The sequence below is a fragment of the Nelumbo lutea genome, chromosome 1, assembly GCF_056320005.1.
Source record: "Nelumbo lutea isolate HS-2025 chromosome 1, American lotus-T2T, whole genome shotgun sequence".
NCBI lineage: Eukaryota > Viridiplantae > Streptophyta > Magnoliopsida > Proteales > Nelumbonaceae > Nelumbo > Nelumbo lutea.
The window spans coordinates 65,397,089-65,469,177 of NC_142684.1; the positions used below are offsets into that span (position 1 = coordinate 65,397,089).

General features: G+C 36.9%; 2 protein-coding genes across 5 annotated transcripts; both read right to left on the reverse strand.

The window, feature by feature from the left end:
* Positions 1 to 6,331: 6,331 nt before the first annotated feature.
* On the reverse strand, positions 6,332 to 7,967 carry LOC148874983 (fructose-bisphosphate aldolase, cytoplasmic isozyme 1-like). Its single transcript, XM_088964571.1, has 3 exons — positions 7,862 to 7,967; positions 6,937 to 7,619; positions 6,332 to 6,835 (listed from the first exon to the last, which is right to left on the reverse strand). Exons 1-3 carry the CDS (start codon positions 7,887 to 7,889, stop codon positions 6,473 to 6,475), a joined length of 1,074 nt encoding a protein of 357 aa, XP_088820697.1. The 5' UTR covers positions 7,890 to 7,967; the 3' UTR covers positions 6,332 to 6,472.
* A 2,268-nt stretch (positions 7,968 to 10,235) lies between these two features.
* LOC148874984 (uridine kinase-like protein 3) lies at positions 10,236 to 44,401 on the reverse strand. 4 transcript variants are annotated; one of them, XM_088964757.1, is made up of 16 exons: positions 44,170 to 44,266; positions 43,948 to 44,056; positions 42,896 to 43,059; positions 40,095 to 40,186; positions 38,495 to 38,564; positions 29,888 to 30,003; positions 28,317 to 28,413; positions 26,865 to 26,944; positions 24,780 to 24,974; positions 24,554 to 24,637; positions 24,380 to 24,440; positions 23,312 to 23,372; positions 20,489 to 20,582; positions 20,268 to 20,340; positions 11,181 to 11,263; positions 10,236 to 10,846 (listed from the first exon to the last, which is right to left on the reverse strand). In XM_088964757.1, coding segments are annotated over exons 2-16 (1,449 nt in total). In that variant the 5' UTR covers positions 43,950 to 44,056; positions 44,170 to 44,266; the 3' UTR covers positions 10,236 to 10,669. The 4 variants fall into 4 exon arrangements, with proteins under 4 accessions (XP_088820883.1, XP_088820882.1, XP_088820884.1 ...); XM_088964756.1 differs by lacking the exon at positions 43,948 to 44,056 and having other exon boundaries at positions 44,170 to 44,401; XM_088964758.1 differs by lacking the exons at positions 42,896 to 43,059; positions 43,948 to 44,056; positions 44,170 to 44,266 and adding an exon at positions 42,548 to 42,654.
* Between the last annotated feature and the right edge of the window lie 27,688 nt (positions 44,402 to 72,089).

Genomic DNA, 72,089 nt, shown 5'->3' on the forward strand with positions numbered 1-72,089 from the left:
AATTTCATATTAAACTTCCGCAAATTTTCAAAAACAGAATGCAAATCTTTAATTAAATCATTTGAATTTTGAGATTTGATGACCATGTCGTCTACATAACATTCTACTTTTTTATCAATTAACGGCTCAAACAGTCGGTTAACAAGTCTTTGGAATGTTGCCCCAACATTTTTTAATCCAAATGGCATGACCTTGTAGCAGTACAGGCCTAGCTTGGTTATAAAGGCTATTTTTTCCTCATCAGCAAGGTCCACCCTTATCTGGTTGTAGCCCGAATAAGCATCCAAGAAGCTCAGCAACTCGTGCCCTAAGGTCGCATCCACCAAACGGTCAATTTTGGGAAGTGGGAAGTAGTCCTTCAGGCAAGCTCGATTCAGGTTGGTATAATTGACGCACATGCACCATTTACCATTGGCCTTTTTTACCAGAACGGGGTTGGCCACCTAGTTCGGGTAATGGACCTCCCTGATGAAATCGGCTGCAAGGAGCTTCCCGACCTCCTCATCAACTCTTCTCCAACACTCTAGGGCTAGGTTGCGTTTCTTCTGTCTAATGGGCCTAACTACAGGATCAGTGTTCAATTTGTGAGTGATTATTCTGGGGTCTATACCGGGCATCTCTACCGCAGACCATGCAAAAACATCTAAGTTTTGAAGTAAGAAGCTTACCAGCTAAGAACGTAGAGGCTCCTCAATCAAATCGCCAATTTGGAGAGTCCTAGTTGGATCTTCTGCTGAAACGAGTATAGAAATCGTTTCTTCTATTGGTGAAGCTCGCTCCTCATGGTACTCCATAAGTTGCTCCAACTCGAGGTCGTCCACTACCTTGGCTTTCCCTTTGAGGGCGGCGACGTAGCATTTGCGAGACTCGAGCTAGTCGCCTCGCACTACCCCTACTCCAAAGTTCATGGGGAACTTCATGGCCAGATAATAGGTGGACACCACTGCACATAGAGCGTGGGTGATAGATCATCCTATTATGGCATTGTACAGGGAGGAAATTGCGACCACTAAGAAAGTGTAGTCGAATCTCACTATGCTAGGCTAGGTACCGACCTCCACAAGTACTGTAACTCCTCCCAAGGGCCCGACTTCCTCTCCGTTGAAACCTACCAAGGGAGTGTTCGTGGGATTGATGTCGTTCTCCTGAAGCTGCAGCTTATCGAATGCATCCTTGAAGAGTATGTCCGTTGAGCTGCCGGAGTCGACCAAGACGCGCTTCACCTTGAAATCATTAATTCTTATCTTTATGACGAGCATGTCATCGTGGGGGTATTGGACTCCACGTGCGTCATCCTTGGTGAAGAAAATAGGCTCTTCTAACCTCGGTCGCTTCGAAGGATTCTGTTCTTCTCATTCTATCTCACGAGCTGATTTTTTGCCGCGGCTGAAGTGCAACCCGCAACAATCAATCCGCCGGTGATCATTTGTATTACCCCTTGAATCGGCCTCTCTTCAGGCAGCTATCTCCACGGCTGCTCATTTTGCCTGTTGCTGGATTCGGGAGCGTCTCTACCTTGCTCCCCCTACCGACCTGTTTGACTTTTATTATCATTTAGTACAAAGTTTTTCAGATATCCGCGATGGATGAGTTCTTCTATCTCATTGCGGAGGTTCTTACAATTTTCGGTGCTATGACTGTGATCTCAGTGAAAATGGCAATATACATTTATGTTTCTTGTGTTTGGGTCTCCTCTCATCCAAGGTGGCCACTTCACGTAAGAAGCGTCCTTGATCGCCATGAGGATTTCTGGTCGTCTCACGTTGAAGGGAGTGTAATTTGTTCTTTCAACTGGAGAGGCTCGGAAAGGCTGATCCGGTTTTCCTCCTCCTCGAGCAGGTTCATTTTTTTCCGCTTGTTATCCTCGTTAGTTGAGGTCTCACCTTCTCCTTTCCTCTTCTCTAATGGATTCTTGCTCTTCTGTTTCATCTCCTCCTCTGTTCTGATGAACTGGTCAGCGAGCTTGAGGAACTCAATAACTTCTTTGGGTTTGTTGGAAACCACGTGCCACTTGAACTCCTTGTGGGTGATACCTCTTTTGGCTACTATGAGTCTCACAGCGGGATCTAGATCAGGAATCTGCAGGCATGCATCGTTGAATCTCTTGATGTAGCTCCATATAGATTCTCCCTCCCTCTGGACTATTCCGAGTAGGCTTTCCTGGGACCTCGGGCACCTCTTGCTTGTAATGAAGTGCGAGGTAAAAATCAGCACGAACTACGCCTAACTCTTAATTGTCCCAGGTGCAAGGTTCATGTACCACATACGAGCTACTCCTTTAAAGGTGGTGGAGAAAGCCACGCACATATAGGGTTCATCCGCATCGGATAGGTGCATCTGTGACTGAAACGAGTCCACGTGGTCATTCGGATCGAACAACCCATCATACTTGTCCAAGGGAGGTACTTTAAAGTCCTTGGGCATTGGAACTGCTAGGAGCTCGGGGGATAGAGGAGACGACACAGAGAGGAGTGGGGTAGTCTTCATTGTTCCTGAGCTCGCCTCTTCCCTTCCTTTGGGCTGGTCGGGCTTACTTTGGACGGCAGCCCATCGAGCCTTGTGACGCCGTTTTTGTTGCTTCTTCGCTGGCTCCGCATTAGTGTTGCTAGCTTCAGTGTGGTCAGGCACTGTTTTTGCAGGGAGCTGCTCGGACTGCTAGCGACGGTCGCTACGAACTAAGGGGCCCTGTTTAGAGTCTGCTACCAGAACCTCGAACTGGTTTTCCGCAAGCGGGACTCCGAACTATGAAGGTCGAGGTGAAGCGGCTCTGATGCGCTGGGTGTCTTCTAACTTATTCACCTGTTGGGAGGCTGGAGGAGTAACCTGTCTTTCTCTCTTGCCGCGGGACGAGACCTGGCTCCCTAGAAGGTTCTGGACTTGGGAGGTCTCTCCCCAGCGAGGAGGGCGCTTGCTCTGACGGCAAGGGTTGGTTTGTTGTGGTTCCGGATGTCGAGGTGGAACCGGTTGCTGATTCTACTGATTCTGTGGTAGCGGGGGGAACTGTTGCTAGTACTGCTGCTAATAAACGTGGTGCAAGACTCGTTGTTGATATAGTTGAAACTGCTGGACCTGTTGCATTTGGGCTTGCATAGCTCGCATGCAATGTACCAGGTCATCAAGTTGAGTTTGTCCGACCACCGGGGGGATAACAGAGAGCTCGGCGAAAGTTGCACCCACCGTAAGAGGGAGTGGGGGATTCACCGGTACAGTGACTTGAGGCACATTCAACGTAAGGACCATGTCCGCAGAGAGAGGTAAAGTGAACTGTCCAATGCAAACGGTTGGGACCTAGAGTTGCCCCCCGAAGATGTTCATATCAGCACTGTGTCTGACGTTACTGGAAGATGCCATTGAAACTGGATCTGGAGTGTTTGGTGGAAGAAGGCTTTTTGAATTGTTTCCCACAGACAGCGCCAATTGGCGCCAATTGATGCGTTGCAATCTGGCTGCTCCTAGCTGGATATGAGGTGGCTTCCAGTAGACGACGGACTTGGCGGATCTGCACAGGAAGAATTAGAGAACCCAGTGGTGCTTACCCGGCGAGGTCGCTCCGATGCTTAAGTTAGTAGTGTGCGAGCTTAATACAATTTAGAAAGCAAGAGAGCTAGTAAGTAGGGATTGTGCACGTACCTCTGCCCCTAAAGGGTTGGGGTCCTTATATACTAGAGTCCTCGTGGGTTTCTCGGAGTGGTTCCAGGATTCTTGCCGTGATGAGGCCCGTTACCGAATTAATAGGAGATAACGGTGCCAATGATAAGGCATATCACTGCCGTCCGAATCGGTCAGAGAAGATAAGACCAGCTATTACGAGGCGTGGTCCCCCGAAGTAGTTCGGTTATTCAAGTTAGGTCTGTCCCAAACTTGGGTAGGTCGGGATGAGCTATCGTTCTGTCAGCTAGGTCGTGTCCACGTGTCCCTCTATTATCAGGTCGGGCCAAATCACCCTACATCACATACATAAATATATTGACTTACTAAGTAGCTAGTATACATGTTTTTTATCGGTTGTTGTATTGTGTTATTTGTATATATCCTCTGTATGGCCCCTCCTATGCAGTAATACAGATGGAACTTGGAAGTTTGTTGGTATGGCGGTATGGCCCTATGGGCAGGAAGTGGAGATTCTTTCAGTTAGCAATGCTTTTGGTAGTTTTGTGAGTTGTTTGGTTAGAAAGAAACTCAAGTTTGTTTTAATCATGGTTTTCAAAACGTGATTGGACCGGAAAAATCAGTAACCAGTCAGCTCCCAGGTCTGGTTATACTATAAATCGAAAATGCCTTAAAAACGTTGAAAAAATTAGAAAATCACTAACCCGAGCAATCGAACCGCTAAACCCTTCGACCCGGGCAGCGGTTCATGGGTTATATTTTGTTTTCATTATTTTAAATAAAATAAAAAAACAAAAAATAAAATGACATCCCCATCCCAAATCTAATGTTTAGGCCCTTTAAGGTTAAAACCCCCATTTTCGTTCTAAGTTCTAACCCTTCCCTCTCATCCCTCACACCCAGCTGACCACCTACAACGGCTAGCACCTCCGGCATCCGATGACAACAATCACTAACCGACGACAATTAATGATGATCGGCGACAACGAGTTTGCAGCGGCGGCCAACGTATTTTGCAGCACTTCCAGACTCCAGTAGTAACAGTTGTGGCAGTTGACTTGCAACAGCGAGCAACAAGTTTGCAGCGGCTGTCCGATGAGTTTGTAGTGGCAGGCGGGGAGTTTGCACTTTGTAGTGGCAGTAACACCACCATTGACGATTCTGCAAATTGTAGTAGCACTTGCAACAGAAACTTGCCTGCAACCAAGCCCGAGCCCACTATCACACCACCATTACCGACAACGAAACCGTGAAGGACCTGAAGGAATATTTTTTTTTCTGAATTTTTTTTGTGAGTTTAATTGATTCTTTGAATTTTTTTTCTTAATTCATTGTTTAATTATTTTTTCTGAATTCTTTGCTTAATTAATTACAAAGATTCACATACTCACTTTGGCTTAATTAATTTTGTTTTATTAATTTTTTTTCAATTCCTTAGTTATTTGCTATGTGAATGGTGATGATGATGATCAGATGATGTCAAAAAATGATAATACAGTACAATTTTTTCTGTATTTTTTGTATTTTTCTGTTTTTTCTGTATTTAATTTGCACTTTTCTGTTTTTTCTGTATTTTTTGAATTTTTTTTTGTACTTTTAGAATTTTTCTGTATTTTATTTTTATATTTTCTATGTATTTTGTACTGTATTATTTTTTATTTAGATAATTTTATTTTCTGTATTTTTTCTGTTTTTTATTTAATTTTATGCTATTTTTTATTATTTATAAATATTTTTTATTTTTAATTTATTTATGATGTCACAGGTCGAACAGTTTGACCCAGACGGTTGAACCATTTAATCGGAAACCGGTCCCCTGACTAATTCTGCTTAAGGTTCGTTTTTAAAAACTATAGTTTTAATCGAAATATCCGAAATATAAAATATTAATGAAATGAACATCAGATAGTCAGGTTAAATAATTTCGATTTTAACCGAAATATCCAAAATAACCAAAACAATTTCGATTCAATTTAATCGATTTTCACGTATTTTGGTTTGAGTTCGGTTTTTAAAATGTTCGTTTTCTTGAGTTCGAATTTGGATTTTTAACCAAAAGTTCACCCTTAAAAGAGAGTGGGCCACTATTAACTATTTTGGCGAATGGAGGGACGGCGGTCCAATCAAGTGATACGTCTGAGTGTTTTCAAGAGAGAGAAATTAACACTGAAGATCAATCTACAACCAGCAAGCTGCAAGCCATACAATACAAGAAAAAAGAAAATATGTGGCTGCTACCATCCGCGGCCTGACCTCAAGTATTAGCAATTTATCCAAATTACATATACTGGATGCATCCCTGGCCGTTGATGTTGAATATCCCACATTGTGTTGGAACTTGGAATGGAAGTTTTATTATCTAGGACTCATAGTTTGTAGAGGGAGGGATATCTCTCTCACTCTCACAGTCCTCTACTTTGATGGTTGGTCTACAATAATGCTTAAGTCCTGGACACAATTCACATTTTACTTAGCTTTTCAATTTAGGATCAGATACTTGGGCTTGGGGAATCCATCCATTTCAGTTTTGCACTAGACCCCATTAACTTGAGGAATTCGGCCATTTATTTTCACCCAAAATTTCTTGGAATATAATATACTAAATATAAGCGTTGCCCCTTACATGGAGGGCACTGCTCCTTAATTTTGATTCTTGATTGGACTTTGTAATTTGTATACATGTTCTGTGCCTATCCTTTGTGTGAATTAGAGGCATAAATACTTGACAGAAACAACATATTATTAGACATATCAGTGGAAATATTTGGTTACAATTACAAGGAAGGAAAAAAGAAGAAGAAATAAAAATTGACATCAAGTATTAATTTCAGTACTATGCCCGGCATCTGCATGCATGAATTAATTAGTATTTGTACCCCTTAACATACAGGCTCTCTGAAGCCAACGCACCACCGCTCCCACCGGTGTATTTGCCGAGGGTGGCAACCGAGTTTGCCTTGCACCTGGCGAAGAATGCCTCTTGGGCAGCCTTCACATTCTCCTTCTTCCCACCCCATGTCTTAAGGGTGCTTTGTTGCAGAGCTCGCCCGAATGAGAATGACAGTGTCCATGGCTTCACCACATCCAACTTGTTCATGGCATTCAGATTCAATGTCGCCTCCTCCTCGCTCTGCCCTCCTGACAGAAACACAATTCCTGGCACCGCCGGTGGGACTGTGCGCCGCAATGCAGTAACTGTGTACTCTGCAATCACCTCCGCAGCAACCTGTGGGTTGCGGAATTAGCTTAATTTTGAGCTCGATCGGAAATTAATTAATAAGTACTAGAAATTAAGTGAAGTAGAATGAAACACGGCACCGACGGCACCTTTGGGCTATCAGAGCCAGGAGTGACCATGTTGGGCTTCAGAAGTGTCCCTTCCAAAAGCACATGGTGATCATTCAATGCCTTGTACACGGCGGCTAGTACAGTTTCGGTGACGGCAGCACATTTGTTAATGTCATGATTGCCGTCGGTCAAGACCTCCGGCTCGACTATGGGCACCAGTCCATTCTCCTGACAAATGATTGCGTAGCGAGCCAATCCCTGTGCATTCTGTTGGATTGCAAGCTCCGACGGCTCATTGGGGCCTATCTTAAGTACAGCGCGCCACTTGGCAAAGCGCGCTCCGGCCTTGTAATATTGCTGGCAACGTGCCCCAAGAGAGTCGAAGCCTTGGGTTGTGGTCTCTCCCTTGGTGCCGGCGATATCGACGGTACCCTTGTCGACTTTGATCCCTGGGATGACATTATTCTCCTCAAGGACCTCCACGAATGGCTTCCCATCGGAAGTCTTCTGGTAGAGGGTCTCCTCGAACAGTATGACGCCGGAGAGGTGTGCAAGGGCATTGGGCGAGGTGAAGAGGAGCTCCCGAAGTTCTCGGCGGTTGGTCTCGATGTTCTCCACGTTGATACTGGCCAGACGCTTGCCGATGGTGCCGGTGCTCTCGTCTGCAGCCAGAATGCCCTTCCCAGGGGTGGCGATGTACTTGGCATTCTTTATCAGCTCCTCTGATTTCCATCAGTTCAGTGACGAATTAATAACAATTCAATTAGTACATATTGGCCACTGGTATCTCATGAATGAATAGTCAGTCCATGATATTATTAATTTTCTACATGATATTCATTTACCAGCTCCATTAACAACCAATCAACTTACTACAAGCTAAAAGAAAATTAAAATACAATAACAAAAGAGAGAGAGAGAGAGAGAGAGAGAAAAGATGAGGAGGAGGAGCTTCGGGTTATACCTGCATACTTTCCTACGAAGGCCGACATTGTTTCAGCTTCAAGTTTTTAGGACGACAGAAATAAGGGAAAAGACTAGAGAGTATGAACCAAAGTGCGAATACTAACGCTCACACATCACCTTTCTATAGAGAGAGAGATAGTAAATGGCTTCAGAATCCAGCTCCCCTGCATTGACACGTGTCTCCATCCTAACCTAAGGAAGGTTATCATCCACGGATAAAGAAACGAGTGATAACTCTCTGCCACGTGGCATGAACTCGTTTTCTTATATTTTCCGTGTTTTTATCTCCCCCTTTACTAATACAAATAATTTGAAATATGATGTAATGGTACGGGAGCGCTCACGCTGACTGAATCCATGAGAGCGCTATCCCTTAATTTTATTATCAAAAAAAAAAATCCATGAGAGCGCTATCGTGTTCATTATTCATTAGACCTCATCAGACAATTGACACAAAATCTGGAAAAAACTTTGGAGGACGAATAGGCCGAATGCACATTTTTTATTTTCACATAAATATTTAAAAGGTCAAAAACCCTTATTTTATACACCAATGTCTGTCCATCAATTAACATCAATTCTGAGTTCGCACCTTTGACCTAAAAATTTTAACCCTGCGCTGAACAGTCATTCTTCTAAAAAACTTCAGTTATTGAAAACGTTCTTGAGTTCAAAACTGCTGACCACAAGGAGGAATACACCGGCTACAATGCCCTACTGCCACACATTGGAAAAATCTCTTGCACTTTTTGTTATTATTCATAACAGTCTCAATCTACAGACCATGAAATGGGCCATGTTCTGTAACACTTGCATGTTGAGAATATCTATTGTTTTTTATATTATAATTTATGAAGAATAAGATTCAAAATATCGCCATGGTGAATACCATATGATATGTATTAATTTTCATGGTCACTGATACATTGCCTCACTAGAATTTGGCAATTTAGTGGTTTTGATTGGTAAAAGAGGTTTTGATTGGCAATTTAGTGGTCTTAATAATTTGTCAACAATTTGTCAAATAAAAGACATAAAAGGAATGGGTTTTGATTTATTGAAACTCTTGATAGGTAATTTTTTCGTATGCAGAGTATCAATACTTTGAAATGGGGACATGTTACGTTTCTCATGTATGGCTGTAGTCAAGGTTCAAAATATTGATACATCAGTAGAGGAATATTGGGCGTTTCGAAATTTGTTTTTTTTTTTTTACTTTTTGTTTTATTTTCTTTTCAAAACTGGTTCAGGGGAGCTGATCTAGGACCCTCCATCCCCTGAACCGGTCACTCTCAATACACCCACTGTAGAGGCGTATCGAAAAGGTCCTGGAACGATACATATCAACCAATACAGGCTGATATGTAACGATACTTTAAACCTTGGCTGTAATGTCTTTGTATAAAGGATGCAGCAAACATTTTGCCATCAAAAGATCAGAATCCCATTTATGGCGAGATGTCCCAAATGTCTTGTGAAGAGGAAGTAACCAACATTCTATGGTAAGCAGATCCAAACTCAGATTTTATAGCTCCCCTCACTATTTTTTTTTTATATCCCCAAACTTTACGTGGAGGGGCGTCCACCTCAAATTTTATTAACCATTATCAAATAGGGGAGGTCATAGCCCGCCTTGCCCCATACCCAATACAAAAAGCACTCATCACCACCCTCTCAAAATCCACCCTTAAAAGAAATTAAAAAATAGAATCAGATTTAACCAACTCTCAGAATGGGAAGATTAACATAATTCTCATGCAACAATCTTTTAAGCTTTGGTGGGGTATGAAGTACGGAATTAAAAGTTGCATTGCTTTTCAAATTCACACCCACATTTGCAAGATAACCTGCACACCTATTTCCTTCTCTGAACGAGTGACCAATAGAATACCTCATGTTACCAAGTATTCGTTTGATTTTTATATAAATGTAGGCTATTGACCATGGGTAAGATGTCCCATTAATGATGCCGACTAACACCTCATTGTCACTCTTTCTAATTCAGTGATTCCAAATTGAAGACAAAAGTCTAACCCATCTAGAAGAGCCAAAAACTCAGCTTGAATGGAGGAAGTAGTCATAGAAATTGTAGAAAGCAAAACAAAAACCTCGCATGTGGGATAGAATTGATAGGACAATTTTATTCTTTATATAATCATCTTCAAAAGATAGAACTTCATCGCATGTGGGATAGATTCATGTTTCTTCTTTTTTCTCCTTACTAGCAGGTTAAAGCCATGAAAAACCATGATATAAACAGTTTTCTGAATATAAGTAATGAAGTCTTTCTTATTGACAAAAAGAAAGATTGAAAAAGTGAAAACTTCCAAACCCCCCCCCCCATCCCCACACACACAAGCAAAAATTGCACATGATCTCAATTAGAGTTACAGTCATGCAATTCAAGAATCACAAGATCGCCAATGTATACAAATTACAAGAGATAAAGTGAAAATGCTTAGCTAAATGAAACAAATAAACTAAGAGCGGAATCCCAAGGACAGATTTTTATGAGTGATGAGTGCCAGAGTTGTGATGAAGGCGTGCAACAGAATACCCCTGTAAGACATGCGATGCGACAACCAAAGTTTGAAATTCGAACCAGCAATAGAAAAAGCATCAGGTGGACAAGCAAGAACTCTCCATAAGCAAATCAAATGGCCATTTAGATCATGTTTTAACAACATGGAATTCACAACCAAGCATCCTCAATCCTTTTAGGTACCCAAGCCTCGGGAAAGATTACATTGATGATAGATTTGTTCACTCGATGTCAAAATTACTACAAAACTGAAGATGTTTCCATCTACAATGGGGCCACCACTTGCTGCTCTTCATCATCATCTGTGCCAAAATATCGATCTCCAAACTCCCCCATACCAGGGATGACACGGAAATCATCATTTAAACCAATTTCAATCTCAGATGTCACAATCTTAATTCTTGGGAAGCTCTTGCAGACTACATGGACCCCTTGAGGTGCCTGTGGAGGTTAAAAAAATATAGTAAAACAATATAACAGTAAACATAACGAAGGGACTAAGAAACATAATAGAAGCCAAGTATCAATGAACTTGTGAATTGATGCATTAGAAACTTATTCCAACTAATCTACTGATATCAACTGTTTTGTCATTAATGCAATTGCAGGCAAAGCTAAGCATATCATCTAATACGAATACGAGTTCATGCACTAAAGAGATTTTGGCAAGGATGCAAGCAAATTTGTAAAATCTTATCCTTTTTCCACCCCCACTCAAGAGAAACAAAATAACTAAAATAAAATAGCATACTCCTCCAGATGTACATTAACTTACAGATATAAGATTCAGAAATATGATATTTGATTCAGGTACGCCCTTCCTTATGAGTAAAGAAATAGCTTGAACAGCCGAATTCCCTGCCAAAACAATAAAAATAAATACTTCAAACAGGACCAACCCAGCCAACCAGAAGATAAATTTCATTTACATTTGGATGGCATGTATCCAAATCAGGTATATCAACAATATAAAGCTGCATTTGTCTAGCAGTATCCCCCAACAATAAATTTATGCAAACAGATAAAAAAAATATAAATATTATCAAATAATCAGTTGACTTGATATACAAGTAGAAAAGGCATCAAAGCCCACAGGAGACCCATATCACCCCTCTACACCCAAGGTTCAAAATATCGATACACCGGTAGGGGCGTATCGGGTGATATCGATAGTTTTTTTTACTTTTTTTTTTCAAAACCAGTTCAGGGGGACCAGTTTAAGGCTCCTCCACCCCCTGAACCGGTCAGAACCCCGATACACCCACTGTAGGGGCGTATCGAGGAGATCCCGGAACAATACATATCGGCTGATATGGGCCGATACGTATCAATACTTTGAACCTTGAATAGACCTAAGGCCCAATCATCTTTAGCTGCCTGCACAAAGCCAGCTAAGTATCAAAGATTCCTAATTATACCCACAATGAACCACAAATATGAAAGAATATATTATGGAACTGATATTCAACATCCTCAACCAATGTTTTAAAACCTGACCCCAAGATCAGCCTGGACATGGTTTTCTCACTGTGTAATGGTTCACTGGTTCATCTGTCTAGGTTGAATGGGTTGACTGTCAAAACAAATGGTGTGTTTCTGGCCCTCACTGGGAATTGTAGGTTAAGTTTCTAGCCCTTTATCATCTTCAGAGGATCCATCACTCGTTTTTTCTCTGTTTTGGCACATCTCACTTCTTTCTCTAATTTTGTCTTAATTTTAATATATGTCCTCTAATATTTTATTATAAAAAAGTCAACTGTATAATATAATACAATAAATTTATTTTCTATTCAAATGGTTCTGATGGGATACTGCCCACCACAGAGGCCTCTTCAAGGGAGACCTAAACTCCTAAGAATAGAAGGAAAGAAGAAGAGAAATGAGATAATCCAGGTCTACCCTACTCCTTTATTCTCAGATATTTATAGAGTTTACAAGGATATCACAAGACATGTGCAATAATACTGTTCATGGCTGTCCTTGCATACAGAAAGCGAATGGGAGGGCGTTCGGCTTCCTTCACTGGGCTGTCCTGCTCTTGGGCTTCAAACAGCAGAGTGGGCTGAGCCTTGGGCTGGCTAGTAGTCTGGTCCTGAGATGTCACATGGACCAGGGGCTCAACAACTCGTCCCCTCTTCAAAACAACCTTGTCCTCAAGGTTGAATCCTGGAAACATCCTCTTAAGGGTGTCACAATCTTCCTACAATGCATCCAAACCACCAAAGCTTCCCTGTTAACTGTTCTTCCTGTTTTGACCCACCTCAGATCTTGAACCTCCATCGGATCAGGTTGCAGACGCCCCTCATCATTGAACTCAGGCAGGATGGGGCTAACAACCACTTGGGGACCCACACTTTTCTTTAGTAGGGAGACGTGGAAAACAGGGTGAATGTGGGAGGATAAGGGAAGGTATAGTCTGTAAGCCACCTCCCCTACTCAGCCCACTATGTGAAAGGGCCCAAAAAAACTGAGGTGCAAACTTAGGTCACTTCCTGTAGGCAACCGACACCTGGCAGTAGGGCTGGAGTTTCAGATACACAAACTCCCCTTCCTGACATATGTCACTGGCCTGTGCTTCCTGTCATACTAGGCCTTCATCTGTTGCTTGGTACACAAACCATCTGATATGTCACTGAACTATTTGACTATCACGAGACCAGACATCTCCTTTGCAGTCAATGTGGTGAGCCAATTTATGCAGAACCCTTGGATACCTCACTGGGATGCAGTTCTTAGAATTGTAAAGTACCTGAAAGGAGCTCCAGGCTGTGGGTTATTGTACAAACCAAGAGGAAAACTTGAAGTAATTGGGTATACAGATGCAGTGAAGGCCCAAACACATGTTCACAACCAATCACAATCAATCAGTCCCCAAACACACATATGTCCCAGACGCTACAGCCGTCCCCAAACACAGTTGATAGGTACAGAAACTTTTGTTCTTGTTCACACCACTACTGACTTCACAAAACCATGAATCACACTGACATTAATTCAGCAACTCACTAACCACATACAAGCCCTCTTGAAGCTGCTCAATAGAAATTGAGCATCACAAGCACCACCACACAACCATAGCTGTCACACATAGTATAGATCTGTCTGATCTTTTCAGAGGGCACTACAAGTCCAAAAAAAACATCAACTACTGCCACTGCAGTAACCTGTCATTCAATTCAGGTCACTTGTGACCAACAAAGGCTTCAAAACAACTACAGACCCACATAAAAGAGTCAAACATACCTTTACACCACTCGGCCACTGTAAACACAGCCTGTTCTTGGACCTTTTTCCAAGAACCAAGGCTACAAACAACCTAGTTCTCTAGGTTCTGATCAGTCCAAGCAGATTTTGAAGGCTTTCAACCCATAAATACCAACAGCACAAAAAAAAAGGTAACAAACCTCCGATGGAGAGCTTCAGTCGACCATCCACTTCTGAAGTCGTTTTTTTTTTCTTGAAAAACAGTCTAGTTCTGCGCAGAGGAAGGACTGAAGTGTTCTCAGGCCTAGGTCGAATCTGTGTTCTCCATTTTCAGCCCAGAAAGAAGAAAGAAAAAAAAATGAGGTCACGAACAGAGAGGAGCAGGGGAGGAGATTTAGAGAGCAACGTCCTGCTCTAATACCATGTTTGTCCTGTAGCTACAGTAGTTCGAACCAGGAGAAGAGCAGAAGAAGAAGAGAACAGTCGAACATGATAGCCTAAACCCTATCAGTCGACCCTAATATGGATTAGCCTCTAATTAGTAGTACAAAGACTAAATTGCCCCCACTTAAGTATGGGACAGGAAGTCTCTATTAAAACTGCCACATAAGCACATAACTTAACAGAAATAAAATGGCTAATCTACCCTTATTCGGCTAGCTCTAACAGGCTGTAATCACCAGGTGCCCCTTGAAGAAAAGATCTGGGCCCACTAAGCGGAACCTGGGAACTACGACAGGGTCCTCTTTGAGCTTCTGGGCAAGTTTCTGAATTCATTCTAGTGGGCTTCCTCCTTTAGCTTGGACAGTAAAGGAAAGCTGGGTCGGGATTCACTCAACATGGCCACTTCATGGCTGCAGGACAAAGCGTTCACCGCCTTGTTCATTGGGTCGGGCTTGTACTCTACTCAGTAGTCAAACCCCAACAACTTATACAACCATTTCTGTTAGTCCAGGCTGTGTACTGGCTGCTCTAACAGGTGTTTGAGGCTCTAGTGGTCCATGCGAATGACAAAAGTGTGGCCCAACAAATAGGATCACCACTTCAACATAGAGAGGACAACTGCCATCAACTCTTTGTCATATGTAGATTTCAACTGGGCCTGGGTAGATAACATTTTACCAAAGTAGGCGATGGGTCTACCCTGTTGCATGAGGACTGCACTCACACCTGATTTAGATGGATCATACTTCACTACAAACTCTTGTCAAAAAGTCCAGTAGGGAGAGGATGGGGGTGTAGACAGAGCTTGTTTGAGGGCCTCGAATGCTGTCTGGACCCGTGTGTTCCAATGAAATGCATTCTTAAGTAACTGGGTTAGTGGGCTTGCCAACAGGCCATAGTTCTTTATAAACTGCTGATAGTAACCAGTCAAGCCCAAGAACCCCTTGAGGGACCGGATAGAATTAGGTGTGGGCCAGTTCACCACCACTGTAATTTTGTCAAGATCAGCCCTAACCTGGCCTTGAGAGACAATATCACCCAGGTAGTGCACCTTAGTCTGACTGAATAGGCATTTGCCTTCCTTGGCATAAAGCTGATGCTGCCTTAAGACCCCCAAGGTAATATTCAGATGCTATAGATGGGATTCCCATCTGTTACTGTACACCAAAATGTCATTAAAGAATACGAGGATAAATTGCCGGAGGTAGGGCCGGAATACATCATTCGTTAAGGCTTGGAAGGTGGACGGTGCATTAGTTAACCCAAAGGGCATAACTAGGAACTCATAGTGCCTATCGTGAGTTCGGAATACAATTTTTGGCACATCTTCCGGATGGACCCGGATCTGGTGGTACTCGGCTCTCAAATCTAGTTTCGAGAATATTGTTGCAGCCCCTAATTCATTCAACAGCTCATCTATCACCGATGTGGGAAATTTGTCCTTTACGGTGATACAGTTCAAGGCCTGATAGTCCATGCAGAACTGCCACGTGCCATCTTTCTTTTTGACTGGCAGGACGGAAGAGGAAAAAGGGCTGGAGTTGGGTTGTATCATCCCCCTTTTGCTTCAAATCAGTCACAATTTTCTCAATTTTAGACTTCTAAAAATGGGGGTAGCAATATGGTTTTACATTGGTCGGCCCAGCCCCTAGCATGAGAGGGTCTTATGGTCTTGGTCCTATTTTGGTGGAAAGCCCATGGGTTCCTAGAAAACATCTCAATTAATTTGCAGTGGTCTTTGAAATTCGGTGGGTTCCCTCCTGGGGCGTAGGCCCATTGGGCCTAGCTGATGGTGGAGGGTTGGTCCAACCATGTCCATTCCTAGGTAGAGAATGACAGGTGGGGAGAAATGGTGGCTCTATTCGAGTGTCAGACTCAGTTCCTCTTGTAGTGAGGGCCCCGGGTAGAGGCCTTGGAGAGTGCAACTTTGCTCGTCTACTGTGAATGACATGGAGAGATGGGCCCAATCGCAAGTCACTGGGCCCAATTGTTGAAGCCATTGGACGCCCAAAATGATATCAGGCCCCCTCAACTCCAACAGTTACAAATCAGCTTGAAACTGATGCCCTTGTCCTTGATTTTCACCGCTTTACATATTCCATCACAACTAAGTTTGTGTCCATGGCCACATGGATCGAGAAAGGGGGTATGGGCTCTACTACCAAGTGGAGCTGATCAACCAACTGCTCTAAAACAAAATTTAGAGAACTTCCACTATCCACTAATATAGCCACCTAGTTACCCCCAATCATCGCCCTAAGCCCCGTGGTGAGAGGTGAGGAAGAACCAGTCAGAGCATGGACAAAAATCTCTGGTTCTTGCTCTAGTAATTCCTCGTCCACTGTCGAGGCCCCATCTTCAATAGTGAGACCCCCTACCTCATAGTCATTTGGCTCCAGTAAAAACAATTGAGGTTTCTTGCAACGGTTCTTAGTCCAAATTTGTCATCACAATTATAGAAAAGTCCATGTTTGCGACGTAACTGCATCTCTGCCCAGGTAAGATGCCTTAGGGGTATACCATTCAATCCAACCGGTGGGGGGGGACCAGTTCAGCTTTGGTTGGAGGCAGGGGTGGATTCGAGCCGAGCCGAGCCAAATGGTCCAAGGCTCGAGCTCGGCTCGGGACTGTTCTACAAGGCTTGAGCTCAGTTCGAGCCAAAACCTTGAGCTTGAGCTCGAGCTCGACTAGAGTCAAAAATTCATAAGCTCGAGCTCAGCTCGGCTCGACTCAAGCTCAATTTTGAGAAAAAACATTTTATAAAAATAAAAAATTATATATAAAAATACTTTTTACTTGATATTTAAAAAAAATAAGAATTATAATAATTAACAATTATAATATTTTTATTATATATATTATTTTCTATAATTTTATTTTATTATATTATATTATATTATAATATATATATATATATATATATATATATATATTCGAACCGACTCGCGAGCCTCACGAGCTAAACTCTAGTAGGCTCAAGCTCGAGAAGCTCGTGAAAAGCTCGGCTTGTTGCCACCCCTTGTTGGAGGGGACTTGATGATGGGTCCGATCAAGGTCGACTTAATGACCCAACTAAGCTTGTCCAGTCTTTCTTCATGCAGGCAGGCCAAGTGGGACACCGCATTAGCAGTGACTGGTTGCAGGGCCTTTATTTCACATCTAATCTCATCCCTTAGTCCCCCTAAGAAGGCCCCCACCAACACTGATTCAAGCCACCCATATACCCGAGAAGCTATCCTCTTGAATTCATTTTGATATTCCCTCATCATTCCCATTTGTTTTAGTCTTGACAGAGCCTCATCAAAGTTCTTGAATCCCAATGATCCAAAATGGTAACAGATAGCCTCTGTAAATTCCAACCACCCAATCTAGGGGTTGGAATGCCAGTACCACTTTAGCCATTGGATGGCCTCCCCTTCCAAATGGATCGAAGCCATCGACACACACTGGTGCCCAGGGATTTCATTTATCTCAAAGAATCTCTCCACTCTAAATATCCAGGAAATAAGGTCCTCACCTAAAAACGTGGGAAATACCAACATGGCCATCCTCCCTAGTCTAGCTCCTATATGCGAGTGGCCAAAGTGGCTGGAACCTTCACTATCCCCTTCACGCTAGTTGGAGTGAGTCAACTTTTGATACTGGCTGGCCACCACCGAGATGGAATCCTTCAATTCCTTCAGCTCATCGAACACCTTGTGAAGTTCTTCCTCGATCTTGTTAATGCGACCTTTCATAGCTGACGATCTCATGTCCGTCATCTTGTTGTCGCTGGCAATGGCTCTAATACCACTTTGATGGGATACTACCCACCGCAAAGGTCTCTTCGAGGGAGACATAACCTCCTAAGAATAGAAGAATGAAAGAAGAAGAGAAATGAGATAAGCCAGGTCTCCCTATTCCTTTATTCTCAAATATTTATAAAGTTTACAAGGATATCATGAGACATGCACATGGTACTGTTCATGGCTGACATGTCTTCCTTGCGTACAGGAAGCGAATGGGAGGGCATTTGGCCTCCTTCATTGAGATGTGCTGCTCTTGGGCTTCAAACAGCAGAGCGGGCTGAGCCTTGGGCTGGCTGGTAGTCTGGTCCTGAGATGTCACATGAACCGGGGGCTCAACAGATTCATTGGTTTGACTGTCCATGTGGACGTCTTTTACTAAATTCTACATTCTTTTTAAATCTCTGAGTTTGGAGGAAAATGGATCTGGTAACCAGTCTAGCAGACCAGGTGAACATGTTGTAATCACTGTCCTTAACTGAACAATTTGCCCTCCAGTTCTATGTCAACATCTTAATTGGTGGGCCATCCATGTATTATCTTAATTGGCGTTTCACTGTAGCAAAGAGCTGAAATGGTCCACCCAGCAGGAAAACTCCATAATTGACTATAGGACTGATACCCGACTAAGAATTTATGGGTCAAGTTTTAGGAAATGCTCAGCCTGAGCTGGCCCAAGTTGCAGCCCTAGTTTACTTCTACCCCATTCATACCATCCCACTCATTTTTTAAGTTATGATGTACATGTCCTCACTATAGACTCTGCTCCAAGAAAGACATATTTCAACTTAAGAGTTGTTAAAGGTACTCGTATATGAAGCTGAGAAAACTCAACTTGACTCAACCGTGTCCCAATTTTACGGGACTTTTATGAGGCTGAGCATATTTGGATCTTTTCCCCATGATCTTTTATTTGCAGGATTCATAAAATAGACCAAGACCCTAATTCAATGGATTGTTCATCTTCAATATTAACTTATAACCCAACCTATAATTTTAATGCATGAGATCAATTTTTATTTTTAAGAAATGCTAGCAGCAGGTAGCCAAGCCGCCTGGTTAGCTATAATTATTTTTTAATTTTCCTAGAGTACGTTTGTGTACCAAACAATATTGGTCACTACATGTGGTTGAATATGTTATGCTATTAATTCATCAGCTAGTATGTTTTATTTTGACAGTCCTTACTGGACTTGATGTAAAGCATGGAATTTTATATAAGCTTTCTTCCTTAGCATGTTTTCAGTATTACCCCACTTGAACTTTTTATTTAATATCTGTTTTCACCTTTTTATTTCCACAGTTTTCTTAACCCTTAACCTCACTCTAGGTTGGGGGAAGAACCTTAAAATTTTATTCGTAGAAATAAAAGCAAATGTACATCTTTTTAGCTTTTTTTTCTGATGGTAGTGGGGACAAAGCCATTTATTTTGGTTCCTAACCTCTAAGGCTCCGTTTTCCTTTTCCTAATGCATTTCATTTATATGGAATATTTTATTTGTTTCTCTTTGAGAATATTTATTATCATCTATTTACACTTATTTATTTAGTCACTTTCATTTTAATATTTTCATAACTTATATCTATAATTAGACCCCAATGCTAAATTATTTTCTTTTTTATTTCAGGCTTTATTATGAATCTTATAAACTATGATATTTCATAAATATTGTTTAGTATATGAAAGAGAAAATAAGTTTACCTTGGCAGCATGGAATACATAGATTTGAAAATCAGGACCATTAAAACCACAATGCATCAAAAGCAGTTGCAAGATACAAATGCAACATTTTAACTTTGTGATCTTGCAGTATCAACTCAATACATATTTGTGCCTTTCTAGTACACTCGTGAAATTGCATCTATAGGTAGGTTACTTGAAAACCTTTTTTCATTTCAATAATCACAAAGATACTGAAAACTCCACATCAAGTATAGATTCTCTTATTTGTCTTTTGCTTAATGTTTATTAATTGCTTTCTAGATATTAGCAGAATAGGGCCATTGGTATAACAATTTTTTTTTACCTTGTTTCAGATTTCTGTTCATTTGTCTCCTGAAGTTTTAAGTTTTATTGATCATACCAGATTATAGGAAATGAGGTTAAACAATAAGAAGTTTATGAACCAATTAGATTAGATTTCATTAGTTCATTATGCAATTATTCTTAGATTTCTTGTATATAATATTTGGAATTATGAGAGTAAACATTGATAATGGATTCCAATTGCTTATTTCCCCACATACTCAAGTGTTGGCAAAAGTGATTTGATGGTCTATACTAAAGATGTAGAATGAAGTTAGGATAATATAGCCGAGGTCCATCATGCATGTCTTTTTTATTTTATTTTATTTCTTTTTTTTTTTTTGGGGGGGGGGGGGTGCTGGAGTACCAAGAATAACATTTTCTGTGAATAAAAAAGACAAACCTGTGCCTAAAATAGGGTCCAGAAGCAATACATGCCTCTCTGAGATGTCTTTTGGCAGTTTTTCATAGATCAGCTGAACAGTTGTCAAAATACCAGAAAGTCTGTCAGATAATAGGAAAATAATATCCCTTTTCTATTGATGAAAAAAAGAGTTTCTTTTAATCTACTATCATACGGGAAAAAAATTAAGAACAAAAACACTCCATGAGTAACAAATGAACCTGTTGACCATTATCACCTTCCCGGTGAATAAGAATCTTCCCAATCTTGATACCTTTACAACAAGCTCTCAAAGCATTTTCCATACTTTCACCACTGGCATCAGTCAAAGAGTGATTGTTAGTCAATTATTTCACTTGGGAATTAATCACTAGTCAATCACAGGATCTTGAACAAACATATACAAGATATTTGTGCTTGTCATTATGGGAAAATAAAGATAACAAAACACAAATCACTATCACTGCCATAGGCAAAATAGAATAGTTGATGGAAACAAAAACGTAGGAAAAAATAAACATTTTTCTTCTCAATGAAACAAATCCCCCCCTCCCCCGCACACTCATTATTTCACTTGGGAATTAACCACTAGTCAATCACAAGATCTTGAACAAACATATACAAGATATTTGTGCTTATCATTATGGGACACAAAGACTGCCATAAGCAAAGTATAATAGTTGATGGAAACAAAAAAAAAAGAAACTTTTTCTCAATGAAACAAATCCCCACCCCCCACCCCCGCACACTCATCATGTACAGTAATTAACAGGCAACTGATGTGTAAGTTTGAAATACATTTAGCAGAAATACTGCTCTATTTTTTTCCTGGGACATTTTGGTTGCCCTTCAAAGCAATTTTTCTTTTTGATGGACAAGACAAACTTTTCTGTTAAAGAATATGGTTACAACTTACATGTGAGAGAAGCAGTTACAAACACTTCGCATAACTAGATAATTAATTCTCTTGTTTTCTGTAAAACAAGCAGACTTTCTAATGCACATTAGAGAATACATCAAAATCAAGGGGTGTTGAAGTAAAACCTAGCTAACTGGGTACACCAAAAGAACAATAAAACCAGAAAAATAGAAATCAAACTCTTGTAATTACAACATCAACCCCAAAACCCAAAGTGGACCAAAGTTTGAACCGGATGAAGATCTATGAACATTAAGAAATTTTAGATTGAGGCACTAGAGTACAATCCAGAATCATATTCACCAGCACACAACCTTTCTTGACCATTTTGCTTCCCATTAAGGCCATGAAGTTTGAGCTTTTTGACATTCTTTTAGTATTTAGTATTGTAAATATGATCAAGGATGGGCCTTGGCACAATGGTTGGTTGCTCCATTGCGACCTGGGTGACCAGGGTTCAAATCTTGGAACCAGGTTCTCTGTATGTGCAGGGGTAAGGCTGTGTACATACATCTGTCCCTACCCAGATCCCACATTGGCAGGAGCCTTGTGCATTGGGCTGCCCTTTATTGTAAATATGATCCCTTCTATTTTGGATTAAACAAAAGCCAGAAGGAAAACAAAACTCCCTAGGAAAATGTGTATCACAGAACAAAGCATTCTTGTAAACTCTAGTAGCTAAAGAATCAATTGTTCTGAAAGAAGCCAATTCCTGGATTTCTTCAACAATTTCTGTTTCTTCCTAAATCAGAGCTATGAGCCCGTTGCTACTTCACTCTTTCAAGAAGAGTTAACACTTCACCCATGAAAATACAAAATCCAAGGAAAACATGAGAACATAATTGTGACTTTCCATTAACATTTTACCTATTGTTACTTGATAATGGTATCAGCTATTCATTTATGTCAAACAAGCAAGTAGGAAAAGGAAAATGTTAAGAGTCCATCAAGAATCCAACACATGTCTGCAAGGACATTTCATTCACTTCGGAGGACCATGCAACACTGTTTGATACCTTGTCTACTAATATTCTAGTATCTGGGGGTAACATTAACTTCTGAACAATGTCCCAGGATGGCAAGCAAGGAACACTTCCAAAGCATCCATTCTTCAAAATTAAGTTTGAGCTAATGCAATTTGCCAAGTATATCAATATTGTAATGCGATCCAGGAGAAAAAACTTTAGCTTGTCCAGTATCACATATGCTTCCTAAAAGCTTCCCAACCTTTTTTTCTTCCTTTTCTAGGAATCATTGTATCCATTTTCATGATTCACTTCTACTATGAGCAAGCACTTGTTACAATGAACCCTTCCATAAATAAAATTCTGTGGAGACATGCAAAATCTACAAGTCATCACTTTCTTTTTAACTATGCAATAGGAAAAATTCTCACTGACTGAAGGAACCATAAACAGTGAGTTGGAAGTACAATGAATCTATGAAAAAGTTCAAATGGCTAGTTAGAGGCATGACAGTTCGTGTGAAATAGGAAAGGCGATCTGCAAATGGAATGGCTGATTATTTTGCGAAGATGGGGATGTTTAAGTCTGAACTGTTCTTGGCTCAGTTGTAATTTGAGTCATTGTAGAATGGGGTCGCACCTCGCGTCCCTATTAGGATAGTTTGTCTTCTCAATCTTGATGCAATCCCTCCTTGTTAATAAAATGCTATCATTTATCAAAAAAAAAAAAAAAAAACGAGACAAATATCAACTAGCTCTTCATGTCAAGGATAAATAGCATGCAAATAACATCTTTTCTGGAGCATTTAGACTAATCTGTGCGAGGAATATGACAAGTTTAGGAAAAAAACTATATTCAGAACTTAATATCAGCCCTATTGCAATCCATTTTATGATTGAGACAATTCTAATGTTAATATATAGCATCTCTCATCAGAAAGAGGTATAAGTATATGGTATTGTGTTGGCTCTCAAATTCTCTTTTGTCCCATCTAGGTTCCTTTTTTCTTCTTCTCTCGCCTTAGTCATGATGAGAGTCTTTTCAGATAGAGGAATGCATAATTAACAAGTACAAAGACAATACCTGAAAAAATCATTAGCATATTCAGTTTCTAAAACTGAATAGACAGAATGCAAGTGGAATAAATACTGAAAATGTACCTTCTAATCACAGAGACACCGCATAACCTTTTACAGAAGTCCACCCCAGTATATACTGATCCTGGATTTTAACAAAAAAGATACAGTTGCAAAATGAGAAAAAAAAATCTCCTGGTGATACTAGTCACAAAACAACATCCAATGAAAGCTACCAAGTTGCAGTAAATGACAGGGATGACTTGCCCTTAAACCTATCAACATTGTAAAGAGAAATCTAGTGCACTTCCAGGAGTCTAGTTAATTAAATTTGGGAATCAATAAGCATGTTATATCTTTCATCTAAACACAAGATTAGAATGTTGGAATTTAGTTCATTAAGCTAAATGCCTTTTCTTTCTTTTCTTTAGGCCAGCAATGGGGAAGAACATACAAATAACAAGAAGAAAAGGGGAAATGCAAGGATCAAACATGAAAAAGCAGGAAAAATAATCAATAAAGAGTTGGGTCAAGAAATCTCATAAAACATGCATAGTATCCCTGACCAGCTCTTGGACAAACAATAGAACCAAGAGAACAAGATGCCCATATTGAATATGAGAATAGTCACAAGAAACTAGAGTGGAAGTGTTTATGCATTACTAATTATGCCTTTCATATACAGTCCAGTTACAACTCTTGCATATTGTTTTTGTTAATATGGTTTGAGTTATGATTAGTATATCAAACTTGCAATTTAGTTCAGACATTTGTCTACAATATAATCGTTGTTACCAAAAATACATTAAACAAGTTGATGGCCATCAACAAAATGAAACCAGATGAAGACATACTTGTCAAGATGATGCCTAGGCAGGCTTCTAGGCAACACTAGGCAATAAGGCCTCATGGAGGACTACCTCACTTTATCACCAAGATATTTTAACTTTTTTAGATTATAATAATAAAATAGACATTATTAAACTAAATTATTCAGTTTAAGTTAAAAATACTAGTCTCTTTTTATTACTTCTCATTTGTTAGGGTTCAATCAACATGGCTTGAACCCTCAAAAGCTTCAAAACTTGAACTGATAAGAATGGAAGAACCAAAACAAAATCAATATAATTCCATAAAGTAATAGTAGCTTACCTGTTGGAGTGATCACCTGTTTTTCTGTAAATGGAAGATGTCCAAGGCCATGTTCAACAACCTTTTTATGATGCAGGAACATGGTCAGTAAACATAGCCTAAAAGACAAATCTTAGCATTGCAGAACTATAAAAAGAGGTTAGATGGAGTAAAATTACAGAAATGTCTACTTACCAAGCGAATTAATCGATCAGAATAAAAAACAAAGTCATGTTTTGTTGTTTTAGCATCACGTATAAGTGTATGCATACCACGTATCTGTAGGAATTAGAAAGAAATTATTGAATTTTATCTTAATCTGAAACTTCAAATACAATGAAAAAAACTTTTTTTCTTGGCTACAAAGAAAGAACTCATACAACTACACAAACTAGACAAGTAAACAGAAATAGCAGCATACCTGAAAAGTTGAATGAATGACATAAAGGTTTGGATATATTTTACAGAGATCATGTTGACCAAGTTTTGTACGAATATGTTGGACAATCAAATCAATGGCTACATGATTATCTCCTCCACGGGGAATGATAATATCTGCATACTTCTTTGTTGGAAGTATGAAGTCATCAAAAGCAGGCTTCACAAATTTTGAGTACTGCATCATAAATTATGGATTAAATGAGTGCCACCATTTTACAGGATCATAGCAACAAGTTTTGACATGAACAACAGCAGTAGGAAAACTTAAGCTTGAATGTATTGGTAATGTCCCTGGAACAAAATCCAAGTAGATAAAACCATGAGAGAGCATACTTTTTAACAATAATGATTACAGAATAAAGTTGAAAGACTTCAACTTCCTTGAGTCAACCACAAGGAAGAAAATATTTTCATGACACTTGAAATGCACCCAGAATGGGTGATCAATGTTTTCCAATCTTCCAGATGGCATATATTCATCATCTGGATCATCACACGATACGGTATTCTATAGAGCATATGTGACAAGTATAACATATCCAACTTTTCTGGAAATACTGTCTCCCAGAGCTCTAGTACACTAGCTTTTCCATCTCTTGCCTTCTTCATATTTGGGCATTTACTCATTTAAGCCAATATCATATGCAGAAGACCAATAAAGACCTTATGTATGGAATTTCAACTATTGAAAATTAAAGATTCTCAATGGTAAGATCCTAACCATAACTGGGACTCTAGCAGAATAGCTGGTAGCTAACATTCGATTCAATAAAGAAATCTAACAAAAACCTAAAATTTCTTGCCTCTTTTCTCAATCCATAGCACTATAGTTTTCTCTGCCACTACCAACATGTATTACAGCCTTCTAATGGACATTATATATAGACACAGGTAGACTTTGAAATTAATAAAAATTGGGCAGCAAAATGGTAACATTCACTCATGTCTGCCATTCCCCTTCAAGAATCTCAAGAACAATTAAATATCATGCAAGTTTACAATGTTATCTGGGATTCATACGGAAAAGAGACTTAGGCCTTCATATCTAGAAATTAAAGGGGACTTAACCAATGCTATCAGATGGGATGACACTTGCAGGCAAGGTCCATGGGAGTTTGCTCACTATCTTAATGAAACCAGAGACATCATTTCAGCCTTTTCTTTTGAAAAGTGACGGATCCCTAAAGATTTAAATTCAGTTGCTGATGGCCTTACTAGATAGGTGGTGGTAAAGGTATTTATGTACAGAGCAAGTCCTATGCTTTATGCTTCCCTGATTTTTGTTGATGGATGGGATCTAGTCTTTTGTTGTTGTTGTTGTTGTTTTTGCACATCCTCTCCTCTCATGTACACACAGCATTTGGAATAATAATCAATATGTGGTTACTCAAAAAAAAAAAAAACAGATGTACAGTTGATACATGTATTCCACTCCTAGTGAGGCTGACTAAAGAACTAAACTAGCATCTTCCTCGAGTTTGCACCCTGGGAGAAGAACCAAAGTAATCAACTTTATCATTGCAAAACAATTCAAGAAGGGAATTGGAGATCTCTAATGACAATCTCTCAATAATCAAATTTTAGTGTTTCCTTTACATCCATTTTGAATCAAATCTAGGATAATCAATTTGAAACTTGAAAGTGGGTACAAACACACCATAAGTCTAGGCTTCACACAACAAAGGTTTTCACAACAACTTAACTGATCAGTGGTTCTCATCCACTTTTCAATCTTCAGAACCTTGAAAAGCATTACCATAAGGGGCTTAGTGGACTTAAAAATACGTTTACAATTTGAAAAGATGTGTTGGCAAATTATTCAGTGAGCATCACTACATTTAAACCCCAGTTTCCAACATGATTGAGCCAACAATAGATATGCAAATTTGATAATGAACATAATTGAAACTGTTTGTATAATACATCAAAACAGACATAACAGTCTAAAATATTATCCACAGCATAGCATATGCACCTATGAATATATGAAACAGAAGCCCCATTTCTGAGAAAAAAAAAGGCTTGGAGAAGTTGTGCATTGTATATCAAAATAATATATACTGACCTGATCAAGTACTGTTCCAATATCTCTGCCTTTCTCAACTGTATCACGCCTTATCCTCCTCGCCAACCGTACATCAGCATCTGCACTGAAAATTTTTCATCATGAAGAACACACAAGTAACATTAAGTGATATAAAACTGAAATACAGTCCATTATGGTGAAAAAAGAATATTTCAATTATAACTTATGATTCTAATTTGGGTATGGCACTGATCAGAACAGAATGGTGAAATAGGATTTATGTAGCCAACCCATATAATTGGGACAAGGCTTAGATGATGATGATGATAATTGAATGTGAAACAAGCATATTTCACACAAACTAGAGTAAGATATATTTCTAGAATGCTAACACAGTTAAAGCATGAAAAGGAAACTTCAGAAAAAATGTGGAAACTTATTTGATATAACACCACTAGGTGTAGAACAAAGGGGAAGGATCATTTGTTCAAGAACATATAGTTCAGATAAGGATCATTGTGTACCTTTATAAAGTAAAATAGAAGGTACACAATGAAAGGACAAGAAAGGAAATACAAAAGAAACTTCACAATAGAACATAAAAGAGAACCCAAAGCAAACAAAAGACATCATCTAGGAGAACACAAGGGGTAGTAATATATCAGTTTGATCAAGACCATATTCAGCTAACATATTGTCACTATGTTGAGAATGAAGGTATTTCAAATACAGGCTTCCAGATGCCCAAATTACTAGGAAAATTGTTTGCTATTTGTCTTTAAAAATTTTAAAAATGCTTTTTTTTATTTCCTTTCGAACTGGTTAGTCTACTGCAGGGGTTAGGGCTTGCGAAACAACTGGGCTTCCACAACCTAGAGGTGGAAGGGGACTCCCAAGTAGTCAATCTCATGGACCAGAAATAGCTCCCAGATTCCTTGGGTATTAAGGCATAAATTCAGGGAGGTTGTAAGCCTAATAAGGGAACTAAATGCTTCCTTTAAGTGGGTAAGAAGAATAGAAAATGGAATGGCAGATTCTCTGGCCAAACAAGGGGCTATGAGAAGGCAAATGTTTTCGGCAAATCTGTAATATTTGTCGATTTTGGGTGGAAATCACACCCCAGACCTTGTAATTCCTAATCTTTCATTAAATTCCTTTTCTGCTGATCAAAAAAAAAATTAAAAATGCTTTCTAGAGACACTTTTCCCACAATGACACAAAAATGAGCAAAAACCCCTTAACTATCCCTGAAGTTCTTTGATTTCCTAAGGAACACAGATTAACAAAGGATCATCCATCATAATTTAGGTTTTGTTACATCTGAATCAGTATTTTAAAAGCAATACGCATAACATAGTGATAGGTTCTATAGTCCTTGCCATCATCAGCCTTTTCCCCTTCCAATCCTGTATTCCTGCCAACCAATGATGTGAATCTACAAAATACTACAGTATAAAGTTACAAAAATATACAAAAAGAGAGAAGAAGAACCTGTATCAACAAATATCTTCATGTTCATTAAATCTCGGACACGAGGATCATGGAAAAGTAGTATCCCCTCCAAAATAATAACATCTGAAGGATTAACCTGTGAAATATTTCATAATTAACTACACTCTTTGATTCATAGAAAGACTAGATCAAAAATCCTTGAAATTTTATCTCAAAAACAGTACATTCCTTTTTCTGGTGATAAAGAGAAGGGTCATATACTAAAACACCCTAAAGTTTTACAGATTTACTAAAATGGTAAAACCTACACTATAGTTTGTATTTTACTAAAATACCCCCTGTATTTGCAACCGATTTACTTAATCAACCTTTCATTAGATGGAAGTGTAAATGACAATTTTGACCCTAATGTCTGTACAAACATATTTAATTAAAAGAAAGTATAAATGAAAATATCATTCTTACCCCTGGATTTTCTGTATGATACAGAAGACCATCAATGACAACACATCAAACACTGTGACAAAGGAAGACTGTAAATATACAACATGTTTGAAGTTTTACTTTCACCATATTTTTTTAAGAATATAAAGCTTTCCATGAACATATTTTTTCAGAAACATTTAAAACTGTCCAAGGATCTCTAGAAAGGAGAAAAAAAAAAGAAAACTAGAATCTGAATATTGTGGAGATGTACAAGAACAGCAGTTTGTTGAACAGTTTGGGAAGAAAGAAACCAAAGAATTTTTGCTGAAAAAGAGAGAAGCAGATAGGCAATCATAGAAGTGATCAATTCTAGGGTGGTTCATTGGGTAAAAACAGTGGAGATATTCAAGGACATTAACACAGAGACACTGCTGAATAACTGGAAGGAAGTGGCAGCATCAGCTCCAAGCAGAAGTGCTGCTCAACCACTATGGTCTCCACCTTGTGCAGTTTCATTAAGCTAAGCTTTTGTGCAAGCAGTGAAGGTAACCCTAGTCCATCAGGATTGGTGGAGTTTTTAGGACGGAGACACTGCTGAATAACTGGAAAGGAAGTGACAGCATCAGCTCCAAGCAGAAGTGCTGCTCAACCACTAAGGTCTCCACCTTGTGCAGGTTTCATTAAGCTAAACTTTGATGCAAGCAGTGAAGGTAACCCTGGTCCATCAGGGACTGGTTTTGTTCTCAGGCCCATTTGGTTAGGGAACGAAGGTGATGGATTGTGGACATACATTAATTAACAAAGACACTTCACTTGGCTAACTCAGGGTATGGAGGTGAGAGTGCAATGAGTAAGAAGATACGCCAATTCATTTGCAGATGCACTCACTAAACAAGGGGTGGGAAGGAATCAGTTACTTTGGGCTACCCTGTAATGTTGTATCTACTTGGGGGGGAGTTTACTGCCCCCCACCATTGTAATTGACTACTTCTTTTAATGAAAATTTACTGTTATTGATCAAAAAGAAATGAAAACTAAGATCTACTTGTTTTAACTAAAAAAAAAAAAAAAATGATATAGACTGTGTAAGTCTAATTACAAGATACTGAAGCAATTTCCACTAGAAGATAATGGGACCATTATTCTTTAAGACATTCTATACTCCATGGGTAAGGAATGTATACCCTTCTTGGTAACACATTGTTCTTGTAACTCTTGAAATCATAATTAGGGATATCAACCGCCTGCCCGTGCTTCAACTTATCCATAGTACATAGTAGCTTCTCAGTGTCAAAGGCATCTAGCAATAAGAAAGAGAAACTTTAAGAAAGGTGGCCCAAGCAAACTAACAACTACGAACATTAAACAGCATGCATAATGTTATAAAAGCTGAACATGGTAAATCCAAGTTGTATTAAGTATCAACAAGCAGCTATGAAATGCAGAACATATACATTATATACCATGTTCACAAGTCATGCCCTAGTTAAACTGCATTTTCCGCAACTTCAAAATAATATGGTTAATATCTAAGCAAAATTAAAACAAATTCATAAATACAATATATTTTATTGAGATAGGTAGCAAAAGGAACTATGTCAAGATAATTGCTTTCTGTGAAATCATCTTTTCATACATTGCAAGTTGGTAAGAACCCTGTGGGTGAAGCTAATGGGGCTCTTTGACATCCATTTCTGTTTCCCAGAGACTTTGGAGGCACTGCTGTGGTGAAGGCAACTGAGGGGCTTATCCCAAAAAAGACACATTGTTTGAGGGGTAGTACCTGCTGCAGCATTATGGACAATATAGGCAGAAAGTAACAGGAGGCTGTTTGAAAATAAACACAATACAGAAGATAACATTCTGAAAGTTTTATGGGGCAGATTGTATTCTGGATTTGGGATCTCACATTCATTCACGGCAAAAGTGGAACGCCCTTTCAATCTTCTCCCCGAAACACCAGATCACTACCAGGTGGTGGAGATCATCATGGACGATGATTGGACGGAGTTTTGGATGGTTAGCGGACAGTGATCGGACGGTGTTTTGGATGGAATGGCATTCAGTTGGAGAAGGATGGGAGGAAAAAGGAGGGAGGTGGTTAACAGGCAGAATGGAGGAGTCAGGTTTACAAAAGAAGGGAACAAGCTTTTTGGGCTGTTCAGAAATCAAAGCACCGAGAGACATGGGACTAAGGGTAGAAAGTGGAGAGGGAAGTACCTACGTGGAGAAAGCAAAATTGTTGGAATGGATAACTGATGGAAATGTCAGGCTAAAAGTGGGATGTGAATGTTTCTATCTGGTTCCAGATGGTAAGGGAGAGGAGCAAAGGACGAGGTATTTGGAAGCCGATCTGGTGGGGGAAGTAGAAACTAGACTCTCAATTTCCGAATTGCACAGGTGGGCGGTGACGTACTAGAAAGTGGCTTTGGGGGTGAGGGTCCGAAGGTTGGACAGAGGTAGATGCCTCTTCATCCTTCCTTCTAAAGGGGAGGCCAACAGGATTTTGGGGACTTGGGCTCCCTTTTACATCTTACCCCATGGCATAAAACAGAGGGCTGTTGGAGGAAAGGAGAGGGGATACCAAACTTTTTCTGGTTTCGCATTTACAGGATCCCATTACATCTATGGAGCGAAAGTTTGGTGAGGAGAATAGGAGACATGTGTGGTGGTTATCTGGAAACAGATAACACAGAGGAAGCAAGAGAGACAATTGAATGGATCAGAGTAAAGGAAAGATGGAGAGGCTTCCCACCTTCGGTGATGAATGTGGTTAACGATGACAAAGTAGTTGTAGTAGTCACCTGGCCAGAATTTTACCCAGAAACAGTGGAACCAGCAACAGATTTTGAAGGCACAATTAAAGCAGAAGAGAGTTGGATTTTTAAGTCTCTAGCAAGGGAGAGTATTACAGAAGAGGTAAGAAGAAAAATAAAAGGAAAGGATGTTCTGGTGGATAGTGGAGGTCAGATACAAGACGAAGTGCAGGCGCTGCCGGAATCTTCCATCAGAACCGGGGAAGACAAGGAAAACGAAGGGGCCTCGGGAGAACAAGAGAGACAATGTGGGGATGCAAGTTTGGGACACCTAGGCAAATCTGGACGGGTGGAAGGAGAAGGGGGTCTGCACCATCCAAGGACTGACAAGTTCATTATGAGTTCTGACATAAGGGGACAGGGGGGGAGATTAAAATTTTAAACTTGCCAGAAGACGAAGGTTAGAGAGGGTAGTGGAAAGGTGTTTAGAGAAGTTAGGTTTCTCAGTGGGGCAAGAGAAGAGAGGTAGAAAATCGGCATCATCAATCCCATAGTAAAGGGCTTTCGTCCTTCGAGGGTGGTGACCTAGGTGAAAAGCTTCTTGAAAGGGAAACACTGAAGGGGGCGAACAGGAGTCAGGGAGTGGGCTCGTGTTGGAGCGATCAGTTTGTTGAGGATGTGGATACCCTGGGTCAAGGTGAGGCAGACCCGGGTTTGGGCTTGGCCCAAACCAAGTCTCAAGTCTTAAGTTGGGTTACCTAGTTGAGCCAGTTGCATCGGTGACTTTCTCGTGTCGAAGAGAGAGGGAGGTAACTGTTTTGCAAGGAAGCCTCACTAGCAACCAATGTAGGCAGAGTGACCCGAGATTTTCAGAGGATGCAAAAATGTGTGACCCGCCATCGTGTTCTTTTGGCAAAGCTATAGTGGTGAGAAAGAAGATTTGGCAGTTGCAAATCTTCCATAGGAGATAAGACCAATTGCAATTGAGATGCCAGATCATTGGTGAGAGTCTAGGCAAGAGCAGTAGGCATTGTCCTCAACCATGTGTCCTCGATTAAGGGAATGGAGCCGGCAACTATTAATATGTTGAAGGAGATAGAAAAGAGAGAATTAGAGGGAGGAAGGAAGGGCAAGAGAACCAACAGAGAACTTTTTAGATTAGCATGGGGTCTGAATGACACAGCAAAACTCTAGGCAATAGCCAGTCTTTTTTTTTTTTTTTTTTGGTTTTTTTCTTTCACTTACATCTATAGTACAAAGGTAAAAGAGAAGAGAGAATATTTAGAGAAAAAAAGGAAAGAAAAAGAAGGAATAGAAAAGAGAAAGGAAAAGAAAATTAAGGAAGAAAAAAGAAAAAGAAAGAAAGAAAGAAAGAAAGGGTTCACAATGGAATTTTCAGAAGAAGAAGTTAGAGCTGCAATTGAAGAAATGGAAGGTGAGAAAGCACCAGGACCAGATGGATTCACAATGGAATTTTGTAGAAGAAGCTGGAGTTTCATAAAAGAGGATCTAATTAAGGTGTTACAGGAGTTTCATCAGAAAGGGGTGTTTGAAAGAAGCCTGAATTCTACTTTTTTGGCTTTGATTCCCAAGAAGAAAGGGGCGGTCGGTCTGAAAGATTTCAGACCAATAAGTCTTGTGAGCCATAGTTTTCAAGGCGCAAAGGTGAGGCTAGGTGACAGGGGGTGCCTTGTCGCCTTGTCACCTAGTCGCCTAGGTGATGGACTTTTTTTATGTAAAACCATATATCCTAGGGTAGTTCCCTAGGTTCCATAACCATCTTCCCTTAATAATTATCCATAATTTTCATAAGAGAAGTATAAATTTCATGTTTAACTCTAGAAAATCAACATTTTATGAGAAGAAAAAGAACAAAGGAAAGAAAATTCAAAAAATATAGGGGCTGAACCCCTACTTTTGTTATAGGAAAGGAAGAAAAGAAAAGGTGGAAGAAGAAGATGTGGAAGAAGAAAATATGTTGATTAGACAAAATTCCAAGTTCTTCCCTTGCTTATTGGTTCAGGTTTTGAAATATTTGAGGGTTCAATCAAGGGTCAAAATTCAATACGATACGCCCCGTATTGGGTGTATTGTATTTGTATTGTATATTTGCTGTCCCGATACACCTGTTTACAGGTGTTTTCGGGGACCCATTTTTATATAATATAATATTATATAAATGAAATTGAAAACTAAAGAAATTAAAAAAAAAAAAAGTAGGAGTATCATTATAAGTACCGATACACCTCTGCCAATACACAGAGGTGTATCGATACTTTGAACCATGGGTTCAATACAGCAGTTAGCAATGTTTGTGTTGATTAAACCCTAACAAATAAGATATTAATAAAAAGAAATTAGTATATAAACACATAAAATGAAGTTTCTAGTTTAATAATGTCTATTTTATAATTATAATGTCAAAAAATTAAAAATATAAAAGTATTTTATAACACAGTGCACAAAACTGCTTGGCGACTGGGTGAGGCGAGCCTCCAAGGGCACCTTGTCGCCTAGGCTGCCGCCTAGGCATCGCCTTGACAACTATGTTGTTAGCAGTGTATATAAAGTGGTAGCAAATGTGTTATCTAAAAAAATGAGAGGGATGATGGGTCACTTTGGTATGAGGTAGAGGAATTGGATAAAGGTGTGTGTAACAATAGCTCACTTTTCTATTCTGGTAAATGGCGTTTCAGCAAGCAGATGTCAGAGTTCGAGGGGGTTGAGGCAAAGGTGATCCCCTCTCTCCCTTGCTGTTTATTTGTCTTTTGGAAGCTCTAAGCTTGATGGGGAATAACACAGTGGAAGGAGAACTCCTAGAAGGCTTTAAGTGGGTCAAGAAGTGGAGGTAGCACTGCTGTTGTATGCAGACAATACTCTCTTCTTTGTCAATGTGTCAGAAGAACAAGTGGAAAGAATCAGAATTATACTAATATGGTTTGAAGTGATCTCAGGCCTTAAAGTCAATATGCACAAAAGTGAGTTAATGGCAGTGGGGGCTGATCTTAATTTGGAAGTGTTGGCAGATATTGTAGACTGCAAGGTTGGAATTTTGCCATCAAAGTACTTTTTTTTATTTTTTTAGATCAGTGACAAAAAAAAAAAAAACTCTATTAATGATGTGAAGCTTTGTGCAACTTTAATTACAAAGGGGGGAGGTAAAATGTCTTAACCCCCCACCAACAGAATACATTGGAAGAAAGTTAAAAATTAGCCCAAAACAGAGATTCCCTATTCACCCCTTGTTTGGCTAACCCATCTGCAAATGAGTTAGTAGTCCTCAAGTACTTTGCCATCAAAGTACTTGGGGATGCCGCTTGGAGAAAAATGCATTTCTAAGAAGATTTGGGAACCGGTGGTGGAAAGAATGGAAATCGAGGTATCTATCGAAGGGAGGAAAACTAGAATTACTAAAAGTGTTTTGTCTTCTATCCCCACTTATTTTTTGTCTCACTTCTCTATTCCAGCCAGTGTGGCCAAGTTGCTGAAGACAATGAGAAATTTTCTATGGCAGGGGTGGAGGGATGAGTTTAAATTTCATTTAGTCAGTTGGAGCAAAGCCTGCAAGTCAACAAAGTTTAACTTGGCTCGTGTAGGGAAATGGTATTGAAGGTGGAATGAACAGACCACAAACCAATGGAGAAGAGTTAGAGAGGCTAAGTATGGCTCAAGGAACTCAGGTTGGAATCCAGGGGAATCTAATCTACCTTACAAATGTGCAGTCTGGAGTGGCATTCAGAAATCAGCGAAGGAATTTAGATAAGGAATAAGAATGGAAGTAGGAGATATTGTCAGCTTTTGGAAGGAGGTCTGATGCGGTGATAGCCCTCTTAAGGGCAGATTCCCAACCATCTTTGACATTGCTATCAACAAGGGTAGTATGGCGTCGGAAATGTTTTCACAGGGTTGAGAGGCAAGTGGGTGGTGTCCCAGTTTTAGATGGAACCTAAATGATTGGGAAGTGGAGCAATGGGAGTAGATAATGCAGATCCTGTATGATGAAAGGGTGGGTAGTACAAGGGGGTACAGGAGGATTTGGAAAAGGGAGAAATCAGGTATTTTCACAATCAAATCCTTTTACATCAGCCTATATAGTGAAGAGGAAGTTAATTTCCCTGAAGACATATGGAGGACGGTGGCTCCTCTAAAAGACACTTTTTGTTTGTGGGTGACAGCTTTAGGGAGGTGCCTAACAGCTGATAATCTGTCAAAGAGAGGACGAGTGGTAGAACCAAGCGCATATGTTTTATGCAGTGACAATTCTGAGAAGCTGGAGCATCTCTTTCTGCACAGCAGATTCAGTTGGGAAATTTGGATGAAAGTTCTAAAGGTTTTTAGAGTTCGGTTGTTCCTCCCAATTAATGTATTGGAACTGTTACAGGGCTGGGGTCTGAGGGGTTTGTCGAGGAGAGTTAAGATTTTATGGAAGGTGTGAACAGCAATCATGGTTTCAAATGTCGCTAATGTCGCCTGACATATGTCGATGTTGAAGCTCACCGACATGAAAATGGATGGTAGTATAAAAATTACATTATTTCGGTCGACATTTTCTATTATGTCGGAAATGTCAACCAAATTGGTCCAAATAACCAAAAAAAAGACAGTTTTTCCTATTATGTCGATAGGGTGTCAACTAATGTCGACTAATGTATATTAATAATACAATATATTAGTATATTATATTAATATAATATAGTATATTAATATAAATTATTCAATTAATAATTTCTATTTAATATTTCAAATAAAATATTTATAAAAAATAATTAACAAAATATAAAGACAAAAGAATAAATTTACTTTATAATATAAAACATAAAATATTTTTCAAGTAATAAAATATTAACTAGTTAGTATTTTTTAAAATATTTATTAAAATCAGAAAATGTTTATTAAATTTTATAATAAAGCGTATTCTACATTTAATATAAAAAATCAGAATAAAATTATTAAATTTTATACTAAATCATAATTTATTATAAATTTAGTATTAAAAATCATAATAAATTCATTAAGTTTTATAAGATATCAGAATTTATCATAATCTTAATACTACAAAAACGAGAATCAATTTATTAAATTTATAATAAAACATAATGTATTATACCTTTAATATTTAAAAAATCAGAATAAATATATTAGAATTAATAATAAATCAGAATTAAAAATAAGAAAAGAAAATATCAGATAACCTTGTAAAAACATCAAAATGCATTATAAATCAGTAAATCGTCATTTACTAATTTGTTATTGATCTAGAAATATGTATTAATTTCTTAGCTTTATATAATGGTTGGGAATAAGATAATAATCTAGAAATATGTATTAATGCTTCTTTTATCATTTTACAAAATGTCATTGCATACTTCCACATATTTCATAATATTTCCACAATGTCTCTAATTTTTACAATATTTCCCCTCGACATTTCCAACATTTTCGACATATGTCCTATATTTTGGTAAGTGACATTTCCATCAACATCGACATTTTAAACCTTGCCAGCAATTGAAGTGTGGTCAGAAAGAAGTAGGAGGCCTTCTGAAGACAATTTTAGGTCAGAGGAGGAAGTCTTAAAGAGCACGTGGGGTAGGTTATACTCCTGGGTGGAGACTCAAATTGTTCAAGAATTGTCCTTACAGCTCTTTTCTTGAGCACAGTAATCTTTTTGTATGATGTTCATATTGTGGCTTTTTTTGGGATGTACAAAGTGTTTTTCTGTCTTGCCCACTACCTCATTGGGCAGGGCTGTATCCTTTTCAGTTTCCTTTAATGAAATACTTTACCCTTTCTCTCTCTAAAAAAAAAGAAGAAGAAATCATAGACTAAAGTACGGCCATGCAAATTTTTTGACTACCTATAGCATCTTGCCTACCCCACAATGGACTGTAAAAGTAACAAGCTTTTCCAAATGGCCTCCAATTGATGCTCAGCATTTCCAAATACCCTGCTGGTGCACTCTTTCCACAAGATCCAACAAACAGTAAAAGGGGGTCACCCTGATATCTAGCTTTGCAAGTCACCAGGACTGTTTGAAGTCAAGACATCTCAAGAGGGAGGAGAACCAAAGAAGTGTCCATGTTTCAGAGATCTAGAACCAGCTAAAAGGGGGTCTGGTCTATTTGGGGTTCATAAGAAGCTAAGAAGGTTCATAAGAAAAGTGGGTTGAAGGACACAACTACTTAAATATCTGAGTTGGTGAGTACATAAATGCAAAACACAGGAATTGATTTATCATTGACAGGCAATGACTATGGGAATTAAATGAGTAATGATAAATTATTCAATTGGGGAGGATTTGTTTGGTAAAATAATAGATAGTAGCATGTGACCAAAAAAAAACATAATAGATAGTAGCATTGTCATGTCGCATGGGATTCAAATCAGCAGAAAAGGATAGAATGATTAAATATGTTCTTTGCATCACCCAGTTTTTTTGTGGTGGTTGTTGTTAAGAAGTGAGCCAGGGTGGAGTAGGCAATCTTGGGAAAGTTTATGGAATTTTTTCATCACAAGTTTGGGTATGCAGCTTTAGATGAAACTTCGGTTTTGACTTCAGGTGTTTGTTAGGGATTTGGATTGGTTGTTAGGTGGTTGGATTGTTCATGTACTTGTTTCTTGTTTCTCTCCTCTTGGGTGGTTTCTTATCGCCTTTCTAGTACTTTCTTTTATTTTAATGAATTTTATTTTTACTCCATCATCATCCAAGCCTTATCCAAATTATATGAGGTCAGTTACATGAATCCTGTTTCGTCATTTCATTCTGTTTAATGTCATATCCAATGTTAAATTATGAGCACTTCAAACATCTTTAAATAGACCACTTTTAAGATCAATAAAAAACTTTCAAATGGACCATTTTCAGATAATTATGGTCTGAAGATTAATTGACAGAAAAGCATACTCTTTAAAGGAATAATTAAGAACCAGGAAAAAGGAGTGGAAAAACAGAAAACTGATTTTTTCAGATGACAAATGGAAATATTTCTTTGCAACCAATTGTTTCCCTAACATAAGAGAAAGAAGTATCCTTACCAGGATGATCAAAATTGTACTCATGAACTCGTTCAAGTTCCTCTTCAGTCAAATTATGATAGAACGAATCCTACAGCACCATGCATGTAAAGATGTAGCACTATTAGAGAATCAAAGCTTACAAAATTGATATAGAAGAAATCAAGGAGGTCATGACCAGAAAACAAGACTAGAATATTTCAGTAAAAAAGAATAAAACAAGGGCATCTGTAGACTCTAGCATACCACAGTTGATGCATATGAGAACTTAATGTTATAAATGTAAAAAAATAATAATAAAAAGCAAACAGAATCTAAATTGCAAGGTCATAATAAAAAAAAAAAAAACATTTTTCACGAGTGAAAGTGGAACTGAACTTAAGGGCCAACTACAATTACAAGTTAACATTGAAATGTATAGCCCCCTTTACACAAATCCATCTGTGTTGTTGAGATGCCTTATGGGTATTACTGCTTCCAATACTTGCTTCTTTAGAGTTATTAAAAAAAATCTGAAGTCAGACTAACAGACAGGTAGCTGAAAAATCTTCTCTAGAAATCAAAGGTGGGTATCCATTAACATCTAAGCCATTTGTGTCAAGGTGCCCACTTAGGCATTGCCTAGCCTAACCCCTAGTCACCTAGGCGCCCACTTGCCTAGCCTAACCGAGTCCCTTGGCAATAAAATTTTACAAAGGAAAAAATAACAAATTTTAGGTTAGCCCCTTAGTTTTATATGCAAATCAGCATGAACATAACTTGAAAAAAAAATAGAAGTGCTCTTTACTAATAACATTAATTTTCCTCTCAAGGCATGGCAAATCATCATATCTAAAATACAATAGAAGGGGGATGGAAAAAAACAAATACCATACAGGGTGAGCCAATATTTCTAGGGCTTGGACCACCAACTTGCCAAAATCATCAAGTTGTAATTTGATGGTTGTATTTTGATAGCATGTATGACATCTACGGAAGGAAAATGATAACAAGATTATGACAAAATAATCTTTTCCACTGACATTATTAACCCACATACAACACCATTATACTTCGGGGGGAAAGGAAAAAAATAAGGCACAGGTCCATGTAGCGTATCTAAGTGGCAAAGGTAACAGATAATAAACTGGATCTACCTATGGATTTCCAATAAAATACCAACCAAAAAACAAACCTTCACCAAAATGTTTCCATATTTTGAAGGTACATGTAAACATGAACCTATCCAGAGATGAGTGGGCTAAATTAAGCATTACATAAGAATAAGGTGGTATTTGATAACTTCTGAAATAGGCGCTGCAAGTGAAATTCCAAAAGATTCCAAGCTTAAAATCAACTCAAATCTAGGAATATTATTGGTATATGATAAAACTTTTTGGGGAATAATAATCAACCCAATGCCTGAGCTTCATCATTCTGCATACACCTAAGTTGCAAGTTACCGAAATGCTGAATGGCCAATTTAAATTTGGAATATTTTCTTCATTCTGCTTTCAGCACTCATTTCAACAGTTTTACTACACTACCTAAGTGCAGAAGCAAAGGATACCTGATTTATGAGGGCAACACGCTGGTCATGTTAATATCTTTTGCTTATTGTTCTTTCAAAAGCAAAGGATACCTGATTTACAAGGACAACACGCTGGTCATGAAGCTGCTCGATAATCATGTCACAGACACTGGTCTTCCCTGATGCTGCACCACCAGCAACTCCTGCCAAAAACGTGTTTGTAGAATAATATCTTGAAATGTCTTCAAACAAAGACAATGTGTCATAAATAAATAGAAAAAAAATACACGGAGTAACATTCACAAACAACATATTGAAAAGAATTTGAAACAGCGTGGAATAAACAATGAAAATGAACAATTTCAAGGATCGATGCATTTTGATCTGCACAATTTTTGAAAGAGCAAGGAAAATCAAGATTTGGGATTAATAAGTGTTATTTAACATTAGAATAGCTCATCGGCTCATTGCATTGACCCAAGTTCACAATTCCAGTTCAGGATAGCAGTTATGAGAAATAGAGAAGTTTTTTGGTTTTTGGGAGTATAGTGGAAATATAATAGTATAGACATAGTGAAGAGCATTTAAAATATATATGGTTACACTCCTAGGACCTATGTTCTACCAAAATTTCAATCATTTATAACAGATATAAAAAGTTTAGGAAGAAGAAAAGTGTATGCTTTCAATTGCATGTCAAACTGACACCGGGATAAACCATTGACACAATTGTCAACAAGAAAAACCTTATACAGTGCAAAAAAAATGTAGTTAATTATTCTAGGTATAGTCCATGTGCAACAAATGGGTCACTCGAAATGAAAAAGAATGATACTAGTATGAATCATATCAGATCCATAGATAAAGAATTGCACATTTTTCCACATCAATCTATTTTTTATTTGTTCTAATTTCAACTAATAATATGTTTTATTATTCTACGACAAGAATAATATGACCTATAAATGGTTACTAGTTACATGAATCATTATACACATCAGTGTTTTAAAAGCGAAAGGTGCAAAAAAAGCACAAGGACCATTTTGCACCTGAGGCACAAGGTGCAAGGCAAGGCACGGGCCTTTCTGAAGAAAGGCACAAAAATGTAAAAAAAAATCTAAAAAAACAAAAAAATGCAAATTATCCAAATATTAAACAAATTATTAATTAAAAATAAATACTTTAAAAAAACCTATTATCTCAAATTAAAATACATAAACATAACATGTAAACCATAATTAAAATGAAAATTTAAAAATAAAATAAAGCATAATATATAGAACATATTCAAGAATGAAAACTCTTAATTTCTTTATTTTCTTTCCCAATTGCATTACTTCAAATAGCTAATAGGCAAAATTCCCGATTAGTACCCTATACTTTGGGCCTAGTGCCACTTTGGTCCCCGAACTTTAAAACGTGACAATTCAGTACCCAAACTTTCAAAATGTGCCAATCCAGTACCTGTTGTTAACCAGCCATTAAGTGGCATTTGAAAAGACACAAATGCCTTTCAAGTGCTCATTTTTTATCAACCATCCAAACTTTGCCCACTAGCATGAACCCAACTTGCTTGAGTAGAAGAGACAAGGATTTGGAACTGTTCATTTTTTGTCAATGTTTGGATTTTGATAAAGAAAAATAGATGACACTTGAAGGACCATTGTGTCTTTTCAAATGCCACTTAACAGCTGATTAAACGGTTGGTTAACAACAGGTACTAGATTGGCACATTTTGAAAGTTTGGGTACTGAATTGTCGTGTTTTAAAGTTCATGGACCAAAGTGGCGCTAGGCCCAAAGTACAGAGTACTAATCGGGAATTTTCCCTAGCTAATATGATGTTAAACATTATGAATTCTTGATTCTAGGAGTCACCTTTGTACCAAGCCCCTCAAGGCAAGCCCAAACAAATCCATATTAGGGTCTTAAATTCTTAATCCCTATAAAAAAGAAAGGTTTTATAACTTTAACTTTTTTTTAAAAATATCTTTTATTATGATGAATGAATGAGCAACATTAGCAAATATGGGGTTCTCTCCGCTCCGGTATTAAGAAGTCAAGACCCTAATATGGATTTGTTTGGACTTGCGTCGAGGGGTTTGGTCGAGGGTCCAGGAGTGGAGCCCCCAGCCCAGCTGCTAAACACAAAAAAAAGAAAGAAAAAATGCACAGATTTTCAAAAGACGCACACCTGGGCTGAAGTAGGGACACACCTAGGCACACCAAGCGAGCACCTTTTGAAAATACTCGGAATGGGACCTAGGCAAGACACATACCCTAAAATGAGCCACACCTATGCGCCTAGGCGTGCCTTTTAAATCCCTAATACATAACATGTAAATTCTTCAGTGACTTCTTATCTTAACATTCTTATTTAAAAAAAAAAAAAAACAGTAATTTATAATGATTATAATTTTTGAGTAATAAATTTATAACTTGTAAACATACATCACCAGATAGGTCATTTAGATAGACAAGTCCAAATGATAGAGATTGCACATAACAGCATAGTTGGCAGATGGAATGATTCCATGTATCGTATGCAATGTCAAAGAAACTTACTCTGCCACATCCCTGGAGCAAATGGCTCCTATAGCAGAGAACAAGGGCACATCGCCCATCATTGAGAGAACCTTAAACTACACATGATAACAGGGCAACATTACCAATGTTCTCCACCAGTTGATGGTCCTACACCAGTAAAAGCATAGGAGAAAAAGTGAACTCTTCAACCTCTATCCATGGGGCAACAATGTGAAATTAACATCCTTATTTTTTGATTAATACTTTCTTTTTTTCTGATCCTTTTGTTTTTCAATTAGCAGAAGTTGGTATCCCACAAAGCATACTCGCCACCACCGAGGCAGTTGCATTTTACAGAAATGTGGAGAAAGCTAAACAACCACTTACCAATTACAAAAGGCTGCTTGTACACACTTTCAGATTCTGAGGTTGTTGGTTGCCCCACCTCTGAATTTCTTGGTTCCAACCCATCCAAATGGAATCCAGAAAAATGGACCTCAGATGAGGTTTCTAATAATTCAACAACTGATTTAGAATCCATAAGCAATGACCTAGAATACATGAAATCAATAAAAAATGTCAGGGTCATAAACTAAAGGATACGCACAGCGTGAATTATGATGGCTCTAAGCAGTTAAATGTTTAATGAAATTTGCACGATATATTTGTTTATCTAGTACCTGCCCATAACAAAAAAAAATGTATGGTGAGAGGGAAAAAAAAAAAACACTTAAGCTTACGCAGAATAGCATCAGAGTGCAATAATCAAGTGGTCAAAAGCGGCAAGCCTTAGAAAGGGAGGGGGAGAAGAAAAATAAAAGAAGGCAATAAAAACCAGTTGTTTTCATTCATAATGATTACATAGACAAATTGAACAGCAATGATTTGTATTCCAACTAAAAATGACGTTAAATCAGCAATCATGAAGTTCTCATAGTTCTGAAGAACAAATATTTTGCCAAAAATTTATTCTGCTTCAGAGAATTTACTGATTTATGATGCTCCATGATAACTCCAGATTAAGAATAAACCAACAGATATATATATATATGCAATGCGAAATTATAAGAAGTTCCTGCAATTCAAATCACTCGTACATGGGAAGTAAAAGCAAGGAGACACAAGAAGTAGCTATATCAGATTCGCAAGATCTTCTTGTCAAACCGAGAAAAGGAAAAAGACAAAGACAAAAAGAACGTCGAGCAGAAAGAGGAAGCGAGCAATTGTTTCGTCATATCTCTAATTGATATAGGACACTATAGATAATTGTCTCGTCATCAATTAACGTCGCTCATAATGTAGCAACGTGAGTACCGAAAACTGTAAACTTTTCAGCGACCGCAGTACAACCTCATTCACGTTCAAAGGGAGATTATGAACTCCGAGATGCTAAATCCAATAAAACTCAAACTTGTCGCAAAATCAAAGCAAATACGCACATCAAAATAAAACAAGTGCAGCACTATGCAGATCCAACGAAGAGAGTAGTCGCACAAATGCTAAAGCTTGTACGATTTTCTAAAAAAGAAAATGCGGTTCGAAATCGAGCTGCAAATTAAATTGGAGCAAATCAACAAGTCTGCAAATCCAGAACAAATTGATTGAAGACGAATTGACGAAGAGTGAAGAGGAAATAACCAAATGCAGATTTCTGGACATACCAGTTCAATCGAGTTTGGGAGAAATTCCAGTCAGAGAGACCTTCAAAGACGCGCTTTGAGGCCTTTCTCACTTTTGGGAGAAAGAGGTTTCAGGACCAATAAAAGACTCAAGAGGCAGACTGATTTTTATACACAACGAGAAACGCCTCCCGCATCGAAGTTTTGAGTTTACCGTGACGGCCCTTGCAAATGGTGAAATTTACAGTGAACGCCCACTTCGGGTAACGTGAGCGCAGCACATTCGAGTTCGGATCTGGTCTTTATGGCTGCAATGGCTGATGGGACCGGGTGGTGGGACCCTGTGTTGACAACAGAATCACCAGATCCGGACTCAGCAAATTCACGTTGCACTGACAAGCAAGCATTCTGACGAAGCACCAACTAAGCACCGAATCGGTGTGGGTCCCATAAACGAGCAAGACCAGTAGACCACTACTCCGTTAATGTGGACAGTGGGCAGTGGGATGTTCCAGTACGCTACGGCTACGCTGCCTCTCTGCTTTCGGGCTTCGGGCTTGCCCGAATTACTGAAATCCAGATCCAGGCCATTATCGATTTGAATTGAGACTATACAACCTCTGTCCGCTCTGTCTCTTTCTCTTGTGGAGATCATCCAAACTTTACTCTAGCAACGATGATTATGAAGTACGAACCCATTTTCTTCACACCTTTATTCTTTTCAAGTATACAAATTTGTTTTAATTTGTTACACCTTCTATGCCTCAAAAATATATCCTACACGACAATTTGATTGTGGGGCTCAGATTCAGTGTCAGTTGGAATCCACTTGAAATAACTCGTGTTTCTTATCCCTAGTATACCCACTATTAAGGCATCAATAAACCAGCGCTTCATAAAAGTGGAAATCGATCAGGTGTGTTTTAAACCAAATTCATGGGGTTTTGAACATTTGATCGGTCAAAGTATTTCTGATATCATGTCTTTCTTCCTAATATGGGTCAAAGTCTTTCCTTATACGCGGCTGGATGCCCATGCTTTCAAGGTGTTCTCAGACCAGACCACAAGGAAACAAAATAGAGTGAGCTACTATTATCCCTCTAGCAACACAACAGAGGCACTCGGGTCAAGAAAAACAAGTTCACATCTCTGCCCCACAGCACACCCAGCCGTGCATTGGGAATATCTCTCGACGATAATATATCAAAATTGATGATGTTATCATGGGAAGATGTTTCCAATATATTGCAGAGATGTGCTGTGAGGCGTTGCAGGGTGGAGATGTGATCTCAAGAAAAACAAGAGAGTACCTAAGGGCCCGACCATTTACATGGGCTAACTAGCTGTAAGTTCCCACAATTGAAAACATATTATCCCCTGGAAAAAGCTTTAGGAGGTATTTTTTCTTTCGGGCAAGAGAGTGGAGAGTACAATTATATTTACATGCTTTATAAGCTAGTTCATGTACAACAGAGTTTACATATCTAGATATATGATCAATACATATATAAAAAGCTCAACAGATTAATAGTGGTGTCCTTAAAAGTTTGTTATTCGGTCAACTTCCATGAATTTAGGCTCAGTTTGGTAAGAGTACAAATTTAAACATGTAGAGTGCAAAACCTTGTATTTTATATTATGTTGTATATATTTATATTCATACTCTTTCCAAACAGCCCAGCTTGAAAGGAATACAAATATAAGGCAGTGTTTTTTAGGCCTTCGTTGATGGCCCTTCATTCTAATTGGGCTAGATAGAGTTTCCCATATCCTAAGTCAATTTGCACTGGCTGATAACTGAGTTGGATCCATCAAACTGTGGGAGCATTACATTCATGAAACATCATCCCATTCAGTTCTTTGTTACTCATTGTCATAATTCCTCTTTCACAATTAATTATCCCTTTCTTTTTTAGTCCCAATGTTTTTATTATGGAGAGAAAGTTGCCCCAAAATAGATACAATTATACAAACAGGATAGAGCACTTAACGTATCCAAGACTAACTCTACTAGATTTGGACGTGATGAGCTTCTCCATGTACAGCTTATCTTGATAGTCTTCATCTATATCTATAACTCCTCTTGTAACCTATCCTAGACTTCTGACTTATTTATAACTCTTATTGTAAACTATCTTATTCTTACTACGATTCTTTACATTACTACTTACTATAAAACCTTGTATTTCATATTATTTTATATACATTTGTACTATACATATTGATATTCATATTCTTTCCAAACTAAGCCTAAAACTGTTGGTTTTTTTTTGGCCTTCGATGATGGCCCTCCATTCTACTAGGGCTGGATAGAGTTTTTCATATCCTAAGTCAATCTGCATTGGCTGATAACTGAGTTGGATCCATCAAACTGTGGGAGCATTATGTTCATGATACATCACCCCATTCAGTTCTTTGTTACACATTGTCGTAATTCCTCTTTCACAATTAATTATCCCTTTCTTTTTTTAGTCCCAATGTTCTTATATGGAGAGAAAGTTGCCCCAAAATAGATACAATTATACAAATAGTGATAGAGCAGTTAACGTATCCAAGACTAACTCTACTAGATTTGGATCGTGATGAGCTTCTCCATGTATAGCTTATCTTGATAGTATTCATCTCTATCTATAACTCCTCTTGTAACCTATTATAGACTTCTGACCTATCCATAACTCTTCTTGTAAACTATCCTATTCTTACTATGATTCTTGTACATTACTACTTACTGTAAGATCTATAAATGGAGAAGCCCATGGTTGATAGTTTATGAACCGATTCATATTTATTTTGTCTCTTAGTATTCTTTCTAATTCTTTCTGTTCAAACTTGGTATCAGAGCTATGTCAACCGAAACAGGTCACAATAGCATGTCACGCATTGTTGGTTCTGTTCCTTCCATACAGAACGCGATTCACTATCTGTCGATCAAGCTAAATGTGGAAAACTATTTGTTGTAGAGAGCTCAATTCCTACCTATCCTTCGTCATCATCATCTGGTCGAGCTTGTTGAAGGTAAATAGAAACCTCCTCCAGAAGAAATTCCTAACCCCACAGGAACAAGAACCATTCGGAACCCAAAATTCAATAAGTGGATGGATCTTGATCAATTTGTTCTAAACTGTCTGATCTCATCTCTTATTAAAGATGTGAAGGATCAGGTTGTGGGTCTAAAAACCTCAACCGAAGTGTGGAGTGACTTGGCTTAAAGCTACTCAACCCATTCATGCTCGAGGGTGCTCCAGTTGAGAAGACAGATACAAAACCTCAAGAAGGGCTCACTCTCCATTTTAGCCTATGTTCAATGCACAAAATCAATTGCGCACTATCTCCAAACCATTCCTGAAGTCAGAACTTGTTCTTTATATCCTTGTTGGTTTGGGAAGTGAGTATGAATCGATAGTGACGGCTCTCACCAACCAACCAAATGCAACTAATCTCAATATCTCAGAGGTACTTGACTCATTACTCAATCACGAATCTTGGCTCAAAGATTAGATTCGGTTTACTAATTCTCCTAATGCAAACCTTACTGGAGTGAAAGGCAAAGGGAATAACAACAATCAATAAAATAGGTAGCAACAACAACAGTTCCTTCCCATGTTTAATGGCCGTGGTCGTGGACATGGAAATCCTCAATTCATTCATCAACAATCCTTTCAATAGAACAATTTTCCTAATCAACAACAACAATATAATGGAAGTGGTCGAGGAGGTAAGACACCTAGAGTTATTTGTCAAATTTGTAACAAGATAGGACATATTTCCCTTCAATGCCGTTGTGCAAGATATGTGTTTGGTTTCCAAAATGACTCTCTTAATGAACCAGTAGCTTCCCGTGGAGGAGTTCATACTTCCCAACTGCAATCTATTAACTTACATAATGGTAGTGTTTCTTCATTCGACCCATCATGGTACCCAAATTTGGGTAACACTCACCATATGACTCCAAAGTTGGATAACTTGCAAAATCAATCTGAATGCGTGGGTTCAGATCAAGTTAAAGTTGGCAACGGGCAATGTTTGTGTATATATCACATTGGTTCATCATCTCTTCTATTTAATCAACATGCTTTTACATTGAATGATATCTATCACGTTCCATCTATTTGCAAGAATTTATTATTAGTGAGTCGATTTACATGTGACAATGACTTAATTTTTTTTTTTTGAATTCCATCATAATTGTTTTTTTGTGAAGGATTATTCAAGGAGAATAGTTCTACGAGGGGTCAATAGAGATGGCATGTATTGCTTTCCATCTTTTGCTTCAATCTCTTCCGCACCAGAAGCTCTTGTCAGTGAACGGACATCAATTAATGGTTGGCACTTATGGCTTTGACATGTAGCGCTTCGTACTGTACAGTAGGTTCTTTCTCTATATGGTTTCCCGACTCTCCCCTATACTAATAATCAGCCTAGTCAGTTAGTGTGTGAATCCTATGACTCGTAAATTGGAGTCCAACCCTGATTAAATCAAACAATGTTCATATGCACTCCATGAAAACCCGATCTATGGATGACATTCTTCCATCGAGATCTCATGTTGCGACAAGATACCCACTTTCTTTTGCTCTCCTTTCTCTCTTCACTATTGATGAACATGAAGCTTGTTCCTTTTTAGAGGCAACAAAATCAGTTCATTGGCATGAGGTAATGCAGTGCAATTTCAATGCTCTTCTTACTAATGGCACTTGGGAACTAGTACCCTATGATCCCTCCACAAACATTGTTGGAACGAAGTGGGTATATAAAATAAAAATGGCAGATGGCTCTCTCAATTGCTATAAAGCCCGACTAGTTACATAGGGGTTTCATCAAATACTTGGGTTGGACTTCTTCGACACCTTCAGCCCGGTCATCAAATTGGCCACGGTGCACACCATTCTTGCCTTGGCAGTTTCTCACTCCTAGCCAGTCAGGCAACTCGACATCAGTAGTGATTTTCCTCATGGGTCAATTGCTGAAAATATTTATATACAATAGCCCAAGGGATTTGAAGACCCATCTCATCCTCATCATGTTTGTCGTCTTCGTAAGGCTCTCTACAGCTTGCGTCTGGCTCCTCGGGGCCTGGTATTCTCAGTTGAGCTTCATCCTACTTAGTATAGGTTTTCGAAACTCTACTATAGATCCATCTCTCTTTATTTTTTCTCATGATGGTGTAGCCCTCTACATGCTCATCTACGTGGACGACATACTTCTAATGGGTACCTCCTCCATTGCTATTGATCGCTTTCTCTCTTCTCTTTCCGATGTTTTCCCTCTCAAAGACTTGGGTTTTCTACATAATTTCTTGGGCATTGAAGTTCATCCTTCTACCAACAGCCTGGTTCTATCTTAAGAACAATACATATTGGATCTTTTATGTCATACTAAACTTGATGGGGCAAAGCTGGACCCCTCTCCGATGGTAGCTTCTTTTCGACTGTCTCATCACTCTAGCATTCTGTTAACCGATATGTTTGAATACTGAAGTGTTGTTGGGGCTCTCCAATATGTCAACATCACACGACCTACATTTCCTTCATTGTGAATAAGGTTTGCGAGTTCTTGCATTCTCCAACAAATGAACACTGGTTGGCTATAACTTCACTACCTAAAGTCCACTATTGATCATGGTCTCTGATTCTCTCTGACTTCCTCTTTTCAACTCACTAGTTACATTGATGCCGACTGGGCCAGTTGCCCAGATGATCGGTAGTCCACTAGCAGGTATGCTATTTATTTAGGCTCCAACCTAATCACTTGGAGTTCCAAAAAGCAACTAATAGTTGCTCGCTCTAGAACTAAATCTGAATTCCATTTTCTTGTCAATACTGTTATAGAACTTCTCTGGATCCAATCTCTCCTCCGAGACCTTGGTTATGCATCTCCCCCTCCGGTTCTTTGGTGCGATAATATTGACACAACATCATATCCTATTTTTCACTCTTGGACAAAGCACATGGAGGTTGATTTCTACTTTCTTCGAGATCTTTCACTCCGAAAGCAGCTACTCATCAAATACATACCCTCCACTGATCAGATTGCTAACATCTTCACAAAACCTCTCTCTGCTGAAGTACTTTGGCCCAAGCTTCTCCATGTACAACTTATCTTGATAGTCTTCATCTCCATCTACAACTCCTCTTGTAACCTATCCTAGACTTCTGACTTATCTACAACTCTTCTTGTAAACTGTCCTATTCTTACTAGGATTCTTATACATTACTACTTACTATAAGATCTATAAATGGAGAAGCCCACAACTGATAGTCTCTTAGTATTCTTTCTAATTCTTTTTGTTCAAACTAACAAAGATATATAGAGATAAATTACCACTTATCTCTTCATTTTTTTTCTTTTTTACGTTTAAAATTAACAATAACCTACCTAGGCTCTCTCACCCTCAAGACTTGCACTTGCTCCTATTGTTTGTTGTTGATCCTGGCCGACATTATTATCTCTCTCTCTCTCTCTCCCTCTCTTATTGTTGTTGCCATGGCTGGAAAGTTATTGGGTTGTGCTAATTGTTGATAAAAGCAAGGAGATCACGAATGCCTTGTGATTATATATATATATATATATATATATATATATATATGTTTGGTTCCTTGTGCCATTATTTTTCTTTTTTTAAGCAAACTAAAATTCATTAAAGCAAAACCATAGAAGAGTATAGATAGAAAATGAAAATGGGCTAAGATATGTCAAAGCTTGAAAAAAGAGAAATTTTCATACATGTTGCGTGCTCTGATTGCTAATGAATGAGCCATCTTGTTTTCAGTTCATTTAGCATGCTATTAAAAGCAGAAAGGCCTAGTCTAATGCCATTGATCAGTCTTTGTATGCTTCAATATGCTGGTATATAATTGTGCTACAAAAGGTTCACCACTTGTGTTGAGTCTAAGAAGACAACAATAAAAGTGAATTTGAAATCATGAAGCTTTGCCGCTCCTTTTTGGTTGCCTAGCACTCTACATCCATTGGTGAAGTTTCCATGCATGATTCTCCTATTGCATAAACAAAGGTGTTTTCATTAGTGAAGATGGAAAAACCTAAGTCTCCTTTCTTTCAAAAGGGGTCCATGATCCATCTACAAAAATGTTTGCTTCAAAGTTGCTTTATTTATTGTGCCATTATTAAACCCAATTGGAAAGATATAAGTTTTGACACTTTCTCTAAGGAAAAAAAAATAAAAAATAAAAAACAAAAGGGATTTCATTCGAACTCCCTCCCATTTCAAGTCATCCTCTTCTCTGAGCCCTAACCCAAATAAGCATCCCACCGGTCACTCATCGCACACTAACGTTTGTGAACATGGAATGGCGGCAAAATTTCCGGTAGGTACCCTCTAGTCTACTACCCATTTCAATGGAAAATAGGGTAATAGGGTGTTTAATCTACTCAAACAGCCATTCCACCACGCTCACGGATGCCAGTGTGGTGAGTAGTCGGTGGGATGCTTCTCTAGGTTAGGGCTTGGAGGAGAGGACTCGAAATGGGAGGGAGTTTGAATGAAATCCCTTGAAAGAAATCCTTTTTGGGTTTTTTTGTCCTTTTGTGGGTGGTTCAACCATTAACATTATCAACAACTTGAAATTCCAACCTATCCAATTTTTATGGGTGGGTTCATGCTTCCCGTGGGTTCGTGTTTATGGCCAAATGTCTTTCCATGACCATCCCTTTTCTTTTTCTTTTTCTTTTTTTTTTTTTTTTGAATTTGACTAGGTACCAAACACTTAGGGCCTATTCATCTCTTATCTCTTAGGCCCTGTTCATTTCCTCTTAACTCTTATTTCTTAGGCCCTGTTTGATTTTCAATAAGTTACTTACCCTGGTAAATGTAGTTACCTGGGTAATTTTTTCCTGGGAAACACTTACACGGCTAAGTGCATTTACCCATGTTCTATAATTTCTCATCTAAATAAGGTAATGACCATTTTAGCCATAAAAATCCATTATTAAAAGGGGCATTTTTGTCCCATTAAAGTGTTGGCAACTTCCCCCTAAGTGGGAAAGTTATTACCCACCTAGGAGATGGGTATCACTTACCCGCCTAGGAAAATAAACTTTCTTTGGTCCCCACATAAATCTGAAAAAAAGAACATAGGATTCTTGGTCAGTGGGAACCAAAATTTCATTGACCAACTTTCCCCCTCTCAAAATCCAAAAAAAGAACACCCCCTTAAGAGGAACCTTACAACCTTAAGAGGAAAATGGGTGTTTGTTTCCTCTTATCTCTTATAGGAAAATCTTACAACTTTTTTTTTCCAATGATACCCCCAAAACACAAACAAAAATTCTCATATATGGGGTTAAAATGGAAAATTGACAATCTTCATAAATCAAAATTCAAAAATAACATTCTTTGCACTTAGAGTTCAAAGGAAAGAAAAATTCACCAATATCAATATACCTCTTAATATAATTGTTGCACTTTCAGATGTTAGAAGTTAGAGCAAACGAACAGGTTCTTATCCTATTTAGCCTTACATCTTTTCATTTATTTCTTTTATTATAAAGGGTGAATATATAGAAGATCATAATGTTTTGGTGTCATAGTGATATACTGTCAATGTAATAATAGATATTATAGTCCAATATGTTGTTATGGTTGCAATGCAAATTTATTTGTACTAAAGAAAAATTTTGGTAGTGCAAATTCTGATTTTTTTTATTTCAAAATTTACTTTATTTAGCTTGGTTGTAGTAAAAATGAAATAAAATAAGAATCGAAGCAGAATATAGTAAAATCCAAACAAAATAAAACCAGAATTTGCATTCTTTTCATCTGCACTAATGCAAATAAATTTGCACTAAAACCAAATGCAACCATAACGACAATGCAAAAATTACTTGGAGTTTGATTTGAGATTTAAGCCTTCTTTGGATAAACTTTAATACACTATTTTCATACTTTTGAAAGTATGAAAGTACAAAAAACACGATATAGTGTTTGTTTCATATGCTTTATGCTTTTGCTTTCAATGTTTTTAAAAGTATGAAAAACCTCTAAAGCATGATATGGAAGTATGGAAAACACAATATAGCATTTGTTTCATATACTTTATACTTTTGCTTTCATTATTTTTGGAAGTATGAAAAACACCAAAAGCACGGAGTTGGCTATTCATACTTTGTTCTCTTGACAACATAATGATTCTGTTTTGTGTGAATGGCAGCTCACACGTGACCATCCTTCGATAAAACTCTCAACCCTATCTCTATTTGTCATTGCTAGAACTATCGTCCCCAATCTCAAACCATAAAACCATTGGAAACCATCGCCGGAAGCACAAATGTACGTACTTTTGTCAAATAGAGAATGATACTTCTATTTTAGAAATCATACTTTTAAAAATTTTTCACCCAAATGATTTTCAAAACAAAAATACCAAATGGTACTTCTATTTTAGAATCACATAGACGTTTTACAATTCGATTTGCATTTTTCATTTTATGTAACATCAAACCCCCTCCCCCAGGCGCCTAGGCCATAACCCCAACCCCACTAACGTCGATCCCATTTTACCCCTAACTACATTACCATGTGAAAAAATCTCTAGTTTATTCAAATGACCATATATACCAAATGACCTAAACGTCTATATTTGATGGGAATGAGGATGTGAATGAGTGAATATGTATCTACTTTACATGTTAAAAGGTGTTCATGTCATACAACTAGCTACTTAATATAGTCAAATTATGATTTAGCACTATGAACCACTCCATAGGAGGAAAGGGAGGGGGACCCATAAAAGTGGATTGGATGGAGTGACAAAAAGTGGGATAGTGACAAATCAATATGATTATTGTTGTAAGTAGAGTTAGATGACATAGTGGTCATCCAAAGTGTCAATGACGAGGTGAGGCAATGGAGTGTCATAGTCTCATGAACAGATCATCAAAACAGCTATGCCAAATCCCAATAATCAATTACATAAATAAACCAAATAAAAAGGTAACCTTCTAGCATAGATTGATAACTTCTTTACATTCCCTTCCAAAGTCAATATAGTTGTTGTCATTATATATTGTTTATTATTGTTATTTTGTCAGTGATTTCCATCACCCAAATGATTTGAGCTCCTTATTATACCTTTGTTTTCTCGCTAATGGGGTTGTAATTATTAGTTATTACCCAATCGAAGAGGAGGGGGTGTATTATCCTTTTCATTTCATGACATGTATGGGTTCTTTCCTCTTTTTGCTTTCCATTCTTCCACTCAGTAGCTAAAGAAGAAGAGTAAGATATATAATTCATCTACTCTTCTAATCAATATACAGTATATACAACGCCAAAAGTAGTCTTAGCTTTTATTGTGATTGGTGAAATATGGTGCATCCAATCAATTCATTAATGGACCAAGTTTTTAGAAAATTTCTTTGGACTTTAATCATATTTTATTAAATTCATAGTGTTTATTTTTATAAATAGTATTGATTTTTTATGATTTAATAATATATGAGAAACTCTAGGTGAAATTGTGTAATTCTAGCTGAAATAAACCCACCTGATAATTTTGCAAATAATTTAAATAAGACATTGACCCTAGTGACCAAGTTAAACCATTAGAAAAATTCCTCCTTGATATATTTGCTTTTTTTATTGAAAAAGAAACATTTTATAAATGACTCTTGAGTATATTCAATGTGTAGATATCTATGTTAATCTATTAGATTATTATTATTATTATTATTATTATTATTATTATTATTATTATTATTATTATTATTATTATTATTATTATTATTATATTAAAACAAAATTGGTCACGTCAGATGGCTTCTTTTTTTTTTCCCTTTACCCAATGGGGGCTTCTCTTTGATTGCCTATCTCTCCTCAAAATACCATTCCTTACACTCTCAACTTATATTTTAACAACCCTCCCTTCTCTCCTACCAACCCCTTTTCTCTCTTTCTTTATGTATGTTTATCTCTCTTTCTAAGTTTTCTTATTAGGATAGAATTTTAATCAATTATGCTTCCATTATATAGATTAGGTTTCCTTTATTTAGATTTAGTTTCCATTATTTCACTATAAATATGATTGAAAAAATCTTTAATTTTTAATGATTTCATAACAAAACTAGCTATTGAGATCAGTCTTTTGTTTCTTCCCTTTTTCTGGTTTCATTTTTCCTTTTCTACTTTTTAATTTTTAATGATATGCTTTATAGGTGTTGCAAGCTCTAAGTAGGAGGACCAGATCTAGTAGGCACAACATAAGTAAGCACGTTAAATGAGCACTTGATAAGGGTATATTAAGGGCATAATAAAAGGGGATTTTAATATTTTTCAAGGGTGGGGTGAGGGCATATTAAGGAACAAGTGTCAAAAAAATTTTCAAGTGCTTATTGAACGTGCTTACAACGTTGTGCCTACCATATCCAAACTGCTAAACAGGTTGGTCTTGACTCTCACCCTATTTGTTCATTGCCAAAAGGATGTCCTTCAATGTGGATGTGAGTACATCTATGATGCCTGGGAGCACCATTATTTTGGCTTTGGGTTGCCTCTCAAACTATACCTAGTTCACTATCAAACAAGGATTCCCATATTCAACAAGCCCTATCTCAATAAAGACATTGAAAAAACTTATAAGTATGTTTATCAATTTATGGAAATCATTAAGAAAACTTACATGTAATTACCTACCTACCATACCTAGCCTTCCATGGATCTAAAACATCCCTACTACTCCTAGAAGCTATAATTGTTTTTCTTTCTCTAATAAAATTTTTTATTTTCCAAAACACTAACTGTTGATATATGAAGAATTTTAGCTCTCATTTAAACCATACAACAGTTGAAGACATGGATTTAGCCGTGTAGGTAAGTTTCAAAGGTATATTTATATGCAAAAAAATTAAAAATATGTTTTTCTGATCATTATTTATAATAAATGTTAAAAAAGATGGCATATGGATCTCGATATGCTCATGTTTAATTTGATTTTACATTAAGTATTTTTTTCCATATATTGATTGTATTATGAGGAATTTCAAGCATATTTTGATAGGCTAAATGGATTTTTGTTATATTTTTCAGTTTATTAATTAATAACATTATAAACTAAGTTGCTTATGAAAAAGTTATTTTATTGTGGAAAATGGAGAACTTGCAACTGTTGTTGGAACAAGTATAGGTGTTGTTTGGTGCTATTTGAGTTTTGGCTTTAGGTGCAATTGATGCTATTGTAATTGTTGGACCAACAATTGTTGTAGTTGGTGCATACATAAGTATTTGGAGGTATATATGGCTACAAATAAAAAGGATGGAGAAGGATGCTTCCAATGTTGTTGATTTTCTTGGGGAGGACTTTTATAAAGTTATCCTTCAAGAAGAAGCTTTTAAGCTAATAAGATTAAAGTGTGTTGAGGTTTTGATTTATACATGAGTCTAATTACTTCGACATTCTACATAGAAAAAGAATAACGTGTAGGGTGTAACCTATCTCAATATTTAGGAATGGCAATAGAGTGGAGTGGGGTCGGGTTTTGCCTACTTCGTATATGACCTGAATTCAAATTCCCTACCTTGTCTCTCCCTTGAACCCCGGCAGGGCTAAAAATACTAACCCCTTCCCCGTCCCCATGGGGAATGGGGATCTTCGACTTTGCCCCAACCATTCTTACTTGTGTACTTATTAATTAATTTATTTTTATTCTTTCGAAACCTACCTATAACTATTTTATATTATGTAATATAATATAATATATATTAGCATATATTAATAATTGTATATATTATGTTATATAAAATAGTCGGGGTGGGGTGGGCAAATACCGTTCCTGCCCCGATTGGAGCGGGGTGGGGCAGGGCCCCATAGGCATGGGTCAAATTGCCATTTCTATCGATATTCTTTTACTCCAAAATAAATCTTCATATTGTTTAGGTATTTTGTTTGGTGTTTTAATTATCCATATCTAAAAAAATATTAAATATATTTAGCATCAATGGATTTATATTTCTAATTATCAATGAAAAGCAAGATTTGTACTTTAATTTCTATCTAGCCTTCACAATTTACCCTTACATAGTCTATAACAAATAACCATATTGTCATGTCATATTGTATAACTACACTGCCTTTGTCATATACATCACCTAGGGTGAAATAAATCCATTCAATTCCCACTAGGCCACCACCACCAGGTAGGCAAAAACATGACTCAAGGAGATAGATATTCACAATTACCTATTCTAGATTTGTTGGTCCATTTCTATCCTACTAGCAAGCATGCACATGCTTTGCACGTGGAAATTCTTATTTTTGTAATATTTTATCTTTTTGGTGCATTTTATTTCTTTTTGTTCATTTATAAGAAAATAGATAAATTTTAAATAGAGGGAATTGAATGAGGTGAAAAGTAGTAGTTCAATTCACAATTTAAACCTCATAATTAAATATGGACTAAATTTAAAAATGAGTATTTTAGTCAAAAGAAAGTTCTACAATCTTATTCATATTTTAATAGTAATGTAAATATAGAATTATAGATGTGTTCAATTTTTTCTATATATATATTTTTTGTATTTGCGTGTAAAACACTTACTTTTTGTTTAATATGATAATTATATGATATTGTACATGTGCTTGAATATTTTTATTTTTGCAAATTATGTTATATATATATTTCTTTTTGGTATATTTTTATATATTGTAATTTTGTTATTTATTTATAACATTAAATGTTAACACATTTGACCTAAAAGTTGAACTATTAATCTTTGCCAAACAATAAATAATTTCATTTTTAGTCATTTCTAAATTATGTATTTTATTTTCATCATCAATAAAAATAATTTTTGTTTATCACATTTTTTTTTAATTTTATTAATAACAATATCATTAATGTGTCTAATATTTTTACATTTTTGTAATTTTCTATATTTATTTCTATTTTAAAAATTTTATCACCTAACTATGACTTCGTAGGTTGATCAAATTGATTCAGATGGTTGAATTGTTTAGCCATCACTTGGATATATAATGATTTTATTTTTGAGTTAGTTTTAAAACATATGAGCTTATATTGTTTGAAATATTGACATAGATCTAATTAATAGCATTTATTAGTGAAGAATAACTTAAATATAGAATTTACTAAGAGAAAATGAATGAGAGGGGATTAAATGAGGTGGAAAGTAATAATTGAAGTTACATTTTCTACCTTTATAGGAAGAGATTGACTAAATGCTCAAATATGGTCATTTTAGTAATCATTAAAGTTGACACTAAAGTTGCAATATAATGACTTTTATAACCTTTCTCAAACAAGAAAAATAGAAGGTAGTTTTAGTCCAAAAAACTTTTACTTTGCATCCACACTTTTATATATAGTATAGTGTGCTAACAATTATAAATGATGATAATGATAGTAATAGTATATCCAAAAATTTCTATAAAGTTGTACTTTTTTATATTTTTTATTTTTAATCAGATGATAATTGAAAATCTAAATTTGATTATATAAACACCTCATCCAATATGTGATAATTAGACCGAGTTGTGAAATTTCAAGTATCATTGACAGGCCTACCTATTTGGATAAACTATTTGTTTTGAAGTGTTTTATCTTTTTGGTGTATCTTTTTTATTTTGTTCATTTATAAAATAATATAAAATTTAAATAGAGGGATTTGAATGAGGTGAAAAGTCATAGTTCAACTTATAATTAAATAGAGAATAAAATCAAAATTGAGTATTTTAGTCCAAAGAAAGTTCCATAGTCTTATTCATATTTTTAATAGTAGTGTAAATATAGAATGATAAATATATGATATTATACATGTGCCTAAATGCTTTTTTTTTGAAAAATTTATGTATTTTTATTTTTTATATTTTATTAATTTTTATTATATATTTATGGCATTAAGGGTTAATACATTTAAGCCAAAAGTTGAACTATTTACTATTAATTTTTATATTTCATTTTTTATCAATAAAATAATTATTATCTATTACACTTATTTTTTAATTTGATTACATAAATGTGTATAATTTTTCTATAATTTTTGTAATTTTCTATATTTATTTCTATTATAAAAATTTTATTTCTTAATTATGACTTCATAGGTTGATCAATTTGATTCGGATGTTGAATTTCTTAGCTACCACTTGGATAAAGAATGGTTTTGTTTTCAAGTCTTTTTTAAAATATATGGGTTTATGTTGTTAAAAATACTGACATAGATCTAATTAGTAGCATTTATTAGTGAAAAATAACTTAAAAATATAGGATTTAATAATAGAAATTTGGATTTAATACTTTAGTATAAGACTTAATGAGAGAGGATTAAATGAGGTGAACAGTAATTTTCAACCCTTACAATTAGAGATTGATTAAATACACAAATATGAGCATTTTGGTAGCCATTAAAGTTGGCATTAAAGCTCTAATAAAATGACTTTTATTAGAGGTGCACCCAAATATTTTCTATAATCTTATTTATATTTTTAATAGTAGTGTAAATATAGAATTATAGATGTGTTCAATTTTTTTCTATATTTTTTTTTTGTATTTTTGTGTATAAAATTAATTCTGATATGTTACAATTATTTTTTGTTTAAAATGATAAATATATGATATTATACATGTGCTTAATGTTTTTTTTAGCAAAGTTTATCTATTTTTTTAATTTTTATATTTTATTAATTGTTATTATTTATTTATGACATTAAAGGTTAACATGTTTAACCCAAAAGTTGGACTATTTATTATCAATTTTTATATTTCATTTTTTGTTGATTCTAAATTATTTATTTCATTTTATTATCAATAAAAGTAATTATTATTTATTATATTTATTTTTTATTTGTTTATATAAATGTGTTTAATTTTTTTATAATTATTGCAATTTTCTATATTTATTTCTATTTTAAAAATTTTATTAACTTAATTATGACTTCATAGGTTGAGCAATTAGATTTGGATTTTGAATTTCTTAGCCACCACTTGGATAAAGAATGTTTTTTTTTGTGTCAGTTTTAAAATATATGGGTTTATGTTGTCAAAAATATTGACATAGATCTAATTAATAGCATTTGTTAGTAAAAAATAACTTTAAAATATAGGATTTAATAAGAGAAAATTGAATTTAATACCTTAAACATAAGACTTAAATGAGAGGGGATTAAATAAGGTGGAAAGTAATAATTGAAGTTACATTTTCAACCTCTACAATTAGAGATGGATTAAATACATAAATATGAGCATTTTAGTAGCCATTAAAATTGGCATTAAAGCTCTAATAAAATGACTTTTATACACTCTTTCAGACAAAAAAATAGAGGGTAGTTTCAGTGCAAAAAAAGTTTCACACTACATTCACACTTTTATATATAGTATAGATTATCTAACCACTTAAATAGGTTGGAGCACTACATATTCTTTCATATATTTTTTTTTCTAGACAAGGGAGAGATGATCTTAACCAAAAACCATGGTGATGCATGGCAAATGAACAACACAAGCAAGAAAAAAGAGCTTTTTAGCTTCTCACTCTAACTTAATTAAGTACTTAGAGATGAACTAGCTCCTTGACATATTTATATCATTATTATATTATTCTTATCATTCACAAGATTTTTTTTTACATTATTATATTACTCTTATCATTCACAAGATTTTTTCTACAACTATTCTTTCTCCTCACAAGACATGATTCATATTGGAATCTTATTGTAGAATTTAGAGTTCATAGCATATTTATATGCTTCATGCTTGATGTATATTATATTTACGATTTGATAGTTTGATGGGTTCGACTTTGATACCGAAAATATGCACTTATAAATTTAAAGCAATCAATTATAAAATAGTATTTATAAAAATTCACATAAAGGTTTTGATTGGTTCAAGCGATTTCTTTATCATGACTTTCTGTCAGAATATAAACTTTTCCTAATTTAATAGGCTAGATCATATGGGCTTTGTTTTTTATTCACTCAGAATTCAGGAATCATGTGCACTGTTACTAAATAGTAACTGGAAGTACTTATCGTTCCAATAATAATAAAAGTTTCCCATGCCATGTTGTTGGACTAATGTTGGGGGGATTCCTAACGATGTGAAATAGGGCCAGATTAAGTATGGTTGAGATGAATTGAGATTTGCTACTCATATAGCGCTCCTCACACTGATCCTATAGCCACATCCCATCGTGTATTGGAAATATCTCCAATGAATAATAAATACAAGTAAGAGATATGTTCCCAGTGTGCGACTAGGATATGATATGAGGTTAGTATGAGAAGCATTCTGTGAAGAATAGAACTAGATTCCATTGAGACCAATCTGAATTGTTGAACCCCAATCTTAACTCTAATTTAGCCCCATGATATCATGTTTGTTGGATTCGGATCAATCTTAACCCTAATTCAGATCAATCTAAATTCAATTCAAAATTTCAAATACAAATTTTCTATTTCCTTTCCAACAAGTACTAATCATCTAAATGGGGACTGAGGCCTATTTATTTGCTCTAAAGTTTGACATCTGAAAGTGCAATAATTACATTAAGAGGTATATTGGTATTGGTGAACTTTTCTTTTCTCAAAACTTTGAATGCAGATAATGTTGTTTTGGATTTTGAAAATTATCAAATATCCATTTTGACCCCATATACGAGAATTTTTGTTTGTTTTTTTTTTTTTGTATCATTGGAAAACAAAAAGTTGTATGATTGCACTCTAAGACATAAGAAATAAGAGGAAATGAATAATCATTTTTCTCTTAAAATTAAAAGATTCCTCTTAAGAGATAGAGTTAAGAGGAAATGAACAAACCCTTGGGATTATGGGATACCCAAATGAATTTGTTTACTGTCATTGAAATGCATTGACGCCATCTCCATTCATGATGGTGGCCAATTTTCAAATATTAAAAAAAATTGAAAAGAAAAACATACACATTGATGAGCACGAACACCCCATTAACTTTTCAAATGGGGTTTCAATGCAATTTTCAGCAATGGCTATGTTCCTTATTTCGCATTGCCTCGAGGATGTATGAGTTATTCATAACCTTTATGCATATGACACTATTATTTTTGCTAGAGGAGAAAAAAGAGGTCTTAAAAACTTGATGGCATTTTTTGATGTATACGAAAAAGTTTCTGGCCAATTAGTAAGTAGAGAAAAATCTTGTTTTACTGTGCATCCTAATATAAATTCAGCTACAATTAAGATGATTAAGAATGTTACTGGGTTTAATCAAAAGCATTTACCTTTCACTCATTTAGGTGCTCCTATTGGAATAAGAAGATTGAAATATAGTGATTTTGATTCTATTATGGGGAAAATTCAAAAAAGAATTAAAGGTTGGAAAGCCAAATTACTCTCTTCAGGTGGTAGATTGGTGCTAATCAAACATGTTCTATAGTCAATGCCAATCTACATTCTTAGTGTAATTTCTCCTAAATCAGTGATTAAGGGTACACCAGGTTTTTGCAAGTATTTTTTGTGGGGCTTCTACTCATTGGATTGGGTGGAAAAAATCTATAAGTCCATTCACGAGGGAGGTCTTAGTATTAGATCCCTTAATGATATATCAAGGGTTTTCAGACTTGAGGCATGGTTTAGACTCATACAAAGAAATAGCTTATGGGCTGAATTTATGTATTCAAAATATGTCAAATCCAATTCTTTGGTGCTGCTTGTTAAGACTAGAAATGAATCAAAATTTTGGAATGACATGATGAGTCTCAAAGACATATCATTACAGCATTGTCAATAGCTAGTTGGGAAAGGAAATATTTCTTTTTGGTATGATAATTGGTTAGATTTGGGCCCTCTCGTCTATGAATTGGAAGACAATGAGGTCCAAGATATTCCCTTGAACCACATATTAAATGTGGATGGTAGTTGGAATTTTGTCCTTCATGAAAATATTTCCCAAAATATAATTGATATGATTAAAGATGTGAAGCTTTCTTTGCATGATGAAGATGGCAAACTTATTTGGCCATGCAATTCCTTAGGTGAATTTTCTCCTACTTCAGCTTGGAATGTGATTAGAAACCATGGTCCTATTATTGATTGGCATAAACAAGTTTAGAAATCTGGTCTCCCCACAAAGATATCTCTATTCATTTGGAAATTGATTCATGGTGTGATTCCTATTGATAGTGTGATCAGTAAACGTAGTATCCATCCTGCATCAAAATGCTGTTGTTGTGGTTAGCCAAGATTGGAGAGTATTAATCATGTTTTTGTTACTGGAGCTTTGGCTAATAAGTTATGGGTGTAATAAAGCAATTTATTTGATATTCCCATCATCCTTGATCAACACGAAGTGGATAGGATTATGTTATAAAGGAGCCATACTGTTACAAACTCTCAATCTCATCGCCTTATCAGAATTTTACCTCCCATTTTACTTTGGGTTCTTTGCAAGGAAAGATATAGTCGTAGATTTGAAGGTAAAGGGGCTACCTCTTCTACCCTTGTCAAGAGAATTAATAAATGGCTTTTGAAAATTAGCTTGGTTCAAGGAATTCCACTTTAAATTTAATGTTAATGGTGCTTGTTGTGGAAAACAAGGTGAGAGTGCGGTGGAGGCATCCTGAGGGAGGGATAAATAGCAACCGTGGGGAGCGAATTAGCTGGAGACAAAAAATACACACTCGGCTGAACTACTTATCACAGTTGAACATGGTGAGCACCGGCGTGTTCAACTGTGATAGGTAGTTCAGCTGGGTGTGTATGATTTTGTCTCCAGTTCATCTGGACTGGGTTTTTTATTTTTTATTTTTTGTCTTGACTTTTATAATTTTTATGGAAATAAAACTTCTATAATGGCTGACTTCTTAGCTCTTTATGACGGGTTATCTATATACTATAATAGTGGCATTACTGAGATTGAGGTAGAGAGTGATATTGAGATTTTTCTTCAGAAGACCTCTTATCCTTGAAATATTACCTATTTATTAAGGAATATCAAAGATATTTCATGAGAATTAAATTCTCTCATACTCTTAGAAAAGTAAATAGAGGTGCAAACTTATTGGCGAACATGAGGATTAGAGAAAAGAGATTCCATAGTTTCTCAATTCAAGATACTCCTCGAGACTTTATTAATTTTTTGAGGGAAGAATATATGAAGATTCATGTCTTACATATTGATTATTGTATTGCACTGTTGTTTATGTTTGGCTTTTAATGCTTGTGGGCTGGGTTGAGAGAGTAAGGAAGTGTGCTCTTTTGTTGGGTTTTGGGGTAAGGCGGGCTATGTTATTCCTTGTATTATTTTACTCCTAGAATAAAATTTGAGGGTAAATAAAAAAAAATAAACTTTTCAAATTACATAATTGATTGAGTTGTGAGATCGGCTTCAGTGGGTGCAAGGCCTGTTCGAATACTGTTTGAACAGCCTGTACAGTCTTGCTGTCCCGATGCATCGTTATGATGGTTGTTTGATCTGGCTTTGCACTGACTCAATCCCATTTCTTGAGTTGTGGGCATTGAGGCATTTGGTGACAAGCTGTAGTCCACCGACAAATAACCCTGCACACATCACGATTTTGTACTGCCAGTTCTTTTGGAGTTTTAAAACAAATTTTAATTCCATTCAAGCATTTAAAGGCACGAGATTGATAGCTTGACCATAGGAGATATTTGGTGCTTCAGTCATCTTCCAAACTAGAAAGTAGGTGATGAGCCTACTGGCCTACCATACACACTTATTTGGTTTTCTATAAGATTTGAAAAGATGGATCCTTTGATCGACATTTACACATATTAAAAATAAGCTAGAGTAGGCATTTTGATCCAATTTCATTTGAAGCCAAGCTAAATAATTAGAGTTTTCATGTCATGTCATCATGTGTAATCATGTGTCGGCAGCAACTAAGAGTGGAATAAGTGACGGTTGCCTGGTTTAAGGATGGGAGGATGTTTTAGTAACTACGAAGAACGTTAAAGGAAGTTTAAGAATTTTCCTGAAAAGAATAATTTAAAGATGGTGCCTTACTTTGCCTTTTTATTTCTTTTTTGCTAGCAAACACTGCCCTTAACTAGATGCAGCCAACAAGCCAAATCAATTTGGATAATCAACTCTGGAATTATGTTTGTGTTGGGCGTTGCGTTCCTATTTAAGTTCGGTGCTGGGTGTTTGTTTATGCCCAAAACAACAAGTATATTTTTGGCACCGGTGTGTTTTACGATCGTTCCGTTTATCTTGATGTATCATATGCATTATATCAGCGAATAAATAGAATCGATAAAAAATCGTATTTGGCAAATGGCAAGGATGTTCCTCAAAAAAATGTTTATTTAATGATTCAAAGTTCAAAATGCTAACCGACCAAAGTGTTTATTTTCCATATTTTCTCTAATTACTCTAAATTCTTCTAATTTTTTTTTTAATTGATTTATTTTTCAAAAATTTGTTCTTCTATAATTTTAAATTCTCTTTTTTGTTTTCATAAAATTTGTATTGTTTTTCTGTAGTGATATGGTCAAAAACACAGGATCCCTGCTGTTAGTGACAACTCGGAGCTTGACAAGTGTAATTAAAAGTCAAGTCTGCAAGAAAGATGATGTCAAAGGGTTTGGGGGGATTTCCCGAGCTCTCTGAGGTGGTAGAGGGCAATGACGCAGGAATCAGAGCAAGACAGTGAATGAGTAAATGTGAGTGTACCTTCTAAGGGTGAAGGATCACGCTTATAAAGACCTTAAGGCTCAATTGTGACGTATCCGACGACACATTCGGGCTGTTAGTGGCTATTCGTTCGTTGCTTCCGGAATGCACCTGCACGACACCATTAGTATCCTTATCCACTTCCCTACGAAGCAAGGGTGAATGGGCTTACTGCAGAAAAGTAGGCATCGTGTTTGTGCACATCTCGGGCTTGCTATTCGATGCAAATAGAGAAAAGAGAAGGCATGTCACGAAGGTCGGAGGCATGCTAAAGTCGAAGAGTTCCCTTAGGTTGCGGGTTGCCTAAGTCGAACAAATATCTTCGGAGCGTAGTATAGTCTAATCGGAAGTCTGCCCTGGGCTAGTAGGTCAATCTGCTGAGGAGCTCTTAAGCGAGATCGGAGTTTGCTCAGATTTCATAAGCTGATCTTTCGAGATGCGTTCAGACGAGTCCGACCACGTGTAATACCGAGGTGTCATGAAACAAATTCAAATTGCCACATGGCGTAACATGTTTGAAAGTGTAAATTGTCCCTCAACATGTATTTTAAATATTTTCATCTCTTTTTAGAGGATTCTAATAAAAGGGGTTTAGAAAATTTCAACAATTTACCCAAAAAAAAAGCAGTGTGCATATATACTTTTAGGGCCAAGCCAAATAGCTTTAGAAATGACGAATGAAAAAATAGGTGCATAATAATTGCCTTCTTTGTATAGTGGTAGCGGACAATATGAATAACTCTGTAGCTCCGAATTCTCCGTGATCGCACCAATTGGAATATCCCAAAGGAAGTTAAAGATTTGGGAGGGACAAAAAAAACAACTTTATTGGTCCATATAGGCTTGGCCGCTTGGGATAGAGATGCCAAATGAGAGTTGGAGGATTCAGCCTAGCTAGGTGGACATGTCCAGATTTGGAGATATAGATACCACTTGAATTGCAATTCCAAATGAATTTAGCACACAAAGTACCGACGTTCCAGTAAGACAAAAACCTTGGAAAGAATAGAACTTACCTGGACTGGAATACTGGATCAAACATCTATTGGACAGGGCCAGTTTTCCAAGACTGTGTGCCCTTATTGTCCATATTGTCATTATCTTTATTCTCCACACAAATAGTGGGTTTAACAGCCATTATTATCATCATCATCATTATTAATGACATGCTTCTTTTGAAATGGCTAAAACCCTATAGGTCCTAGCAATATCAAGACGCTTCAATAAAATGTGAACATGAGAATGATTGAAAGAAAAAATAAAACATCAAATTAACTATGCAATTACAATCACAAAAATTTCACATGTCCTATTATTACTAATAATAATAATAATAACCAATGCACACATCCCACTGCACCTGGCGGGGCCATGCGATGCGATGCGATGCGATGTAGACTCTACCTAGTTTGTTGATGGGCTAGTGTTAAGTGTTACAAATTTTTTATCCTGTTCTGGGATCTTTTGTCCAAGAACATTCATGGGACCGGGGGGTGGAGCGGGGGCATGGTTGGGGGCTTAAAGCTACATACTATCTATCAATCTTGAGTTTAAAAATGGCCGTCCAACAGTTTTCACTGAAAGAGAAAGAATGCCGTCATCACAAATAATAGAATTAATCAAGGTTCAAAAAATTATTACGTATCACTCTTATAAATTCTATCAGGGTTTTGATCGATTCAAGGGGTGGAAAAACTTTAAACGATAAAAAATAGTATCAGTACTATTCGACAAGTTCCTATTGATATATCGGATGTATCGATATTTAGAACCTTAAAATGAATAATGATAGATGAAGTTGACAATACTGACAGCTTACCTCCACTTTTGGTGTCAACCAACTGGTTGGTAAGGTCTTCTACTGGTTCTAACGAAGATTTAGGATCCGATCCCACTTCACCTGGGTTTGGGGGGTTATGGGTTAAAGAATGGGCTGTCTGCATTGTGTAACCCTTGAGAAGACATAAAAAAAGTGATAATACGTATCAAGAGAAGACCCATCTACTGTATCTGTTGGCAGCCACTTAAAATGAAAGCAATATTGCGAGAATATATTCTTCCCAAATAAGAATATATCTGGAAGGTGGAAGTTCAAATTTCTTATTCTTCATCTTTCTACTTATTTCCCTACTCTTCTACTTTTTCTTTCTCTCGACTTTTCAGTCCTTTTCTGGCTATAGAACCAGTGACCATGAGCCCAATCAGAATCATCTTCAATCCCCACTACCAGACGGTTGTTGTTGATCACTATTTGACGCGAAGTCAACTGGTTGGTTATCAAACATATTTTATGACGATTGATCAGTTATACCGGCCATAGTGATAAAAATTGCAATCGACTTTTCTACCACTACTTCAACAATCACATAATCTGATGATCAGGTGGGAGAGAGCCATCATTGCTTATTCTCTGGATGCTTAGATATTGATTATTTGATTGAACTCAATTATTGACACTAAAATTTAATATCCAACTAAAGGCCATAGCTGAGGGAGGGTGTGGCTGTTCGATTTTAATTTTATAAGAAATTAAATTTAATGGGTTTGATCGGTTAATTATATGATAAGTTGCACCTGAACACTTGTTTAGAAAATTAATTTTTCTCTTATAAAATCCAGTTTGGAACTTGTTTCACATTGGAAAATTATAAATTTTGTTTTTAGTATTTTAATAGGAACTGATTTACACTCTTTAGAAATAGTAGAGGAGAGTATGGGGGTTTGATACCGTGCAACGCGCGTGCACACGTGTGTATGCGTGTGTGTGACGCAATGAAACGTTTTAGAGGTGCACTTTGTGCGCACCCGGGTGGCTTGTGAAGGGCGACTTTGATTTTGGTGCAATGCTGTCCGTTGATCACCGTTGATGAGATCAACGGTCACCATTCGGTCGGGTGTGATCAAGAGACACAATTCAAATTAACAAACATTGTGACTGTTTAAGGTGCTTGAACCAGAAGGTTTCTTCGGATATTCTTCAATTTTGCTGGTTGTAGATTCTCTTCCAATGCTCTGTTGTATCCTGGGAACAGATTTGCCTGTAACCCAATAACAAACTCAATGAAACTGAGTGGGGGCAAATAACGTTCTAAATACAGTGTCTTCAGACGCGCCTCAAAATTTCTCCTCCAAAGTTACAGTGACCCCATTTCCCACTATTCTAAGACTAAGTAGTTAAGCTTGACAGAAGAGACTATGCCTAATCATATTTTGCTCACTTATAATGCTGATCATAGTTCAATTGATTAGACGATAGCACACACGCTTCATATATTTCATGATATGTTTTGCATGAAAAACAACTTTTGTTAAATATTAATATTAATTACCCACTTTTGATGATATTTACATTTTGTAATTAGGAAAAAAACTGAAACATAGATTATCCACTAGGGGCGAGCAAAAAAATCAAAAAATCAAATCAACCTAAATTGAACCAAAAAGTCGGTTAACCAAACTGGTCGGTTCAGCTTCGGTTCAGTGTTTTTAAAATACCGAAGGTATCGATTTGGTTTTGGTTAACCAATATAAAAACAGGTTGATAATTGAACCGACCAGTATACATATATTTTTATATATTTTATATATATTTATGTATATTTTATATATTGTAAATTAATAAATATGCATTATATATTTTTATAATATATTGTAAAACCAAAAAACTGACGAACCAAACCGATGGTTAACTGAATCGATCAACCAGTTAACCGATTTGCTTCAGTTCAATTTCAATTACCGGTTTTCAAAAAACCAACAGTACCGATTTGATTCCTAAAAAGATCCCACAGTTCGATTAACCGAATTGTAAGCATCCCTATTATCCACGTACCAACTGAGGGATAGTTCAGTTTGTGCACTGGATTTTTTAATCGTTCAAGCAGTGGTGTGGTTTTGAATTCCGCTCTCTAAGAAAAAGACTGTTGATGTGATGTTGTAATGTTCAATTTAAGGAGTAACCACCCTAACTTATGGGGTGTCAAGCAGTGATTAATACTATACTAAGAAAAAGATTATCCATCTTTTTTTTTCAAGATAGATCTGGTCTCTAGGCGTGCCAGGGAAAAAAATAGCCTGTATTTGAGTTGGGCTAGACTGCAAGGTGCTAATTGATAAATATGGTCTATGGCTGGTTGTAGTGGAGATTTGGGAACAAATCCTGCCCGCACCAGGTTGGGGGATGGGTTTTGATCCCTTTGAGGATGAGTTATCCCGGTTTTATAGCCCCAAGGAGCTAAAAGCTGTGTGCTTCTCATGGGCCACAGACTTAGAATCCATTTATTTAACATGTTTATCAGATGGGCCCTACTCTATACCGTTTTGTGGGTTTGGGTTCTCTTTCATATAAGGGCCACACCGGGGTTGACTGGGAAGCCATTTATTTAAATATGTTTCTCTGAGCTCTGGATCATTTTCAGTTTTTCACCTGTTGGTTTACGGTATATTGCATCGACAAAGCCAAAAGAGAAAATTACTTTATCATCTAGCAAGCGTTAATGGTCATTGATTGCACGTTTGTGTAGCATTCTCATCACCAGTATGTGAAACAAACTACACTCGTACAGTTTTGGCCTTTTGGGTAAATCATGTTTTTTTAGTTGGGGGTGGGGTAGTACGTCCTCACAATTCACTAAAACACATGGTTTTAAAAATCAATTCGAAAATGGAATCATTTTGGCTATTGGTTTTTGGGTTGATGGTTTGATTGTCTGGTTTGAATGGCCATTCAAACAAAAATTTTAAAAAATAAAAAATGGCCAAAACCGTTGAACGAGCCAACGGTTCAACCACTCAAGTCAACAGGACTGTCACTTGTTGTAGGCAGGTGATCACCAGCTTCGAGTCTCCCTCTATAATAATAGGACAATCTTTGAAGTTTATAATCAGGTTATGAGCTTCCAAAGCAGCATAGGCCTTGGTTAATTTGATAGATGCTACACCCAGATTATAAACTTTTACATGAATCACTTCTTCTAGGTGGTTTCTAGTTATACTAGCTACCGAACATATACCACCAATTGAACAAGAAGCATCAAAATTAATCTTGATTGTTCCTACCTCAGATAATTTTCATCTAATGTGCTTTCAAGTCTTAGGCCATGTTTGGGAGTGCTTAAATTAAAAATAAGTATTTAAAAAAGTGCTTATTCAAATAAGCATTTATTTGCATTTGGAACCCGACTTTTTCAAGTACTTATTTTTTAAAATAAGCATTTATTTTATATTGGGTGATTTTTTCTAATAAGCACTTAAATAAGCATTTGTGACTATTTTGTAAAAGTACTTTTATGAAATTACTTTTACGAATGCACTTCTATGAAATCACTTTATAAAAGTATGTTTATGAAAACACTTTTGTTATAGAGTGATTTCATAAAAGTGCATTCGTAAAAGTGCTTTTGTAAAAGTACTTTCATAAAAGTGCTTTGGTTAAAGTGACAATTAGATTTATAAGAGTACAATAATGCCCCCAACAGCTATATAACAGTTAGTTTGGCGGGTATTTGAGTAAAGTGATAATTAGCTTTATAATGACCAAATTATCCTTCCTAACAACTAAAAAATGCTAGTTTTTTAGGGTATTTTGGTCAATTGAATTATTTCCAATTCCTATAAATATCCCTATCCTCTACCATTCTCATCACACCAATTCTCACACTCTCATATACTTGCTTATACACACTCCCATACTCTCTCTACTCTCTAATTCTCATCTTTATTCAAGTTTCAACAAGAAGAAGTCTTGCTCTTGTATCTCAAGTTAGCAATTTGGGAGGTTGGGAGGTTGGGAGGCTACAACTTTAATCGTTGAAATCAAATTGAGATTCCAAACCGGTAGTTCGTGTAGATTCTAATTAAATTAATTTTTATTTTTTAGAATTTTTAAAATAATGGTTGGCTCCTTTCAAAACCAATTTCCTAATCCCAATATGTTCAATGTCAATGATGTCCAATTGTAATATGATAGTGCTAACACTGATATGGATGTTATTAATATTGTTGGAGTTCCCACCCCTCCCTAGTACTGCTTCTAAGGTAAAGAAAAAGAAGGGCACTAAGCCACGTATAAAATTTATTTAGCGTAAAAGAGGTTCAGGGGAAGGGAAAAAGAGTCATTTGCCATAAATGTAGGAGTGACTTTATTTATAATTAGAGGTGTAATGCAGGTCGTGCCATGATGGCTCGAGGGTTGAGCTAGGCCATGCTTCCCTCCCCTTGGGATACTTTGGGGGGTTGGCCTAGCACGACCCATGGCCTGAACCTGTGCGGGCCTATGCCATGTTGTGTCATGCCATAGGCCTAGGTTGAATGGGTTGTAGGCCATG

What these genes read in the sequence shown, in the direction of transcription:
- LOC148874983 (XM_088964571.1), bottom strand. Translation starts at nt 7,889, where the DNA reads ATGTCGGCCTTCGTAGGAAAGTATGCAG. An exon ending in CTTCGTAGGAAAGTATGCAG is followed by an intron (nt 7,620 to 7,861) that starts GTATAACCCGAA and finishes GATGGAAATCAG; the next exon opens with AGGAGCTGATAAAGAATGCC. An exon ending in CTGGCTCTGATAGCCCAAAG is followed by an intron (nt 6,836 to 6,936) that starts GTGCCGTCGGTG and finishes CGCAACCCACAG; the next exon opens with GTTGCTGCGGAGGTGATTGC.
- LOC148874984 (XM_088964757.1), bottom strand. An exon ending in GGTGTCTCTGTGATTAGAAG is followed by an intron (nt 20,583 to 23,311) that starts GTACATTTTCAG and finishes GACTGATGCCAG; the next exon opens with TGGTGAAAGTATGGAAAATG. An exon ending in TATTTCTGAATCTTATATCT is followed by an intron (nt 10,847 to 11,180) that starts GTAAGTTAATGT and finishes TAACCTCCACAG; the next exon opens with GCACCTCAAGGGGTCCATGT.